Raw genomic sequence first — 63,850 nt, 5'->3', positions numbered from 1 at the left:
TTTTTGAGAGAGGCAGAGACGAGTGAGGATTGAGAGTGATTGAGAGAGGGTTTCAGAGTGAGGCTAAGAGTGATTTTTGAGAGAGGGTTAAAAAAAAAAAAAAAAGGTGGAACGACGCCGTATAGGGGGGAAAAAAAAAAAAAAGAGGCTGAAATTAGGGAACCGTCCGAACCGTGTGAACCGGTCACGGTTCACAGACCCGGACGGTCGGACCGCGGTCCGGACGGTTCCATGCTTTTTTCGCATGGAACGGTTGCTTACCTTAAATGGACCATGAATCTGAACGGTTCCCGGGTTTTCCGGTCGGACCGTACGGTTCGGTCCGGGTTTAATAACCTTGGTACAAACAAATCACCAATAAAAAAATTATGCAGCGGAAAATAAATAACACGGTGATTTATTTACGAATGAAAAAAACTAACGGCAAAAACCCCACCGGATGATTTTCAAGTCACCACTCTTGAAACTCCACTATTATCACAACAAGCAGTTACAGGTAAAGGAATCCCAAGTACCTTACCAACCTACAGTTGAACCTTTACCCCAATACCCAATTGGACTTGTTCTGTAGTGACAGTTCCTCTTTCGATGCACGGCTCCCAAGTACGTGACTAACCAATTACGCGGATCCTAGTACGCGACTTCAATCACCAACTAAGAAGGTCGTTGGCTACAAATTTCTTTAGTTCATCCACACGATGAAGATCAAGAAGATGCTTGGTCACAAAACCCCAAAGTGCACATACACAGCAATTTCTTCAAGAAAAAGAGATGAACTAGGGCAAGAACTTCGTCTTCAGTCACAATTTGCTTGAACAGAGTTTGTTCAATGCTTGTGCAACTTATGAACTGTTTGATAGCTCTTAAAACAATCCTTTTATATGTCTAGGGTTAGGAGAAAAGAAGGCCCAAAGACACATTCACAGATCCCAAGAAAATCATATCAGAATTCTTAAATTCTTAAACCTCAACAGATGGAAGGTGTCAAGCAGCTGTCGAGAAGGTGTTAAGCACACGAGCTGAACAACTTCCTTAAACCCTGATACATGCTAGTTGTCGAGGTAGTTGTCAAGCTTTAGTAACTCTATACTTTCAGCTTGTTTTCTTGGACAAACTTAAAGGCTTCAATACTTGATCTTGAAACATGGTTTCTTGAAGTATTTAAATACATCCTAAATCTACCCAATTACAAGTGAAGTGCATTTTGTCAAAGGATAAGCCAATTACATAAAATCATGACATATGTTCTTAACATGTGAAACACATATGTCCTAACAATCTCCCCCTTTGGCAATCTGTGACAAAACCACAACAAAGAAATGAGCATATGAGAGAAGTCATAAATCACACAACTCATATTCACTTGTTGAATACAATAAAATTTATTCTAACACAAACTCTTGAAAAATTTTGCAAGAAGAGAGTTTATGACAAGTAGACTTTAACAACCTGTATTTCAGAAACACTTTAAACAAAACTCATCAAGGCATCTTTGTGTGAAATAGAAATAATAGATTGCATACAAGTAATAAGAAGTATGTGCATAAAGAGAGAAAAGAAACAACATATGTAAGGGGTAGGTGAAAGAAACATACATCCACATATAAAGAGAATAAGTATAATGTATGTGTAAAAATGGTCACAAGACCTAATGTACAAGAACAATGTATCTAAAAAAGAAAGAAAAGAAAAGATATATAATATCCTCACTACATCCCTTAAAACATATCAACACTCCCCCTAACAAAATAGTCCTATATTAACTCTTACCCTAAGAATAACTACTCTCATATCCAAAACTACTCTCCCTTTTTGTCACGAGTGACAAAGGGTAAGAGTGTGAAGTAGACATCTCATCGGTAGAGCTAGCATCTCCATCATCATCATCCTCAGAAGCATCATCGTCATCACCATCATCATCATCAGAATCAGAACCAACAGAAGGTGGTGAAGGAGTAGCCTCGGGAGCAAATTTGCCCATGGTCGCCCATGGGAGCAATACAGCCAACACAGACGTTCATCTGATACATCTCTATAGATAGTGTATCTAGACGAGCATTCATGCGCTGAAGTTGCACCATGATGTCTCCTAGAGTCACATCGTCCGAAGAAGAGGAGGGAGCGAATGTGGATGGAGCAGAACAGGATAGAGCTAAATTGGAGGGATGAGCTGTTGAATCCGACTGCCTTGATTGAAACTGCGCCTCGCTACGTTTAATGGTAGCGTAGTCTATGGTACACATGATAGAAAAATGGTCGGAAAAGGGAAAAGGAACAGAAAAATGGCGTAAGATCCTCATGATAGCGGAAGGAAAGATGAGCTTATCACGAGACGCTGAATCTAGATGAACATCTATAATAGAAAGAATGAAATAAGAAGGGAAGTCTATAGTAAGATGCTCAAGAAGAGACAACAAAAACCGAGCACGAGGCTCTGTGATGGAGTTGTAGTGAGAGAATGGATGAAGTACAAAAGTCATCACCATATTTATGAATCTAGGACCTTTAGCAAAAGGCCTACATGGTGTAAACTGACGATCACCCCAATCAGAAGGGCGCTCGTAGAAAGCAGCCATGAGCTCATCTTTGGACACAGTCCACAGACGCTCACAACTAGGATAGTCAGGAAACTCTATCCTAGGAACCCGAAACACATCCGCAACAAGCTGCGGTGTGACAGGAATGCGCGTACCTCGAATGCGAGTAAAGAAAAGAGGTACTGAACAATCAATCTCATGCATGTTGGAGTAAAACTCCTGGATAAGCACGAGAGTATAAGTGACCAGGACATCACACAGTGACTCCCATTCTCGACTGTGAATGACAGTGGGAAGGTCAATGTCTGCAAAGTCCGCCGAAATGACTTGGCGTTCCGAATGAGCACCTCGTCTAGAAAAGTTCTCCAAGAATGCCTTGTGGGCATCATCATCATGGAACCAAAGAGAGAGAGGAACAAAATCAAAAGATGAAAAAGCTTTGGAATGAAGAGGGTTCCAAGTTGGAGTAGATTTATGCTTAGGTGCTATAGACACGACTAACGTAAATAGAAAGAGAGGGAGAGAAAGAAAGACAATCTAAAAATTCCCAAGCAATTCAAATATAACAAGTATATTGAAAAGAGAGTACATATGCATGGGAAATGTATGAACATGTGACATACAAAAGAAATTGCCTCATGGGCTCAACCCAATCCAAACCTATCAGCACACAAATAGTTTGCACACATCTAAATGCATGAAAATACTATTATAATGCTAATGTGATGCAATGCATGAGATTTTAAACTCATTTAAGTGAAAACCCATCCCAAAATTTAAACAAAAACTCATCAATTTTGAAAAACCCCAAAATTTTCAAAAACCCCAAAACCTAGGTTTCAAAACATGAAATGCATGAAGAATGAGAGATAAGAAGCTTACCAAGTGAAGAAAATCTTGAAAAAGCTTGAAGAAACCTTGAGGATCAAGATTGGAGTGAGATGAGGTTGTTTGGGAGAGAAAAGAGAGTGCTATTGAGAGAGAGATCGAAAGAAATGAAGGTCGGATAGCACAAGAAAGTATAAATAGACCCTCAATAAATCTCGACAGATGAGGTGTCGAAAGGTGTCAAGCCATTTGTTGAGGAAGGTGTCGAGAAATTGGTCTTTGACAGATACAAGTATCGAGGTGGTGTCAAGGAACAAACCATTAGATATAAGAACAGAAGCTTAATCGATCCACCAGTTGTCGAGAAGGTATCGAGGAAGCAGGAACTTTTTCGATCGATCCACTAGGTGTTAAGAAGCTGTCGAGATTGCGATAAGAAAAAGCTTAAGAAGCTTGACAGATAGCAAGGTATTGAGGAGGTGTTGAGCTAGCTTTTAAAAGTAGTTTTTCGAGAAGAGAAAAACATAGACATGAATGTAATCCAACATGCAACTCAACCAATGATTCAAACACCATATAAACCTCTCAAAATCATCTCTCAACAGCAATTTTAAGCACATGAATCCCAAAAACACACACACACACACTAAACAAGTCTAACCGATTTTATTTTTCAAAAACAAGTCAAAACAGTTTAGTGAGCATACATTAACACATGTAAAACCTTGTGATGGCCAAATCATATTGTACCTGCACATCTATCAAGAGTAGCAAAGAATATTGCATGTTGTGTGTGAAGAACATCGCAAGATTGCATAAGTGTATACATGTTATGACGATTTGAGATAGGAGAAAATCACTTTAACTCACACACAATCATAACTGTTTGATGGGGACTATCACCTTCGAGGTACATCCTATAACTCCCACATCTCCTAAAATACACGCTTGCAATCATATTTAAAGCATTTTTGATCTTTTTGCTTTTTATTTTCTTTGCATATTTTTCTTTTAAGCAAATCATACATGGGCATATAAGAGATAAAGAAGAAATACCCAATGATGGTAAGCATTTGACATTCCAATTTTGCTATGCCGAAACACACAAATATCATTGACACTGCACTTTTGCTATGCCAAAGCATACAGGTATCATATTATGATCGGTAGGCAATAGTAATGAGATGGTTATTTATACCTTTCTCTTAGGATTTTTTAGTCCTTCCCGTCAAAAAGAGTGATACGAGTGTCAAGTACCAGAGATAATTTAATCTTACTCATCACAAATAAGAGCCACAAAACTCACTAGCTTAGTTATGCATAGAGATACTCATCTAAGTTACAAAAGATACAAAGTTTAGAAAACTTTGTTTCAATGGCCATCCAAGGTACACAAGTACCAATGTACACAAAACACACATTGTTTTTGTATTTTTTTTTTTTCATTTTTTTTTATACGGAAAAAAAAACAAAACAAAACTGAAAAGTAACCAAATAAAAACATGTTAAACAAAGCAAAGCATAAAAACTAGATTGGCTCAAAACTTGAAAGCAAAACACACAAGTAATGCACACACAAAAACAAGAAGAGAGAAAGAGAAAAGTGATAGAATCACTTGGAGCTCTTTTCCTTCCAAACATTGGAAGAACCTTTCCGTCTAGGAAACCCTTGAATCGGCGGTGAGGGGGAAGAATTAAAACCGTTCAAGTTCAAAAGGAACATGAGGGTTTTGAGAATATCTCCAAGAGGAGCAAGAGAGGATTGATGCTGATTTTGGTTCTCGGATGCTATCATGCCATTGCTCTGTTAAGTGGCTAGTCACTTATAGCAATTTGATCGAGTATGACCGGCAACTCCACAATGATGACAAAGATGTTGCTTCTTCTGTTTAAGTTTTTGAGAGTTAGCGTTTTTAGCCCTAAGGTTCTTAGCTTCCTTCTTATCTTGCTTAGGGGGTGCTCCTAAGATAGATTTACCTTTGTCTAAGTTCTCACTAGCTAAATCAGTTTTAACATCATTGTTTTCAATTTTAACATTATTAGCATGAGGAACAAAAACAGTGATACTAATTGAAGCAATATTAGAGGAAGAGAGACCATACCCTAAACCTGTTCAATCAGAAGTAGATTTCTGAAGACTGAGCATCTCATCAAGCTTTGCACTGGAAGTCCTCTCCAATTGAGCTCTGACTTGAAACAGCTCCGCTTCAAGCTTCTTGGTCTTCTCAGCCAATAAATTATTCTCGAACCTTAGTGCTCCAATAGTTTGATTAGCCTCATCAAACTTTGTGGACAGCTCCTCACAATCAAGTTCCACATGACTAAGCTTCTTGGTGGTTAGCCTATACAGTTTCTCATACTTCTTAGAAAGCTTATACAGTTTCTCATAGGCTGTATGGATGTTATCTTGATCATCCATCTTCTCAAACTTGGATTCCACCAATTCCTCTTCTTTAACCACATCTTCAACAATCCCATCAGTAGGATTAATAGTGGCAGTGAAGACATTCAAGATTTCGTCATCCTCATTGTCGGAATCATCCTCAGGCTTGGTGTCGCTTAAGGTAGCAGCAAGTGCCTTGCTCTTTCCAATGCTCTTGAGATATGTAGGACACTCATGTTTCATGTGACCAAAACCTTGACACCCAAAGCACTTAGGTCCTGCGGGAATAGTGTACTGACCGTGAAAGTTCAAATAGTGTATAAAACACCCTTGAATGTTTAGACCCCCAAATACAAAATAACTAATTCAAGCTTTATGACGAACAACTAGTGTGTGGAAAATGAACACAAGCTATAAACAAAATTAGTAAACAATCTAAACCAATTAAAATCACATCCATAGCAAAAAATAAAAGGCAAAGATTAAGGGAAGGAAGATGCAAACACAAGGACAACACACGATGTGTTATCGAAGAGAAAACCGAAGCCCTTGGCGTAAAACCTCTCCTCCGCCCTCCAAGCGGTAAGTAATCCTCTAGAAAATGTAGTTGAGATACATGAACAGTAATAGACCCTCCAAGCCTAATCTATCCAGTGTACCTAAGCCCTCCAAACTTCTTGCTCCAACGAGGTTGCGTTGAACCTATTTCTTTTCTAGCTTCCCAGATTCCGCTACTTGATCATAGCATCAACCAATGTAAATTGGTTCCTTCCTAACTACTTCCCAGAACATCAAACAGCCCTCTCACAGTAATGGATATGGTGAGAAAAGGTTTTGATAAAAAACCTCTCAAGGATTTAACAATGGAGAGGAAGAGAATTGAGGAATTTAAAGAGTCTCTTATGTGAAGATTGTAGATGAATCAATCTTGTTTTACTCTAGGGTTTCTCTCTCAAAATTCTCTCTGGAAGCTCTCGTTCTTTCGTGGGTATAAGAGGTATTTATACTGGGGTGATAATGGAATGTGAAGAGTCAGGTTTTTCAAAATAGGGGTGGCTCGCGGCTTGGCCTCGTGGCTAGACTGAGTCGCAAGATCTAGCCGTGAGATAACAGAACGGCCAGTTGTCCTATTTTGTCCTGTAGTGCTCCAGCTAGCTTGACACTTCAACTTCTGGCATGCCTAGCACGTGTGCATCTTCTGGCGGCTTGCAGCCACGAGTCACCTGCAAGATCCAATCACGAGTCTCTGTTTTCTTGCACACTCTTGAACATTTCAACACACTATCTCACTCACTACCCTTATAACAATCTCACCTAAATACAGAGTTACTAATTGCTGAAATACAAGCAAATTTGGCACGGAATAAAGCCAACAAAATGGTTGATTAAATTAAACCTTACAGACCGCCATTCCTAGCATCCTTTTTCCCTTTTTTTGACTCTTGAACTGAGAAGAACTAGATTGCCTACAGTCCTTGTCGAAGCTCTTTCCATTGGCATTCTTCATAAATTTCTTAAACTGCCTGGTGATGTAGGACTTTATCTTGGAATCTTCATCGTCGGAAGACTCATCTGTGTCACTGCTCTTGGCCCTCAAAGCCATGCTCTTGCCTTTACCCGACTTACCTCTTGTTAACCCTAGCTTGTAGGTCTATAAGTTTCCAACCAGCTCAGTTTAAGAAATCTTCTCAATATCCTTTGATTCCTCTATCACTGTGATCTTGGCATGGAATCTTTCGAGTAGAGATCTGAGCACCTTCCTTACAATCTTGGGTTCAGGAATGGTTTCCCCAAGATTGAAGGTTGACTTTACTATGTCCTTTAGCTTGGCATAGAACTCATCGAATGACTCATCCTCCTCCATATTTATCTCTTTAAAGCTTGTAGTGAGCCTTTGAAGTTTTGAATCCTTGATAGCCTTTGTACCCTCATAGGTTGTCTAGAGGATGGTCCATCCTTCCTTAGCAGTTTCAGTAGAGGATATCTTCTTGAACTCCTCATTGGTGACCGCACTGAATAAAGCATTCAATGCCCTGCTATTGAAGTTTACCATCTTGATCTTGGCTTCATCCCAATCTGCCAGCACTTCCTTTGGCTTAGTCCAGCCAATCTCGGCAGCTTGCCACACCTTCTCATCTAAAGACTGCAAGAAAGTTCTCATGCGTACTTTCCAGTATGCATAGTTAGTTCCATCAAATAAAGGAGTTATAATTAATAACTGTCCTTTATCCATGACAAATAGGGGTCCACGGATCAAACACAGCAAAGATTAACCCTAATCAGAGTGTGTCTGCTTTGATACCACTTAATAGGCCAAAAACGAGTTGACCCCTTGTGATAAATTAACCAATTAATTTAGCCAAGTGAATTAATTAAGTTAATTAACATGCAAATGCGTAGTAGCACAAATAAATCACCAATAAACTAATTATGCAACAAAAAATAAATAACACGGTGATTTGTTTACGAATGGGGAAAAACTAATGTCAAAAACCCCACTGGGTGATTTTTAGGTCACCACTCCCGAAACTGTGATTATCACAACAAGCGATTACAAGTAAAGGAATCTCAAGTACCTTACCAACCTACAGTTGAACCCTTACCCAAATACCCAATTGGACTTGTTCTGTAGTGACAGTTCCCCTTTCGATGCATGGCTCCCAAGAATGTGACTAACCAATTGCGCGAATCCTAGTACGCGACTTCAATCACCAACTAAGAAGGTTGTTGGCTGCAAATTTCTTCAGTTCATCCATACGATGAAGATCAAGAAGATGTTTGGCCACAAAACCCTACAGTGCACATACATAACAACTTCTTCAAAAAAGAGAGATGAACTAGGGCAAGAAATTCGTCTCTGGTCACAATTTTCTTGAACAGAGTTTGCTCAATGCTTGTGCAACTTGTGAATTATTTGACGGCCCTTAAAATAATCCTTTTATATGTCTAGGGTTATGAGAAAAGAAACCCAAAGACACATTTACGGATCCCAAGAAAATCATATCAGAATTCTGAAATTCTTAAACCTTGACAGATAGAAGGTGTTGAGTAGCTGTCGAGAAGGTGTCGAGCACACGGGCTGAACAGCTTCCTTAAACCTTGACACATGCTAGTTGTCGAGCTTTAGTAACTCTGCACTTTCAGCTTGTTTTCTTGGACAAACTTGAAGGTTTCAACAGTTGATCTTGAAACATGGTTTCTTGAAGTATTTACACACATCCTAAATCTACCCAATTATAAGTGAAGTGCATTTTGTCAAAGGATATAAGCCAATTACATAAAATCATGACATATGTTCTTAACATGTGAAACACATATGTCCTAACAATGAGGGTGAGAAAGCCATAAGAAGCATAACACATTATATTTTGAAACAGGTTTGAACTTTTATTAAATTAAATATGAATTATTATTGATGGCCTTAGACACTACAATGTATTAATATTTTTTTAAAGGAAAAAACCCACCAAATCCTAATCTCTCTCTCTCTATATATATGAAACTCTTACAATTTTTCACGTCAACACAATATTAAAAAAATAAATCATTATTATTTTTTTAAAATAAAATTATTTTTGTTTAGTCCAAACTTAACATGGAGTGAAACTCTATCTCTCTAACAAGTCCAACTTAAACTCAAACTCATCATTATCATATATATATATATATATATATATATATAAACTAGACAAAGAAAACAAACCCTAAGTACCCTTCAACAACCCGACCATATAAACCAGATGGAGAAAACAAACCCTCAATCCAAACTCCAAGCTAAACGGTGCCACTATAGCTCTTCTTACCACCGTGGGTATGTGTTTCTAATTTGTGGCTTCAATTTTTTGGGTCTTTTGTTTAGGGTTTGAGGGAGTTCAGTATGCAGTGTTAACCAAGTTCTGCTCAGACTACAATAAAGAGGTCTAGTAGGAAAGAAGATTCTAGAACATGTCTCTCTAACGGCTAAACTCATGCCTTTGGAATTTCTTGCTTTTAATTTTCAAGCTTTTACACACTTTTGGGCCCACTAAAATTAGGAGCTATTCGTTGATAAATAATATTTAATAGGAAAAGAAACAAATGCCATAGCTTTATGGTTGTTTGCAATGTGAGATGGATCTCCCTCACCGAACTGGTCTTCTATTTGATTTAAGAACCATGCTAATATATCTGCAATGTGGAGTTGTGAGGGTTAAGGGGCCGTTTGGTCTTGATTAGAAAGCATCGATACATCTGCTACCCAAACTCCAACAAAATTGCGATAGTATGAGCAAGCCAGGAGTTTTCCATCATTAATGCATTGGAAACCAAGTGTTGACCATCCCATATCAACAACATCATGACAAATTAATGGCTCCCATTAATAAACCTACAATTTCCAAGCATGTATGTATGTGATGTTTAGGTACCATTTTCATACAATTTCATTAAACTACATGATAGTGACATTCCAAATCTTCGAACTATCTTCCAACCAGAAAGTAGGGTCCTTCCATCGGGATGAAAGGTGATTGCTTCTTTGATTAATGAATTTTATGTTGAATTTGTTTATATTGTTATTATTAATGAATTTCAATTCAACATATGTGGATATTTTTTTTATATTGTTTTTAATTAATTTTATCTTTTATGTCGAATTTTTTATTTGCTTTTGTATGTGCCTGAGTTTTTCTTTCTATCTTATTCTTTTATTATGTTTAGAATTGATTTTCTTTTGAGTATTTGGGTTAATCTCCATATTTATGTTCACATTGTTTTCATGGGTTTGGTTTTTGGGTTGAAATTTCTACTAATTATTTTATATTGTTTATGGCATATGAAACATCTCTATTTTTTTGGAGAAAAATCAAAGCTACAACCTTTGTCTTCCAGCCCAGGGATAAATTTTTATTTGGTATGTTATATATAAATTGGTTAAATTTGAAGGGTTTTATTTGGTTTTGAAGTAGAATTCGAGGATTCTATAAATTTGGAAGTTTTAAGTCTTGGGGTTTTTGGTATTAGCGTCTCAGTAGGTTGATCTTAATTCTTTACCTTAAATGCTTTTTATTGGGTTCATGTGATTTTTTGTTTTCTTAATTAAAGCTATGATTTTTGGTTGATTGATTATTTGTTTGGATTCAACATAAAAGATAATGGAATTAGGTGTTATAATTTTAATATTCTTTCATATTTTGAATTGTCTATATTGTTATTACTAAGAATAAGTAGGATTGAGAAAAGTATAGAAGTTAAATATTTCTTAATTTTTAAAAAATACTAACTAGCAAAATGTCTATAATATGCATATTATTAACCCAATTTTCTATTTCTAAATTTCTTATAATTTATTATAAATAATTTTTTGTGCATAAACAACATTCTACCACTGTCACGACAAAGTTGTGGCAAAAAGTTGTAAAATAATATGGTCCTAAAACTACTCTTATGACTATGATGAGATAAATTTAAATTCTTTACTCATTGTTGAATTTTTTTTTCATAGTCAATAGCTTTCACGTGCATCGCACGGGTAGCTTTTGAAGCTCCCACAATTTTCCATGTCAACATTTAATATATATATTTTTTAATTTGATTTATATGTATTGATTTTTTTCCTAACCCATTTACTCATGTTAGCATTATTAATTTAAAAATAAAATTTAAATCTCATTCTTTCCCCCACCAAATACGCATTACAAAACCCGTACTTCTTCAAACCTAAACCTAAAACCGATACTTCTTCAAAATCTCTCCTCTTCTCACACGCTAACGTCACCTTCCCCTAAACCTAAAACTCACCCTTTCCTTCCCCCAAAATCAAAACCCAAAACTTAGATTCTTCCACCATCGCTGCCGCCACCACGGATCGCCGCCACTTCATCTTTTGGTTTTCTTGTATTATGCACTCATTCTCTACCTGTTATTATTTTCAATTGAAAATCAAACTCCATACCGAATGTCCAGGTACGATTGCTTTCCTCTGTCTCTTTTCTCTGAATTTAAGTTTTTCAATTGAAACCAAACAAAGGAAAGGCAGCCAACTTAATGATGAAAACAGAGGAAATATATATATATATATATATATATATATATTAACTTAGAAATATGATTTAGGTGTTGGTATTGTGGTCTGATTTGTTTTGATTTAGGAATAACAGATGCTTGACCTTGATTTGTAAAGCCTTTGCTTTTTTTAGTTAGGGTTATTTTAGGCAGGGTACCGATGGTTGTTTTTCTTTGATTTATTAAATCCCTCTAGTTAAATTATTTAACAAATTTACCATAAAGTTGGTATTGTGGTTTGATTGGTTTTGATTTAGAAATAACAGATGCTTGAAGTTGACCCATAAAGTTTATTTTGATGTTGAGATTGGTGGAAAGCCCACTGGAAGTGCTCTATTCCATTACATTTCTTTTTTGTAAAAGAAAGAGACTTGCTTTTTTCTTTTTTTCTTTTTTTAAAAAAAGGAGAGGGTATTTTACTTTGACATTGTAGAAGTATTTTGCCAATTCCAACTGTGAGTAATGGGTATCAAAAGTTGTGAAATTTAAGGATATAGTGTTGTTAGAGGAACTGTGATCATCATTAATATGATACTCTTTAAATCTTTATCATCTGTCATCTTTCAGGTCAAATTTTGATGGGTCTTTTTGGGAAGGCAGTTCCAAAAACCATAGGTATGATTGTGTATTATCTGTTTTGAAAACAATGGATTAGATGATAGATACAATACATCATCCTTTCAAACTTACTACATTATATGATTACTGACTTTTGCACCCTTCATTTTGGATTGCAAATGCCTAAAAGAGGTATTGTATCATGTTTGAAATTTCACCTCAGTATCAGAGGATGTAGCTAACCAATGCCTATAATCTCTCTCTGATTTGTTTCATTTGTTTCTCTTTTATTTTCTTAGGCCTCAAACATAGACTCTATCCTCTCTCTCTAATCTCAGCCAAATCCATCACCACTCTCAATTTGCTTCTATCGCTGATGTTGCATAAGGTAATGTTTTGTATTCAATTCTTTATTATATAATATTTTCTCAAATTTAGTCAGTGTTTTGTAACTTAAACCAATTCTTTTCTTAGTGCTATTTGATTACAATTTAGATGTCATGGAGTCAAACTTAATTTGTGTTGATAAAATTGTTGATTGGTCAATTACAATTATGCTTGATGCTCTATTCATTCTCTAAAATAATAAAAGCTGTAAACTATACTTATCAAAGTTGCGTCAATGAATTTATGGTTGCAAGACTTCTTAGTTGGTGTTCTTTGAATTGTGGTTAGCCCATGATAGGAAACTTGATGGGATCTAGAATATGAATGATTAATTTTTGGGTTTGTGGTTTAGTTGTTGCTTTTATGCAAATTGGATTTTGGGTTTTGGGTTTTTATGTGGTCTTTTAATATTGTGAGTGATTCCAAGCATATACAACCTACACAAAAGATCAACCTTAGATAACCTGTTGAGGTAAAAACAAAAAGCTATGTTGTTGGGAGCATAACCACGTAAATAAATTGCTGTATTTGTTATGTTTTTTTTCATATTCAGTGTCATAATTCTGTTTTTCTTTTTCTTTTCTTTTTTCCTTTTTTTGAGAAAGAAGTCGAATAATATTATTTAAAAATATCGGCTAAATCAGCCTGAAATACAGAAAAAAGTTGTAGTGGAGCATCCTCCATCCACACTAAAAGTTTGGAATATTAATTGCGTGTTTAGCCAAACTATGAGCAACAGAGTTCGGTTTTGCTATATTGGTAGTTCTAGCAATAATAAATTGTGCAATGTGATATTGGCATCACTATTTTTTACTTTTTTTGGTTCCCTTGCAACATCTTGAAACATACAAATATATATTCATTTTTTAATCACACATCCCTACATTGTACAATGCTTGAATGAATTTTTTAGAAGTTTTCTACTTTTATTTGTTATTGGCCAGAATTTGTGACTTTTTAAAAATAAGTGGCGTACATAGTAGGCAAGAACACCATTGAGCAATTGTAGGCAATGAGAGTTTTAGTAGGGATGGCATTAATAGAACAAGATCCTTGGTCCCTTTGTAAGTGCTTGTTTCCAATTAATTTGTTTCTTCTCTTTGATTTGTATATTTTTGGGATATGCTTTCGATGTTATTGAAACTAGCGTTTAACCCGCGCAATGCGCAGGATTATTTTATAATTTGGGCTCACCTTTACATCACTCACACCATAAAACTCGTTTGATAGGTTTGACCTTTGTGTTGCATATGAGACATGCAAAAATAATACCCCAACAGTTGTTAAGATTAACAATCTTGGCTTTGCATGTCACCTATTAATTTGGTCTATCTGTGATAAAATTGTATATATGTTAAGATTATGCTATTCCTTTTTACGCCGAGGGCTTCGGTTTCCTCTTCGATAACACATCGTGTGTTGTCCTTGTGTTTGCATCTCTCTTCCCTTTATCTTTGCCTTTTATTTTCTGCTGTGGATGTGATTTATAATTGGCTTAGATTGATTTCCAATTCTGTTTATAGCTTATGTTCGTTTTCCGCACACTAGTTGTTTGTCATAAAGCTTGAATTGGTTATTTTGTATTTGGGGGTCTAAACGTTCAAGGGTGTTTTTACACATTTTTGAACTTTCAATTGGTATCAGAGTGGGTACACTTGTTGTGGTTTAAATACCTAAGTGTGATCCTTGACCCCTTGTGTTTATTTGCCATGGATTGTGCTTTGTATGCCTCTTTGCATGATTTGGTTGGTGATGAATGTAACATGCCACATGTTTGTGAAAATGCCTCTATGAGTGTTAATCCTCATAAGTGTGATGACATGTTATTTGAATCCATGGGTGTTGTTGACAAACTCTTGAAGAAAAATGCTAAGAAGTTTCAAAAGAATTTGAGCAAGTTATTTTGTGAAAAAGATGATTTGATTGCTAAGCTCAATGAATCCAACAAATTGGTTGAGAAATATAAAAAACTTGCTGAAATTTCTCTTGAAAAGCTGAAAGAGTTTGAATGTTTGAATATGGACTTGGATGCTAACCTTGTTTTGTCTAACAAACTTGTTGATGATCTTAAATGTGAAAATGAATCTCTTAAGATGCATGGCAAGTGTTTGATTGCTGAACCCATTAATAAAATGGATGATAATATTTGTTGCAATCATGTTGTGGTACCCGATTTTGTGCCTAGTGTGTGTTCTACCTTAAAGGACAAATCGGTGTACATTCCTCCACATAAAAGAAATCAAAAGGTGGAGAGAAAGGCTGTTAAGTCAAAACCTTCGTTTAGGTCTCAACCTAAGACTTTGGATGGATCTAAGTTTGTTCCAACTTGCCACCATTGTGGTGTGATTGGTCATATAAGACCTCAATGTCATAAGTTAAAGAGGGAACAAAACCATGTTGCTAGATCCATTTCCAAAAAGCCTAGTGGACCTAAACACATTGTTTGTCACCATTGTGGTGCCTTTGGTCATCTAAGACCTCATTGCTCTAAGTTTTAAGCTCTTAAGAGAATCAAAAGAAAAGAGAAACTTGAGATTTTTGGAAGTTGTGCTAAAAAGAGTAAACTGGATTTGAGTGAAAATAGCATGTTGTTAAAGAAAATGTTTAATGCTCTTAACTCCTTGACTATGTGCATCTCCAGTTCTCATTCTTCCAACCCTCGTCTCGCTTCTCTTGAGACACTCATTCCAAACAATCGTTCCGTTTGGATGAGGAAGGGTTCCTATGGTTGAGCCTTTACTCTTTTGGTCCTTGATCTAATTCTTTCGATCTTTGTAGGACCCTTCATGCATTAAATGTCATAACTTCATGCATTTTGTGCATCTTGCATCTTTTTTTATGCATTGTTTTGTTTTTGATCTTACTTTTATATTTCAGTTTTGTGTGAGTAAAAAATCCAAAACCACATAAAAAGTGAAAAATTCAAAAAGTTTGATCGTATATGTTTGAGCACATATCACATGTGAGTTTGGCCTTGTACCTTTGTACAAATGGTTTTGTGCATTTTCGAGCTTAGCTTGTTATTTTTGCACTTATATCTATGTGAGAAAAATCTTGACATCTTTGTGTGATTGTTGTAAATCGATCTTCAAGCTTGTCGTGAATGATTAGTCAATAGTCATGTTGGTCTTGATACATGCGTAGACTTGTGCTTATATCTCTTCCCACTCTTTTATTTTTATTGCTTAAAGAGCTCAATAAATGTAAATCTCAAAATGAAAAGAGATAATGAGCTGCAAAAGCCGTCGCACATACTAGTATTCGACTAGGAAAAAGGGAAAGCGACTTAAATGAAATTGTATGATGCCTAAAAAGCCAAAGGCTTGTTCATCAAATTGAAATATCACAAATTTCAGGCATCGATCTCAAAATGAGATGTTTTGATTCAAAATGATCAAATGTTATGAATTGTAAAGAAGCCAAATGAAAAGCTTCATCATATGTAATCATTTTCTTGTGGGAGGTCATATATGTTCATTTCTATAATTGAGATAGACCACTTGACTTAGCACTAGTTGTGTATGACTTGATTGAATTGATCATTGAAGCTTCACTCTAGACTAAGGACTATTCCACATTTGATACACACACAACACACTTGCCTAATGTTCAATGAATGTCTTATTCATTTGTTAGATTGTACTTGTCTAAATGTGATGTGCGTGTGCTCAATCTTATATGGATTAATCCAAAAATATTTTTGATCATTTTATATGTTTTTGGAAGTGATTTTTATCACTTTTTGTGTTTATGTTTAGTGCTTACTTTGTTTTTCAATGTTTAAACATGTTCTGGTTTGAAAAACAAGTGTCAGATTTTTTGGCCACTCATTTTGGCTACTTGCGTGAGCTGCCAGCAAGCTGCCAGTTTTGGCTACTCGGTTTGGCGGCTTGCAAGCCGCGAGTCTAAGCCGCGAGTTCATACAGAGAGGTTTCGCGGCTCACTCGCGACTTGGCTCGCGACTCGCCAGTCGCGAGTCGCCCAGAATCAGCTTTTTAAAGAGCTTTTTCGTGGGAAACTTGTTTTAAACCTCTCCCATCCTCTCTAAAACCCCTCTTTCAATATTTTTACATCAAAACCCAACCAATTTGAATGGTTTTTCAATCCATTAACATCTCTAAGGTAATTATAAACTCTTTTCATTGATTTTGATCTTTAGATTATGTTTTGGAGAGTTTTGTGCTCTTGGTTGGGATTTTCATCATAGGGGTTGGGAAAACTTATTTTTTTTTGTCAATTTTCTTCATGGGATTGGTTTCTTTTGTTGATATGCATTGGATGTTGGCCCCTTGTGGCAGAAAGAACATGTATTAAGGGTGGATTTCATGATGTTCATGCATTGTTTCACATTATTATTCATAGTGTGCATGCTAGGTGTTTGATAAAATGCCTCTTAGACATTTTCTCGCTTGTTTGGACTCCGATGAGTACCAAACTTTGGGGTTTCTCATGTTTCCTCATTAGGAACATGTTTGGTTCATTAGTTGTGTATTTTGCACACTTTGCCCCACATGTGCATTTTTCATGCATTGGACATGCATTGCACTTAGTCACCTCTTGCACACACTTTTGTTACCCTTGTCATGCATTGGTCTTTACCTTATTTCTTCATCCTAGCATGTCATGCTTACCTTATGCTTTTTAGCATGTTACTTTATCTTAGGTTTGAGCTTCATTTTCTCATTCATCTTGCACCCCTCATGCATCATTAGCATTGTTCATACCTTCATCTCTTGCCCTCGTTTCTTCTTGACCCTTTGTCTATTCCTGACAAAAATGGGGAAAGTATACTCTAGAGAATGTTTCGGAGTATTTTGTCATTTCTATATGACTCTTGTGCACATCCTTAGGGGGAGAAATTCTATTTCTCATGCACATTTGTAGGGGGAGAGATATTCCATAGGGGAGATGCATATACCAAGGGGGAGAAGACATTGTGTTAACTAGAAAACCTTGTTCTGTTTGTTTTCTTGTTGGCTTTATGGTGCTTTATGTTATGCTTTGGTGTTCTCATTGCATCATGTTTGTGCTTTGGACATGCATATATCCCTATGTTATTATGCTTCATTGAATGCATGTTCAGATGATCATTTGCTTTGCTATGTGATCAGTGTAGTTATTTCTATACTTGTTATATTATACTTGTCTTTTATTACTTGCTTTACCTTGAGGGTCTAATGTGTTTTGTGCAAGTGTTTCAGGGTACAAGTATATATATGTTCCAAGTGCATCACAGCTTCTCATCACTTTGAAGGGGAGAAATTTTAAGCACTTTTAATTTATATTGTTTAAGTTTATATTTAGTATTTTGTGCTTTGTACCCATGTGCTTTTGTAAGCTTTTAGGGTTAATATTTTTATGCATAATTTGTAGGCTTTATGGTATGTACCTTGCTTAATGCAGCCTTTATGCTATGTTGAAATTAGTACTTTAATCTAAATGTTCTGCATTTTGGTTTATGTACTGTCACTCCTGTGCCCTTGTAGGATTATTCCTAGATGCATATACCTTGTGTGTTATGCATTGGTTGAGTGTTGAACATACAAGTGTCTTGCCTTGTGCTTGTTAACTTGTATGTCCTTGTGTTCATTCCAAGTGTGAATGAGCACTGTGATCACTACCTTGTGGTGTTCACTTGGTTGATCAAGCCATGGTTTGTTTCATAACTCCATTTTTGCTTGATCACATATTGCCTGTTTCATATGCATTTCATACTTTTCTGCATACAATGATCATGATGTATTGTTGTGTTTCAGGAGATTCATGTTCATATGATTCAAGAGCTGCACAGCTTCTAGATTTAGGTGTGAGTGAGTTTTGCCATTGTTCCCAAACTCACGTTTAAGTCTAGAGTCTTTTTTAGGGTGTTTTGTCATGGAATAGCCAAAGGGGGAGATTGTAAGGTTGAATTTAATCAACCATGTGTTGGCTTTATTCCATGACAAATTTGCTTGTAATATAGCACTTAGAAACCTTGTATTTAGGTGGGAATCATGTAAGGGTAGTGTGTGAGAGAGTGTGAAGAAATGCTCAAGACAGTTCAGTGAAGCAGAGACTCGCGGCTAGGACTCGCGGGTGGCTCGCGGATTGCAAGCTGCCAAAAGTTGCTCACGTGCAGAGCATGCAGGGGAGCTAAACAGTCACGCCACCTGGAGCACTACACAACAAAAATCCAGATTGGCCATTAAGTTAGCTCGCGACTTGAACTCGCGACTCAGTCAAGTCGCGAGGTCAAGTCGCTAGCCAGCCCTGTTTTTGGAAAAACTGACTCTTCGTATTCCATTCTCACACCAGTATAAATACCCCTCATTCCCACAAGATATGTGTGGCTATTCAGAAAGAAAAACCCTAAGAGAGGTTTCCTCAAAACACCCACCCAATTAGAGAGAGCTACTCATTCTTAGAGAGAAACCTTTGTAGTCTCTTCTCATTCCCTCTCTCATTGTCATACCTATTGAGAGGAGATTTCTATCCAAACACTACCCACACCAATTTAGAGTGTTGAGTGTTTTTGGAGCTTTGGGAAGCAGTGGAAGATGCCAAGGATGGCAGATGCTACGGTCTAGTAGCGGAATCCGGTAAGCTAGAAAAGAAAAAGGTTCGGCGCAACCTCGTTGGAGCAAGAAGCTTGGAGGGCTTAGGTACATCGGGTAGATTAGGCTTGGAGGGTCTATTGCTGTTCATGTATCCCAACTATATTTTCTAGTGGATTATTGACCGCTTGGAGGGCGGCGGAGAGGTTTTACGCCGAGGGCTTCGGTTTCCTCTTCGATAACACATAGTGTGTTGTCCTTGTGTTTGCATCTCTCTTCCCTTTATCTTTGCCTTTTATTTTCTGCTGTGGATGTGATTTATAATTGGCTTAGATTGATTTCCAATTCTGTTTATAGTTTATATTCATTTTCCGCACACTAGTTGTTTGTCATAAAGCTTGAATTGGTTATTTTGTATTTGGGGGTCTAAACGTTCAAGGGTGTTTTTACACGTTTTTGAACTTTCAGTGTGCCTCAGTCGCGTCTTCGCGGGTAATTTTTGGCGACTTGTTCGCGAGTGGAAGGTCCAGTCGCGAGGTTCACTCAGAGATTTTCGCGGCTCAGCTTGCGACTCACTCGCGGGTAGACCTTCCAGTCGTGAAAAACACTTAGAAGAATTTTTCAAATTTTTGTCCTTGAGTGTTTTGGCGGCTTGAACTGGCGACTATGTGGCGACTTAATCAAGTCGCGAAAAACGCGTGTTTGGCAGAAACAGGAGCAGTTTTTAAATCTTTTTCAGTTTTCCCTCGAACATTTGTGACTGTTCATCTTCTCTCTAAAATATCTCCTTTCCAAACACTCCAAACACTTCGTGAATCCATTTTCAAACCTCATTGGTGCTTCATTTCTTATCCAAATCATCAAGAAAAGGTATGGGTTTTGCTTTCTCAATCTTATTTTCCCTTTTCCTGGATATTTTTGTTACCGTTTGGATTGATATTGTGTTCGAAATACTTCTCTCTATGTGTAATGGGTATGGCGTGTTTTGTTTGCTATTGTTCTCATCTGTTTTCATGTTGAGCGGTCACAATGTGTTTTTCATTATTCTGATATTTGCCTGTTGTTGAGTCTGAAAATCTTTTCTTAAATGGGTTTGGTGTTTATTTGACTTGCTCATTTCACGTGCTTGAGTATTGATGTTGGATTTCGGTATTGGTTACTGAGTTTTTATGATAACATAATGTATGTCTCTCAACCATGTGCTCTAGTGTGGATGATTTGTTACTTCATGCTGAAATATTTTCCCATGTTCATATCTCTTGTGGAGTGCTTTGTGTTATCTGCTCTAAATGTTCGAATGTTGTATCTGTTTGCATATCATGGTCATGATTACCTGTCTCATTGACAGTTGTTAGTTGTTTTGTCCATCTATGTCTTTGTGCACTATCACCATTTTGCTGCGCCTATCATTTTGTGCTCCTTTGTATTGTTGGAAGTTTGGTTGGGACTGCACTATCTTCAATTTGTGTTTATATATTGAATTTTTTTTCACTGAATCTTGTTGACATTTATGTTGTGTGGTACTGTTGTTTGGTTCTTTGCTGTGGGCCTGTTCTCTTACAGATGTCTCGTCGATCTTCCAGGGGTAAAGACATTGTTGCTGACGAACCAGCAACACCAGTTGCTAAAAGGACTCGCCTATCATCTCAGGCATCTCAAGACCCCAATGAGGATAGGTTCAGACTTCCACTTAACTCACATGTCTACTCAAACGTTTTTGACAAGTCAACTACTATAGTGGAACGGGTGGTAGAGTTTAACACCTTAGGGACCACTTTTATCCCTCGAATCTTTGAGAAACGAGATTGGGCAAACTTGTTCGGGAACTTTGATGATCCAATGGATGAGCTGGTCAAAGAATGCTTCTCCAATGCAACTGATCTTGGAGTTCAACTCATTTTCTGGGTCAGAGGAACAGAGTTTAGTGTTTCCCCAGACTCCATCGCAGATCTTCTCGGCATCACCAGACCTCAGAATGTGAATCTAACTCCTTACGATGAACGAACTCCAGAAGTTGGAGAAATTCTACAAATCCTAGGATCCGATCATGAAGTATCCAGTGCAGGAACATCCATCAGCACCGCAAAGTTTGCACCAGAGCTGACCACACTGAAGTTGATCATGTTCACCAATCTCTACCCACTGTCCAACACTACATTCATCAATCTTGGGAGAGCTCTATTCCTTTGTGACCTTATTACAGGAGCCCCCATTGATATATGTGCTCACATCTACTACACCTTGAGGAAGACCGCGTGTCGAACTGCAGCTCGAGGAATTATTCCATTTTGCAGTCTCATCATGAAGCTCATTCTTCGTGAAGGCATTATTCCTCCTGCAGATGGAAAAATGTTGACCCGTCAACGTCCTATTTCCTTGTTCACTCTTCAAGCTAGCAGAAGTCACTCTCTAAATCACCAAGGAGTGCTCACATCTCTCCGGTTACTCCATCTGCCCCTGAATCAGAGACACCTGCACATACCACATCTACTTCACGTGCTGTTCCTGAAGCTTCACCGGCTAGTATTCCGCAAGCACAGACTGCTCCTCATACTGATAGAGTCGGCAATGTACTTGAGCATATTCAGAAACGCATTGATGAGCTTGTGGCACTTCTCTACTCCACAAACAACCATGTCCAAATGCGTCTCGAGACTATGGAGAATCAGCTAGATGCTATTCAACAAAAGTTGGACAAGAGCCTTTAGCTATTCGTGCCAAAAAGGGGGAGAGCATTCAGTAAGGGGGAGAGCATTCAGTAAGGGGGAGAAAGTTTCAAAGGGAAGTGTGCATAGTGATAGGGGGAGTACACACATACTTTTGTCATACTTTTGTTTTTTAGTCTTATCCTCTAAACTTATAGGTTTAGGTTTATGTTTGTTGGACTATTTAATGTTTATATGGGTTTGATACACTGTGTTTTTGGTGTATAGTTGTTTCTAACTCTTAACCTATACTCTTGGTTTAAACTTTAATATATTTTGATGATGTTATTCAGGATGTTTTGTGTTTTGTACCCATGTGCTTTTGTAAGCTTTTAGGGTTAATGTTTTATGCATAGTTTGTAGGCTTTATGGTTTGTACCTTGCTTATTGCAGCCTTTATGCTATGTTGAAATCAGTACTTTAATCTAAATGTCTTGCATTTTGGTTTATGTACTGTCACTCTTGTGCCCTTGTAGGATTGTTCCTAGATGCATATACCTTGTGTATTATGCATTGGTTGAGTGTTGAACATACAAGTGTCTTGCCTTGTGCTTGTTAACTTGTATGTCCTTGTATTCATTCCAAGTGTGAATGAGCACTGTGATCACTAACTTGTATGTCCTTGTATTCATTCCAAAGATAGCTACCCGCTGCCAGGCATTGACCAGTTGGTAGATTCCACTGCCGGCCACAAGTTGTTAGCTTCATGGATGCTTTCTCTGGATACAATCAGATAAGGATGGATGAGGTAGACCAAGAGAAGACATCCTTTGTCACCAGTCAAGGCTTGTTCGGTTATGAGGCGATACCTTTCGGTTTAAAGAACGCGGGGGGCAACATATCAGAGATTGGTTAACCACATGTTTTGTCTACAGATCGGGCAGAATATGGAAGTCTATGTAGATGACATGCTGGTGAAGAGTCAGGACGAGGGAAGGCATCTGGACGACCAGCGGGAGACATTTGACACACTTAGGCAGTATCACATGAAGTTGAACCCTAGCAAATGTGCTTTTGGATTATCATCAGGGAAATTCCTTGGATTTATGGTCTCCCATAGGGGAATTGAAGCGAATCCTGATAAAATTCCAGCAATACTGGACATGAAGCCTCCACAAAATACTAAAGCAATCCAATCCCTCACGGGACGAGTTGCTGCACTTAACAGGTTTATCTCTAAAGCCACTGACAAATGTTTGCCATTTTTTAAGGTTCTTAAAAAAGTATTTGAATGGACTGATGAGTGTCAGAAAGCTTTTGAAGATCTGAAGGCGTATTTCACCATGGCTCCTTTACTAAGTCCGTCCGTGTTGGGAGAAGAGTTGTATTTGCACTTGGCAATCACCCCGCATGCCGTAAGTTCAACATTGATAAGAGAAGAAGACAAAGTGCAAAAGCCCATATATTATACAAGTAAGGCATTGAGGGGAGTGGAAGGACGATATCCACAAATGGAAAAATTAGCCTTCGCATTGATAACAGCTTCCAGGAAACTAAGGCATTATTTCCAAGCACATGTCATTAATGTCATGACAGATCATCTGCTCAAGAAGGCAATGAACATACTAGAAGCTGTAGGAAGATTGATCTAATGGGCTATCGAGCTCAATGAGTTTGACATTAGATATCAACCAAGGCATGCCATAAAAGCTTAAGCCCTAGCAGATTTCATTGCGGAGTTTACCCCTAATTATGATGATTTAGATGAGACGGAAAACAGTAAGAGATGGGTCGTCCATGTGGATGGTTCGTCTACATGGCACGCAGGAGGAATTGGTGTGGTTCTACAATCCCCGGAAGGAGATAAACTGAAACACAAAGTTTGTTTGCAGTACCAAACAACTAATAATGAAGTAGAGTATGAAGCCCTCCTCAAGGGGCTAGAATTGGCTAAGTCTGTGGAAGCCAAGTCCATACTCGTCTTGGGGGATTCTCAGTTGATTATGGGCCAAGTGAATGGGATATATGAGGCTAAGGAAGAACGCATGAGGAAGTACCTTAATAGGGTGATGCGCCTTATGAAAAGATTTGAGGAAGTTGACTTCGTTCAAATCCCAAGGGAGGAGAACATGGAAACTGATATCAAAGCGAAAGAAGCCTCAGCAAATGAGTCCATGGACAAAGTTGATGAGATTCAGTACATGCCAAGTATAGATATCCCATAAGTACAACAGGTAGAGAGCAAAGGAAATTGGATGACCCTGATTGTATCATACCTGAAAGACGGACAACTTCCAGAAGAGAAAGACGAGGCCAAAACGATGAAAGTAAGATCAACCAGCTACGTTCTTATGGATGAAGTCCTATATAGAAGAGGTTTTTCTCAGCCTTATCTTAGATGCTTGGCTCCGGACGAGGCAAACTACATGTTGAGAGAAGTTCATGAAGGAGCGTGTGGCAATCACTTAAGAGCCAGGTCACTCGTCCACAAGGTCATCCGTGTGGGATATTATTAGCCAAATATGCAAGCTGATGCTAAAGCATATGTCAAGGTCTACGACCAATGCCAACGGTTTAGGAACGTCCCCAGGCAACCATCAAAGTACCTCACCCCGATGATGGCATCGTGGCCCTTTGTACAATGAGGACTAGATATTTTGGGTCTCTTCCCATTGGGCACAAGGCAGATGAAGTTTCTAGTGGTAGGCATTGATTATTTCACCAAGTGGGTGGAAGCTAAACCATTAGCAAATATCACATAACAGAATGTTAAAAATTTCATGTGGAAGAACATTGTGTGCAGGTTTGGAGTGACAGCGGACGACAAATGACAATGCACTTTTCAAGGACTTTCGTGCACACTTCGAATTTCAAAATCATTATTCCTCGCCTGCCCATCCCCAAGCCAACGGTCAGGCTGAAGTTGCAAACTGATCTTTGTTGAAAATCATCAGGACTAGGCTTGAGGGGGCAAAGGGAGTATGGCCAAATGAGTTACCAGGTGTTCTATGGGTGTACAGGACGACAGTGAGAACCCCTACGGGGGAAACGCCTTTTAATCTAGCCTATGGAAGCGAAGCAGTCATACCTGCAGAAGTGCATATGGCCAATCACAGAGTGATGATGTATCAAGATAAGGATTATGAGGAGCAACTCCATTTGAACCTTGATCTAGTAGACAAGGTAAAGACAGATGCAGAGCACAAGATAGTGAAGTACAAAAACCTCATGGCTAGGCAATATGACACAATGGTAAAACCAAGGTGGTTCAACGTAGGAGATCTCGTCTTAAAGAGGGTTTCCTTAGCAACCAAGAACCCGGCTTATGGGAAACTAGGACCAAATTGGGAAGGCCCCTACAAAGTTATCAACTGTAAAAGACAAGGATCCTACTACTTGGAGGCCCTAGAAAGGAGGAAATTGGAGCATCCTTGGAATGTTAAGCACCTGAGGAGGTACTACCAATAAAATGCCAGCATGGACAAACATAATTATGAAAAATCTTGGAGACCATTTATCTAATTGTCTATCTACATAAGTAACTTGTTTATATACATATTTTTAGTATTGCTTTATTATTATTATGTTGAAGTTATGGATGAAGTTATGGTTTGGCTTGTACTTATTTCCTTATAAGGCATTAGCTTCTATAGCATGCCTCGTCTATGAACAATGTTTATGTACATAATGTTGTGTGAATTCCTAATTTCCATACTACTTTTGTTCAATTTAACCCATAAGAAGGCTGAAAAGCCAAAGATGAGAAAATTCTCTAGACATGGAGATGTAATCTCAATAAGCTTTCCTAAGGGTAAAGGCAAGTTCATCCAAATAAAGGACGAGGTAAAGCCTTAGCTTCCTTGAGCAAAACAGCAAGTTCAGAGGATTTTCATCTGTATAACAGATGAGGTAAAGCATAATGCATGTCCAACCCATGGATGAGGAAATGCATAAGCAAGTGTGATTAAGACGCCTGCTAGAACAATCCAATCTATGGACGAGTGAAAAGTTGCGTCTTGTCTTCATTAAAGGTGAAAATCAGCTAAGTTTAAGGACGAGTAATGCTAATAATCACCATTTCACAAAGACAAGTTATACTTGTGAAATTCAAAGTATGACAAGAAAATGTATGTACAACAAAAAGGAATTACTTCTATGGATGAGTAAAAATTTGAAGCTAAAGTCAAAGAGAGCTCTCATCCATGCAATAGTAAAAAAGAAAATAAAGCAATTGTTTAAGGGCGGACAACCAACGTCTAAACACCCTGACAAAAATAATTGTTAAGTATCTCGTCCTAAAACCATGGACAAGCTTAATGTACTTGAATTACATTTTAAAAATAAAAATAAAAAGTTGTGAAGTACAAGAAACTTCAACGCTTAAATTTTGTCTTTAGGCAGGAGGGGCATTGTCCTTAGGTTCATCCTGAGGAGTAAGGGTGCTAGCATCGTCTTCAATATTAACATCCTCTAAGCTCGTCTGGATGAGGGAACTTGTAGTAGCACCAAGGTTAAGCTATATAGAGTTGAAGTCAAGGTTAGGGAAGTTCTCAATGGCATCTAGCCTGAAGTCTTCAAATCCAGCTGCATAGTTCTTGTCCAGCAGATCAGTGAATTGCTTGGACGCTTGAAACTCTGCAACTGCATCTCCCTTGGCCTTTTCAAGAAGGGCGCTCATCTCGTTGTTCCTCTTCTGGGGATGGTCAAGATGAGTGTCCTTCTCGAGGGCGTCGGTCCTTAGCTCTTCATTAAGGTTCCATAGCCCCTTTACGTCGTCCTTAGCCTTAGCAACCACTTCAGCCCACTTCTTGCTCTCGTCCTTCACCTCCTTGATCCTCTTCTCCAGCAGGATCCTTGTCTTGTCTAGATTAGTTGCTTGCCTGGACGCAGCAATGAACTGGGACATTGCCTACAAGGATCAAGATTTGATTAAAACCAAACAAATACATATTTCTGCATCGTTGACAAAGACGAGACATATATAAAATTTTTTAACTTACCTTGAAGAGATCATGAACACTAGAGTGCTCATAATCCTTTAAGGACATGTTGTAACAAGCTGTCACATCTACGTCTGTCACCGCCGTTGTGAACCTCTCCCAAGCCAGGTCCTCGTTCCCAAGAAGGTGTTGAGGAACTTCTTTAGAAGGCTGAGACGAGGTGGGTGCGTGGACTATGGACGGGATCTTCTTAGACGAAGGGTCCTTAGGCTCCGAGTCAAGTATCTGCACTAGGGGCTCTTGGTCAGGGACGAGAGGAATGGATTGGACGTCTTGAGACTTCGATGATCTATATTTTTTCTCCCTACCACGCCCACTTGGGAGATCACCCAAGTCAACCCTTGATGATATATTTTTTCATTTTTCACCTGCTGATGGACGAGACTGGGACTGCACCCCCTGCTTAACTACCTCGTCCATCACCTCCTCGTCTTTGTTTTCCTTCATCGTCACCATTCCTAAAAGGAAGGACATCAGTTATAATAATAAACAAATAGATAAATAAAAGGGAGGAGGGAAAGAGAAAACTCATGTCTACGGACGATGATCTCGTGTGCAAGAGCTTCAATAAAAGGCTCAGGGCCTAAACCCCAGGTGGCAAGACGCCGAAGACTTACTAAAGAATGAAACTTTCTGTCGGTGTATAGACGAGCTTTTTGAACATGTTCAATATGAAATCTACTCAAATGAGGTCGTCTAACACCTATAACAAAAAGAGAGACGAAGGAGAAAGGGTTAGAATTTTTAAACAACTACAAATGAGAATAAAGACAATAAATGGCAAAGTTAGGACGAGCACACCTTCAGGACGAAGGTTCCCTAACTCCCCTGTGTAAGGAGGAAATGGGTCCCTGTTAACCTCAATTGGGCGTCCAACCCAGAAACTTGAGACGAAGAAGAACTCCTTCTTCCAGTTCCTATCTGAGGTGACTAGAGATTTGATTAATCTATAATCTTTCCCTCTGGTCGTGAACTAATAAAAGCCAAGGGATTGGTTAATTTTGGAGGGTTTATAACAAAAAAAAAAAAAACTCGTCCACGGTAAGAGGACAATCCCCCTCGAACACCTCCCTCTACAAAACTTGCATGGAGATGACTAATCTCCATGCGTTGGGATTAAACTGACAAACTCCTAAGCCTAGCCTAATCAATAATTCTCTAGCAAAAGAGTTTAGAGGTAACCTAAGCCCCCCTAGAAGATAGGCCTCATAAATACCTATCCCAAAACGAGCTTGACAACACCATTCTCCATGGACGGCTAACCTAGGGTTAAGCTCGTCGGGGATTTGATACCATTTCTTAAGTAAACCTAACCTCTTATCGTCCGTCTTTGAGGCTACTCCTATGGCATAACTGTAAACCACCTCAGCCTCATCTTGGCCAGTGGACGAGGGAGCACTTGTACCAGCCTTAGAGCCAGACTCGGATCTCATCCTGAGCCCCTCCTGAATAACTTCCAAAGGAAGCCTAGACTCATACTCATTCGTAGTGTTCCCCTCGCCACTACTATCACTATCACTACCATTGGTATCGCTTAAACCACTAAAACTGCTAGGGTCATTGTACTTGTCTATAGCCTTATCCATACTATTGCTAGATGAGGACAACACAATCTCAAAAAATTTTAAGAAAGCTTAAAAAAACTAAAGATGAGGATAAAGAAAATACTTGGATCTAGAATGAGGGAAGGCTATAGACACAGGAAACTTCTAGACAAAGATCTAGGACGAGGGAAGACGAGGAAGGAAATTTTAGAAATGAGAAGGATAACGGGGGAATTCTACTATTTATAAACAATGAACCCTGACACTTGAAACGACACAACAAATCCATGGAAGATGTGTGGCACGCTCCTCGGTAAACTAAATCGACGTGATTTTCAACCAATGAGATCATTACACGTGTCATACCAATCCACTAACAATATACATGTCCAAAGAAAGGTCAAGCCATACACTTCCCTGGACAACCCATGGACAAGGGGGCAACTGATGGTGTATTGAAAATGCACTAGTCCTATTTCGTCCATATGGCTCGTCTATGAGAAAATATTGGAGAGATGGGACGCGTGAAACATGCTTGTCCCCAATAACCTCGTCCGTGTTTAATAAAGGATAGCCGTAATCTCATCCATCCTTAATAACAGACAGATGAGACCATTGGGCCTTGATCATATTGAGCTTTTGACGAGCGTGATTCTCACCAAGACGTAAGGGACGAATTATACCATGACAACCTAAGGCCTCCACTAACCGTTATGGAAGGTCCAAATAAGGTAACTTCCATAGCAGTTATGGAAGTTACCTCCAAACCTTCTGGACTCCTCGATGATAGGAACGGTTATTAAAACAAGTAACCGTTTCATGTACACTATATAAGCATTCCCTTACGAAGTGGTAAGAGATTTAGACACTTTTTTCAGAGAATACTTCCTTTTTACTTGAAATCACAAATCCACTGACTTTATCATCGGAGGACTTTTGGCCAGTCCCCTTTGACTTAGTATTTGTTTTTTCAGGATCAAGCCCTAAGATCATCAATGCCCTAGACTTTCAACCTACTGATTTCCAAGGAATCATCAAAATCTATAATTAACACTTGTGTAAAGTTGTAATTTACAACTATGTGTTTTGTTGGCTTTAATTCCATGCCAAATTTGATTGTAATTTTATTCAATCTTTTGTACCCTGTATTTATTGTGGGATTTGATTGTAAGGGTTGTGTGATAAAGAGAGAGAGTGTGAAGACTCAAGCAATTGAAGACTGAAGAGTTTTCACAGGTATCTCGCGACTAAGCATCCCGCGAAGTGACCCATGTGACTTGCACATGCTGGAATGCAAAGTGTTAGGATAGGATGGAGACAACTGTGTCTCGCGAGTATCTCGCGGGTAAGGCCTTCCCGTGAGACACCCGCGAGACATTCTATTTTGCCAGACTGTCAATGCTGATACACACTTTCTGTGCCTACACTATTTATACCCACATTACCCAAAAATGTTGTGGAGTGCTTCTAAAAGAAAACCCAAGCCAAACACCTTGAGAGTTAGAGATTATTATGCCCATAATCCTCTACACAATTTCTTGTGGATTTTCCTCAACTCCTACCTCTTCATTTCCATACCCTTGAGAGGTTGATAGCCCAAACACTTACCACACCTTTTTAGAGTGTCAAGTGAGGTTTTGGTACTGCTGGGAAGCATTGGAAGAAGCCAAGGATGGCAGATGCAACATGGAGGTTGTTGCGGGATCCGAAGAGCTAGATAAGACACGGTTCCGAGAAGCCTTGTTGGAGTAGGAGCTTGGAGGGCTTAGGTACATTGGGTAGATTAGGCTTGGAGGGTCTCTTGCTAACCCATGTATCCCAACTGATTGTCTAGTGGATTGATTACCGTTTGGAGGGCGGCGGACAGGTTTTTCATCGAGTTCTTCGGTTTCCTCTTTGATAACACATCAGAGTGTTATCTTGTGCTTGCATCTCTCTTCCCTACTCTTTTACATTCCATTTTTACTACTGTGTTGTCTTGATTATGGATTAGAGTAGCTTGTTTGTTTTTCCGCTCGCATTTACACTATTCCACACTTAGAATTAAGTTAGTGTGAAATCTATCGAGCCATAACTTTAATTTGGGGGTCTAAACAGCTCTTGTGTTTTTAACATATTTTCAAGCTTTCAACTTGTATAGTCTAGTATATCTTAATAATCAAGAAGAAACCATAAATCAATAAACACTTTTTTCATTCTATTCCAAGAGAAAATTGAATGCTTATCTCAATGATTTCTATCAATTTGAATGTCTTCCCATCATTCCTTTGCTTCTGTCACACCCCAAACCCCAAAGGGTCCAAAGCATGAGAAAGACATCTCAAAAGTTCCTGTATATTTTTTTTTTTCTATTTGACAATTCTATTCAAATAAATTGTATCAAGTTCCAACATAAAAAATTATCATAATAATTCCATTAAATATACTCCCAATGTAAATCAGAGCTCTATGCAATAGTTACAAGGATCATTGGTCACAAAAGAATGGAGGTCTGAATAAATAATTACATATCATCAACTTGTCCCATCAGTGGGAATAAAGTCATAACCACTATAATATACAAAAGAATGAGTCAAGTCTACTCTATGATGTACATCATCTAAACATCTTCATCACAAAAGTTCAACCTCCATCAGTATTTACTCTAACTATTACTAGCCACTAAAAAGTTATCTCAAAATGGTTGTTGCCTACTCTGAAAAGTTTGTAAAATATGGGATGAGACAAAGCCCAGTAAGTAGCAGAATTAATGGAGGTGGGGGAAATGCAAGTTTCATTTTCAATAATAATAATATGACAAGAATGATTGAATAATGAAACACAAAGTTTCTCAAAGTAAATACCTTGAAACTATATACTATAATTTGTAAGTACTAGCAATATTATTCCAAATCCATAAAATCTAACATAAGGTAATTTATCACAAATATACCACACTACCACGAAGACTAGTCAGGGGATCCACCCATTCACAACTGGCATGATATTGTCCTCTCTGGTATGTAGTCTCTTGGCCCCATGGGCAACAGCCTCACCCATATCCTCAAAGTTTTTCTCTCCCCCCATGAGTAGTAGGGAGAACACGTCAAATAGGACCTCTTTTTCATGTGGTCTTTTGGCCCCATGGGTAGCAGCCTCGCCCACACACAATCAAGGAACCTATTTCCCCCAATGGGTAGTAGGGAAGAACGTATCATCCAAAGTGAAAGGACACAGATGTAAATTTGATTCTGCTGTCACAAAGACTATGGAAACCAAACCAAGTGATCATCGAGAAATCACACATGGCATAGAGTTAAAACAACATAAGCTCACAAGTTATATTTCCTTTCAAATACATAGTTTATATCCAAGTAGTTTTAGAAAAATCTTAAACAATCAAAACATCCATAAACTTTGTAAGGTTTTCAACTTCATTCTTTGTCAAAAATATTTTCTATCAATTTCACAAATAATACAAGACAAGATAAGAACCTTTAAATTTTCCAATTGTAGACACTCAATTTTGCACCAATAATTTAATCTTGGAAGAATACTAGAGTGACCATTCATACACCCAAAATTTATTACATGCATTAATTCATTCATTGTATATCATAAAAATGATCTTGAGATTCCACCGGTTGCGACGGTATGTGCGAGTCCTGAATCGAACCGTTGGATTGAAAGATATCACATGATCAAGTTTTCATGGTCTGCATGCATTTTTTTTGGGTAGAACCAACCATGTATAATTAATTTAAATTAATTCTGATTGGTTAAACAATAAAAATCAATTAAATAATTTTGCAATTTGTTGTTACTTTGTGTCAAAAATAAACATGCTTGCATGAGAATAAAGTGGATAATCAGATAACAAAGAAGTTACGGATAATCAAGTCTTTTTGGAATATTTATCTACAAGATAATTAACACTTTAAAGACCTGAATATCAAGAATAAGGGATTAATTTTTAGAATATGGATTAAAAATGCGTCTAGGTGCAATTTCCGACTCAAAAATCCTCAAAAAAAGAGTTCAAATTGGATAAAAACTCAAACACAGGCTAGGCACCCAAGAGGGCCTGTCGGCACTCTTGGTGTGCCGATCAGAACATGGCAAGTGCCAATTGGCCCAAAAGCTCAGGTCGGCCTGGGGACCCCCTGATTGAGATAAAATCTATCTTTTTTAGACTTTTAGAAATAAGGACACGTTCCAATTCGTATATGATCTTATTCAACTTATTTTTTAAGCATCCCAACCTCTATAAATAGAGGAAAATAAATCAAAATTAAGGGCTTTTCTTCTCTGGCTTTTCTACTCCCCTTACGTTAAAGTCGTTCTGGAGGCTTTTGCTTTAGGAACTTCTTTTTTGTAAGTAAATTATTTTAGACCTCAAAGAAGTGAATTAACTTCTTTGATTTTTCAAATATTCTTTCATTTGAAGAGCATGCTCATGAAGAGGTATTTCGTTATTTCTTCTGTTTTTCTTTTCTTTTTTCCATTAATTAGTATGTTGTTGTTTGTTGCATGAATGCGATTATTATGTTTATTATGCCTTATTCTTAATACGTAGTTTTCATGCTTAGATACTTTGTTTTCTTTAATTGATTGTTTATTTAAATTCTTTCTTTTTTATTTCAAAATCTGCTAATGATCATCAAAGTTTTTTTTTTTTTACTCAAAACTGATCTGTATTTTTATTAAATACAAATTTGATTTTTTTTTAAACTAAAAACCGATATGTATTTTCATTAAATATAGATTGATTTTTTTCTGATCTCAAAACTAATCTGTATTTTCATTAAATAAAAATCTAATTTTTTTTCTTATCTCAAAACTGATCTGTATTTTCATTAAATACAGATTTGAAAATTTTTCTGAAAAGTTTTCTCTTTTATTAAATTGCATATTTTGAAATTTCAAAGAAGGAATTAAGAGTTAGGTTAAAGTCTTTTTTTAATATGTAATGCATGCATTATAAGTTTGTCTCATGAATGTGAATCCTCTTTAAATTTTTTTTTTTTTTTTTTTTTAACTTTTAAAAGCAGATCTGATTTTTTTTCAAATCAAATCTTTTTTTTTTTTTAATTCTTAAAAAAAACATAACTAGTTCTTTTTAACAAAACCTCATTTTTTTCCACTTTACAAACAACAGATGTGATTTTTCTTGATAAAATCTTTCTGTTTAACCCTTTATAAAAACTGATCTGATTTTTGCAAATCAAGTCTCATTTTTTTACTTTTCAAAATAGATCTGATTTATCTTTAACAAGAGAACATTATTCATAAGGTAAATTTTTTTCAATTAATTTTTGTCAAGTGTTTGTCGTGTGCATTATAACATATCATTCAACATCATGCAAAAAGGGTATATAATGGTCATTAGAGTCTAGGAGACTAGCCTTTATCTGGGCAGAATGGGTACCTAACACCTTCCCATTCCATAACCTAGCGCCCAAGCTTAGGATTTTTGGATAGGTAGATTAGTGTTTTGTCTTTTAATTTGGTAGATTGTAACTAGGACCAAAGCACTATAAGGTTAATTTACAAAAATTGTACCATTTTTTTATTCAATCAATGACATTCAATGTATTTTGAATATGCAATTGTCTTTATTTTTTTCTTATTTTTTTGTATAAAAAATAAGTGGCGACTCCACACCACTACCCAAAAGAGAGGTGCCCTTGAAGGCACCCAAATCTCCTTTTTTGAGAGCACCCCCTGCAGTCTCTCATAGTGGCGACTCCGCTAGGGATGTCGAGGACTAAGCTTCGTGTTAGACTTTAAGTGACCAACTATATACCCTTGCCTTTTGCATGATATTGTTGTTTGTTTGTTTATTTATGTCTTGAGATGTTTGTATGATATTTTTTTGTTCGTGTTGTCATGTTGATTGCTAAGAGCTTTCCCTAACTATCATAGTGCGTGCCATCAAAACAACAAATATGTTTGCACCTATCTCAACATATGGTGGTAGTAACCATGGATCACCGATTTTCATTAAAGTTGAGGTATTCAGTGGCAACTCACCAACTTATAGCCCAAAGTCACTGGATCACTTCTTGTTGACTATAAAGGATAGACCATGCTGTTTGGATTACAAGTTGGGAGGTGTAATGTCCTAGCTATGGGAAAAAATGAAACAACCAACCCACCCTACAATGTAATGACTTAGAACCTACCCTTAGGGCGGTCCATGTTAAAATTGCATTGCTTGTTGTGTGTGCTTGTTTGGTTGGTAGATTGATGTAGATGGGGACCTAGCTTTGATTGGCCCAACCAAGCCTTTTCTTAGGAGAGAATTTGGTCAATATTAGAGGGAAGACTCTAAAGAGAACCCATGATCGACACTCGAGCTAGTAGTTCCAGTTCCAAGCTAATCACGGTACTGAAGCCTGTGAGCATAGAAGACACTCCATTGCTGCAACATCTCAATCCCATATTTCACCTATAAGACAGTCCAAGCCACAAGAAGTCTGAAGACTCCATCACTATGGTGGAAGGGGGAGAACATCCAAATACTGAAGAACCTATAAACACTCAAGAGCTACTAAACACCATGGTAGCTAGTCAAATCTAATTAAGGGAGGACATGAACCTTATTGCGCAACAATTTAGAACTTGAAGAGTGGCCAAGAGGAAAATAAGACTGATTATAATCACCCAACCATGGAGGGTGAGAAGAAGATCAACGAAAGGATAAACAAGGTGGAAGAGATGATCAAGAGAGCTCGCAAGATGGAAGACCTCATGGACTACCAATCACTCTCACTTGACAACATTGGTTGCCCAAAGTCCCATTTGAAGATGTATATGAGGGCCATGCAGCCCCTAGGAGCAACTGAAGAACTACTTGCTTAAATGTACCAAAAGACCCTAACTGGGGGCCGCTCTTAGGTGGTTCCTCAACCTAGATGGTGCTAGAGCAAAGAGTTGGGAGGACATCTACTGCGAGTTTCACAATCAATACAAGTACAACATAGAAGTGGATGTGACGAGGAGAGATTTGGAGACCACGATGCAAGAGTTGAAAGAATCCTTCTCTACTTGCATTACCAAGTGGAGATCCAAAGCTGCACAGATGATGAATAGGCCAAGTAAAGAAGAACAATTAACCATGGTTGTAAAAAACTTATTGCCTCACAAGTACTTGTTTACCCAATATTTTCCTAATTTTAAAGCTTTAATTGCTACTGGAACCCAGTTTGAGGATGCAATAAATAATGGCACTATAAAAATGAGGACCAACTAAGGTTTAAGAAGAATTTAGGATCTAGTCCTACAACTGCAAAAGTTTCTAATATACACAAAAATGATCCTTACCAACTTATTGCTCCTATTGCCCCATGCAAATATCACAAGAGCCACCTCCAAGGCCTAGGAGGGAATTTCATGAGTTATATATGCCCGTGAGTCAAGTGTTTGAAAAACTAAAAGAAAAGGGGTTACTAAAGCCCTTAGATCGAAGACCAATCCTAAACCCATTGCCTACAAGATGTGATGTAAGTAAGATATGTGCCCACCATCAAAGCCCTAGCCACAATACTGACAATTGTTTTGGCTTTCATCATGCAATTTAAGATTTAATAGACAATAAGGTGATTGCATCGCCTACAAGGCCTAGTATTACTAATAATCCCTTGTCCAACCACAATTTTGGGAGACGACCGAGGATTAATTGCTTGATGACTGAAGAAGGAAGTAAAGAAGACCCGTCTGAGTTAATTTATGACCTACCTGAGTGCTTTATGATGACATGGGAAGAGTTGATGGGTCTAACGTCCACTGTAAGGTATGATATATGGAATGAAGATGCTACAGAAACCCCAAACTACCTAACATCCATAAATTAGGGGAGGCACTTCAAACCCTAATCTAACTACACAACATCCACAAATGGGGGAAGACACTTCAAACCCCAATCAACTTACCAAACACCTACATATGGGGGGGAGACACTTCGAACCCAAATCAAACAACCCAATACCTACATACGGGGGAAGACACTTCAAACCCAATCAAATGACCCAACATCCACATATGAGGGGACACACTTCAAACCCCAAGATACCGATCTAAATGACCCATAAAAAATTGCCACATCACAAGGGGGGAGACACTTCAAAACCCCACATTTGGAGATAGACAACCCGATAGAAGCCTTGAAAAATCCACCTAACAAACACCCATTGAAAAGGATAAGGTCCTCAAGCAGCTACAGAAGACACAAGCCAATATATCTTTATGGGGTTTACTTATGGCAAAGTAAGGTTAAATTTAATCAACCATCTTGTTGGCTTTATTCCGTGCCAAATTTGCTTGTATTTCAGCAATTAGTAACCCTGTATTTAGGTGAGATTTTTGTAAGGGTAGTGAGTGAGATAGTGTGATGAAATGCTCAAGATTGTGCAAGAAAAACAAAGACTCGTGACTAGATCTCGCGGGTGACTCACGGCTGCAAGCCGCCAGAAGATGCACACGTGCCAGGTATGCCAAAAGTTGAAGCATCATGCTAGCTGGAGTACTACAGGACAAAATAGGACAACTGCCATTCAACTATCTCGTGGCTGGATCTCGCGACTCAGTTAAGCCGTGAGCCAGCCCTGTTTTGAAAAACCTGACTCTTCACATTCCATTCTCACCCCAGTATAAATACCCCTTATACCCACGAAAGAAAGAGAGCTTCCAAAGAGAATTTTGAGAGAGAAACCCTAGAGAAAAACAAGATTGATTCGTCCACAATCTTCACATAAGAGACTCTTCAAATTCCTCTACTCTCTTCCTCTCCATTGTTAAATTCTTGAGAGGCCTTTTACTAAAACCTTTTCTCACCATATCCATTACTGTGAGAGGGTTGTTTGGTGTTCTAGGAAGCAGTTAGGAAGGAACCAATTTACATTGGTTGATGCTATGGTCAAGTGGTTGATGCTATGAAAGAGACATAGTTACCATATATGGCGATACTTTGACCACACCAAAGCCCATTTTTGGTATTGATTTTGAGAAGGAGTCATTAACTTGGATGGCTTTGAAATTGAGAAGCCTGGTTTCGGGAGAAGAGAAGAAGAAGTGGAGAAGATCCCCATGGACTTTGCTCCCTACAGCAACAATAATGTGGTGGCAATTATGAGAAGAATGAATTGCCTTCTGGGGATGAATTTAGGAAAGATTGTAAAGAAGGCAACTGCTTAAGTCCTAATAATTCCCACTGCCACACCACCTTTTGGGCTAGGTTATAAGCCTACTAATGATGACCTACTATAGATGGAGGTGAGAAGAATGGCACGTGCCAAAGCCAAAGCAAAGGGACTTTCTTGTCCCTCGATACCCCGAAAGCCTTATACTCCCATGTTGAATGGAAAGTTTGTCAAAGCTAGAGATAGTCAACACTATTGGGGATTCCCTGAGCCAAGATTCAATCTTGAGTCAAGAACAATGGTGCCTGGGTTTGAGCTATTAATTATTTACAATAACAAGCTTCCAGAACTGAAGGAGGAAGACACAAATTGGGTTCCAACTGATTGGGCTGATTACATGGACCCTGATGCAATGACTAGGCTTCTAGGTGATGCCATTTGCAATATAGAACAAGAAGAGTACTGGAGGCTTGCCAACATGCATTGAAGAGCCCATATGAAGTAATAACAAATAATGAAGATGAGGAAAGGGGAGAAGCCCCTAGTGATGATGATGAAGGTAGCAACATCAAGAGTGATAGTAGTAGCGATAACAACAACAGTGACAATGGTGATGATGAGGATGACAGCAACCGTGGTAGTGAAACCAACAATAGTGAAGACTGTGATAGCCAATATAGTGGCAATGATTAGGGTGAACCCTCTAGTAATAGAGAAGATGAAGATGTAGGACTTTTCTTTGAAGACCACTTTGATGATGACATAGACTACTATGATGGACATAGAGAGGATGATGCTGAAGCTGAACCTATAGATATGGAGAATGGTGCTAAAAGTAAAGAATATGAGCTAGAAAATGTGCTAGAAGCTACAGGAGATGAGGTTAAAGAGGCTGATAATATAGATTATGATGATTACCCCTATGGGCGACCCTCAGATTAGAGCTGTATTACAGATGTTAGTTCAAAGTTAGGTCCTCAATATGATAAGCATGGTAGAGAAATTCCTGAGTTAGGGTTGTTCCATAATTTAGAACTTGGTTCGTTGACCCTATACACTAAGGAAAATGATGACATAGATACTAGATTGGCCGCCCTAGACAAAAAGATAATGATCCACAGTTTTAGAAACTTAACACTGATGAGTCTTGAAGGTGAAGATGAGAGAATGGGAAGGAATGAGTCAGAATATCTCCCCCAATACATCCACCTGAGTAACAAAGGAAAGCAAGATTTGTTTGGTGAGTATATGGACAGTATAGAGCGTCTTGATGCTTATGTGATTGAAAAATTCACAGATATGGAGATTGATCGTGAAGGGATGGATTATATGGATGAAAACCCCATAGTACTGAAGTTGAAGGAAGAACGAACTCATTGGGAACCACCTGCCATCATTGAAGCCAAAATCGAGTTGAAGAATTGAGCATAGGAGGGAGCCGCCCACCCCATTGAAGACTCTACGGAGAAGATCAAAACTGTCAAGCCAATCACTTTTGCCAAAAACATTGTTTCTATCCCTTTTAAGTCTATTTTTGCTAGTATTACTGTTTTTGTTGAGTCTGTTTGTGATCGTGTTCCTATAGAGTCTATTTTTGTTGAGTCTTTTGAGAACTCTTTTCCTTAGAAGATGATTTCTGATTCTACTTATTTGTTGGCTTTGAATGTTTTTATTTCTAAAATTGGTAAAGAAACTCTTAATAATAAGGAATTAAAACAAGGGCACGTAGAACCTATAAAAAAGAAACCCAACTTGTTAACCTAGGAACTGATGATGAACCTAAAATGATACAAGTGGGCAATACCCTAACCACCTTTGAGAAAGATGCATTAGTGGCATTGCTGACAGAATTCAAAGAGGTATTTGCATGGTCATATGAAGACATGCCTAGGATTGATACAGATATAGTGCAGTATTGCATTCCAATAGAACCAACAATGAAGCCGATCAAGCAGAAGTTGAGAAGGATGAAGCCAAAGTGGACTTTCAGGATCAAAGAATAAATCGAGAAATAGTATAATGCAGGATTTCTGAGAGTGGTCAACTACCCAAAATGGTTAGCTAATGTGGTTCCGATGCCGAAGAAGGATGGGCAAGTGAGAATGTTTGTAGACTTCTGAGGTCTGAATAAGGCTAGACCAAAAGATGATTTTCCCTTGCCTCACTTTGATATCTTGGTTGATAATACAGTAGGGCATGCCTTGCTATCATTCATGGATGGTTTTTCAGGATATAATCAAATATAGATGGCTCTGGAAGATATGGAGAAAACCTTCTTCATTACTCCATGGGGGATGTATTGCTACAAGGTCATGCCATTTGGCCTTAAGAATGCTGGTGCTACTTACCAATTCCACTACTTTGCTACATGATTTGATCCACAAAGAAGTAGAAGTTTATGTTGATGACATGATAGTGAAGTTCAAAGACCGCAAAGGGTATATACCAACTTTACAGAAGTTCTTTGAAAGAATCCAATTCTATAAGTTATGGTTGAGTCCAAAGAAGTGCACTTTCAGCGTAACATCTGAAAAGTTATTGGGGTTTATGAAGAGAAGTATTCACCACTTGAAAAGAAATGTTTAACACTTTTATGGGCAACCTAAAAACTCAGACATTAGATGCTTGCTTTCAAGGTCTTATTGATTGCAAGAATGGATCCTTTGAAAGATGGGAAGACAACTAAATGAGTTTTGCTTCTATTAGAATTTGATATTAAATATGTGACTCAGGAGTCTATGAAAGGAAGAGCAATTGCTGATCACTTAGCCCACTATTCACCTGAAGAAACTGAAGATATCCAAGGAGACTTTCCGGATGAGGATATCATGGGGATAGAGTTAGAATCATGGAAGATGTATTTTGATGGAACAACTAATCAAAATGGAAGTGGCATTGGAGTTCTCCTAATTTCTCTAAAAGGGACATACATCCCATTCTTTAGTAGGTTTAACTTTCTTGCCGCTAATAATGCCACTGAATATGAAGCTTGCATTATAAGGTTACAAGCGGCCCTAGGCCTTGGAGTGAAAGAGTTAGAAGTATATGGTGATTCAACCTTGATAATTTCTCAGATTCAAAATAGATGGAAGATCAAGGAAGAAAGGTTGATGCCTTATCATGAATGTCTCCAGAAGTGGGCCTCGAAATTCAGTAAGATTCAGTACTAGTATGTGCCAAGAATGCAGAATCAAATTGCAGATGCTTTAGCAACAATGGCATCCATGATGGATGGGCCTAAGGAAGATAGAGTTCGTGTTGGAAAAACATGGTTTGTTGAGGAGTTCCAAGTGCATTCATTTGGGATACAATCCCATTTTGAGTTAAGTAATCCTTGAAATTCCCAAGAAGGTATTCGCCACCTTGACCAAATCGAATGGCCTTTATGCGTTTACCCAATTGATTCTCAACTTCAGCCTTAAACGCTTTGAACTTTTCAAAGGCCTCAGAATTCCATCTCATTAGGTACACATAACCATATCTTAAGCAATCATCCGTAAAAGTGATGAAATACTCATAACCTCCTTTTGCTTGGGTTGATTTAAGACCACATACATCCATATGAACTAATTCAAGCAACTCTTGGGCTCTTTGACCTTTTTCATTAAAAGGTCTTTTGGTCATTTTGCCCTCCAAACAAGATTCACAAACTAGAAATCCATAAAAGTCCAATGGCTCTAAGAGTCCATCTTTTATCAATCTTTGAATTCTGTTTGAATTAATATGACCCAAACTCAAGTACCAAAGATATGCATCATTAGTAGAAGGAAAGTTTCTCTTTAATGATTTTACATGAGAGTTATCATTTAATTCAAAATTGTTAGGAGTTAAAATATAAAGACCATCAACAATATTGCCAGCACAGATAAACACTTTTATCCTTCTTTATTACAACATTGTCTTTCAAGATAACATAATATCCATATTTACCTAAATAAGTTGTAGAAATTAAATTCCTATGAACATTAGGTACATACAAACAGTCTTTCAATATTAAAACTCTAGAACCAAAACACAAATTAAACACTCCAATAGCTACAATTGGAATTTTGCTTCCATTAGCCAAAGTAAGAAACAATTCCCCTTTATTGAGCTTTCTGGTCTCTTAGAATCCCTGCAAAGTATTGCAGATATGATTAGTACAACCTGAATCCACACAACAGGAATCTGTGGGATTTTGTTCTAAACATATTTCAAGAAGGAATGAACTTTTCATACCCTTATTCTTGGCAGCTATGAACTTTGGACAATTCCTCTTCCATGACCTTTCTCGCCACAATGGAAACACTTTCCTTTGGCATAGTCTTTTTTCTTTCCTTCGTTGGCAACTCCAAAGGCAATTTGTTTACCATGTTGCTTGGTGAAGTCTTTCTTCTTTTTCATTTTACCCTTGTCTTCAACCATATTAGCACCAACACTGGATGTACCAAGAATGCCTTCCGTCGCCACCAAATCATTCATTAATTTAGACAATGTATAAATCTTTTTGTTCATGTTATAATTAAGTCTGAATTCCTTGAATGATTCTAGTAGTGATTGGAGTATCATATCCACTTGGGATTCTTCGTCAATATTGGCACCTAAAACCTCCAGTGTATTCAGATGAGAGATCATCCTAAGACAATGATCCCTTACTAAAGTATCTTCAGCCATTTTGGTATTTTAAATCTACCTCATAGTTTCTTGCCTAGCAGAATGGCTTTGCTCACCAAACATCTCCTTCAAACTTAGTATTATGTCCGAAGCTAGTTCTACATCTTGCATTTGATGCTGTAGAACATTTGAGATAGATGCTAGGATATAGCACTTGGCCATCTCATTAGATTTCTGCCAATCATCATATTGCTGTTTTTCCTCAAGAGGAGCATCTAATGATAGGAAATTAGGACAAGGTTGACTAAGCACATACTTGTGCTCTTTAGCAGTTAGAACAATGTCCAAATTTCTTTTCTAGTCAACATAGTTGGATCCAATAAGTTTGTTTTGATTAAGAATAGCAATAAGTGGGCTAAATGATGCCATGATTTAAATCTGAAAATAACAAACATGAATATAATAAGTAAACCGGACATGATCAATTTAGCATATAAACATATGGTATGGAACCTTAATAAAACCATAACATAAAATATGCAACGACAACCCAATCCATGTCTATAATTCCTCGGTAGCAAGTATATTATAAACATCATGATTGATTGAGAACTATTCTCATTATTAGTGCTATCATGATAACTCTTATCAAACACTAATAATATGCCGTATTAACTTTAGCCTCTAAGTAAATAATGGCATAGCTCCTTTAGGAGGTTAACATTACACTTAGTCTAGTGTACACCATTATCTAGAGTCATGTGTAGCCACATTTCATCTCCCTTATAGTGTTTAAACTTGTAGTACCATGAAACCAAACACCCTCCTTTGGGATCGCAAGGCATATACGCCAAGACGAGTTGCTTGTTCACACTACTTTAAATGGGTAAGTTCAACCTTATAGTACTATGAAGTAAACACCCTCCTTTGGGATCACGAGGCATATACGCCAAGACGAGGAGCTTACCCACACTACTATGAACCTATAATGGAGGCCATGAGATCCAACCCTTGTATCTCTCTCCCACTAGATATTTTAAAAGAAAGGGTTTTTAATTAAAAATCATGTGTAATCTCATCACACATAGCCTTGCACTTTTAAATGTGAAAACATTTAGTGAAAATTCAAAATTCACAACTTTCGATCGATTGAATGTACCCCTTGATCGATCAAAATCATGAAGAAAATCTTAAAAAACTTTTGGATGACTCGATCGACTCTCAATTCCTATTCAATCGATTGAAGAGGCAAATCCGATCAATTGAAAGGAATTCTCGATCGGTCGAAAAAATTGAATAAATTCATCACAAAGTCTCAGGTTGATTTAATCGATTCTCAATTCATGTTCGATTGATCGAAAAGGAACATTCGATCGATCGAAGGGAATTCTCGATTGGTCGAAACTCATGAAACTGAATTTTCCAGAATTCTCACCAAACAGTTTTCAACGATTTTTCATGAACAAACTACCATCATATGAACACAATAGATTGAGTTTGAGATCAAAAAATGGATTCCATTGATGCTATAGCCTTAAAGTTTAGTATAACATACTTAATATCAAACTTAAACAACATCATAACATCAATATCAGTTTTTATCAAACAATAATTTCAATAACCACGCAGAAACTTTATTGTAAAATCTTCTAACATTATGAAATTACTATCTTTGATTCCAAAACTCACAAAACATGTTATACAAATTTGAAATTGAAGACTGCGCTCTGATACCAATTGTTGGAAAAACATGGTTTGTATCGCATACAAATCATAGGCAGCGAACAATTAACAGATCTACTTTATTCGCAATTGATAACATGTACTATGTAAATTTTAGAATTTTAGAATAGGAGAGCGTACCTTGGTACGGTAAAATTCAAAACCAAAGATTAAAAGTACTTGGGAACACTTTTAATATTCACTTCGATTCCACTTATGCCCAAGAAGTGTGGTCTCTAAATTAGTTTATATGTATGTGTTCAAGGGAGAACAAGAGAGTGGCTTACACTCACATACACACCATTTCATTCAATGCAAAATTATGTATGTTTCTCTCCTTATACATAAACTGATTATCTAATTAGGCTAGCCTTTTGGGCCATTCCAATTAGGTTTTAGTATGTGGCTTGGAGTGGGACCAAAAGGGACAAATAAGACACTAGCTCCAATGGGTTATGGGCCTTTCTGTCAACTCTTGGCAAGCCCAAAATTACTATTAATTATATTTAATACCAGTATATAAATATAATTACACTCTAGGCCTTATTAATAAATTATATCACAAGGATTTATTATACATTCACTCATTCATTAAAATATTCATAGTAAAACAAAGTCATGAATGTTGATTGCCACTTTGAAGATTACTACAACTTAAATCATTGAGTACCTAGTTTAATCCTTTATGTTATTCATCATATATTTATGAAATTCAATTTCATAAATATATGCTTTAGTAACTTCTTGCTAAAGTAGTTTGGCCTAATATTCTAAATAACCAAACCTATTAAATTTATCTCAAGAGAATATTTTATATCTCCATTAAGAATTATGAACTCCATCTTGAAAATATATGTTTCTTCAACATTAAATGTGGCTGCCCAACATACTAAGGTTTTGATCGTGACTTTAAATCTCACTCATTATTTTCTCAGGATTGAGAGTTCATGTAAATAGAAGTCGTGAGATTTATTATTCATTTAATAGTCGTTAGTAAAATAATAAATCTCACAGCGGTCCAATTCAATATGTCTTAACACTTAAAACATATCAACATATCAACTAGAAGTCTCCACTTCCATGATCAAGACAAATCATCTTAGTTGATATGTTATAGTCTTCGTAGATGAAATGCCCAATTTCATCACCGATTACAAACTAAAATTCTGAGTTTACAAAGAACATGTGATTTATATCTTTTGTGACTAAATCACATAAATCACATACTATGCATCTCATGGACTATATGATAGTGTCCAAATATTCATGTTACCATTATTTTAGATAATAATAAAACAACTTTATTACATAGAACTGTGAGAGACCTTGAAAAAAGTGTCTCTAAAAAAAGAGAGATTTTTAGAGTACTTTTTAGGGCACCTCTCTTTTTGGGTAAGTGGTGTGGAGTCGCCACTTTTTTTTAAACAAAAAAATAAGAATAAATAATACATGACTTAATTGTTCTCTTCATTGATTAAATAAAAAATTACATAATTGAAAAATTAAAAATTACGTGGCTTTGGGTTCGAGTTACAAATTACCAAATAATTACATGGCTTTTTGTCCTAGTTACATTCTACACAAAATAAAAAGTAAAGACAAGGCTTACATCTACTTAGCCAAAAAAAAAAATCCAGAGGCTAGGTTACGGAATGGGAAGGTGTTAGGCACCCATTCCGCCTAGACAGAGTCTGGTCTTCTAAACTCTTATGACCAATGTACCTTTTTATGCATGTCGTGAATGGTATGTTCAATATGTGAAAAAAAAAATCACACAAATTTATTTATGAATGAAGTCTCTTCTTTTGTTTTTTTTTTAAAATTTAGATCTATTTGGATTGATAAAAAAATTGATTTTGATTTGTCAAAATGCCAGATCTGTTTTGTGGTATATGGAGAAAAGTGGTTGTTGGAGATAAAAATTTAGAGCTATGTTTATCACTTAAAACAAAGTCTTTTTATTTGAAAAATATCAGATCTATTTTTAAGAACCAAAAAAGAATTTTTTTTTTTTTTTTTTTTGGTTTGTAAAAGATCAAATCTGTTTTATGAGAATAAAAAAAAGGGTTTTTGACAATAGAAAAATCAAATTTTTTTTTATATGTTTTAAAAGAATGAAAAAAAAAATTAAGAAGAGAGTTTTAGTCATAATTTAAATTCATGCAACATGAATTAAATAAAACAAACACAAACACAATCATTTTTTATCTTGTTCTTTATTTCAAAAATCTGCATGCATTAAAAAAAAAAAAATCAGATCTATATCTGAGGAAGATACAAATCAGTTTTTTTGATAAAAAAATGTTCAGATTTGCATCTAATGAAGATACAAACTAGTTTTGATTACGGAAAATCCAAATCTACATCTAAGGAAAATGCAGCTCCATTTTATTATGAAGAAAAAGTCAAATCTACATCTAACAAAGATGTAGATCTGTTTTTATTTTAAGAAAAAGTCAGATCTTCATCTAATAAAGATGCAGATCAATTTTTATTTTAAGAAAAAGTCAGATCTTCATCTAATAAAGATGCAGATCTATTTTTATTTTAAGAAAAAAGTCAAATCTACAACTAACAAAGATGTAGATCTGTTTTCATTTTAAGAAAAAGAATTGTTCACATGCAGATTATTGACATTCAAGAAAAATATTATAACAATCACATCGAAAACAATCATGCTTTAAACAAAACAATTACGAACACATAAAAAGAAGCATAAAGAAAAGAGATAGGGTGATGGAAACAACCTCTTGCATGAGCACTCATTGTCCTTGAGAGGATGTTTTGGGGTTCAAAGAAACTTATTCAGCTATCTTTGAAACCTAAAAGCCCTAATTTAAGCAGCAAATCTCAGAGAGGATCAGCAAGTATCAGCAATTTGAGAGCCTCAAAACTTGTGCCTATTAGAGCGTAGAAAAAAAGTGCTTAATTATGAGGTTCAGTCTCTATTTATAGAGGCTAGAAGACTTTAAAAAATAGGCACAGGCAATTAGGATGTGAATCCAGTCGAATCCTTTTGCAAAAAAATTGAAAATGGTGTGTCTTATCGTCACTCGAAGGTCGTTGGGGCAAAGCCCAAAAAGGGGAAATTCGGCCCTTTCAGAGTGTCGTTCAGCACTCCAAATGTGTTGTTCGACATTCCAAAAGGGCCAAATTGGCTCTTGGACACCAAACACTCTTTCGTGCTCGTGTGCCATTTGGACTCTTCTTTTAGAGTTTTTTGACAAGTCCTTTCACCTAGATGCGTTTTCATCCTCCGTCTATGATTTTTTTTTTTTTTATCTCTTTTCTAGATAATTTAGGCTTGATAAAGTTCAGATTATCCACATTTTTATTGTTATCCAATTATCCCCTTTTATTCTTATGCATGCATCCTCATTTTAAACACTAATTATCAAACAATCACAAAATTATTTAATTAATTTTAATTATTTAACCAATCAGAATTAATTTAAATTGATCATGTGTGGTTGACTGTACCTAGACACAATGCATGGTGACCTTGCAAACTTGATCATGTGATATCTTTCGATCTGATGGTCCGATTTAGAAACTAGACACACCGTTGTGATCATTAGAATCTCAAGATCATTTTTATGAGATGCAATGAATGAATTGATGCATGTAATGCAAAGACAAATTGATGCATGTAATGCAATCATGATTTTTGGGGTACATGGATGGTCATTCAAGTTATTCTCCTTGATTAAATCATGGGTGCAAAATTGAGTATCTCTAGAATGCCCCTCATTGATAGAGCTTAGAAAGTGAATGTCAATATAAAACAAAGACACTTATTTTAGCAACCATCATTTAATTGAGGTTGGATTTTCAAACACTACCTACCCCTCGAACCTAAAACTTTGGTTCATAGAACTAGCCTTATCTTTTGACAACCAAGTGAAAAAACTTGACTTAGTTGGTAGTTGATGACTCTGGAAATGTTTCTTGGCAACTGGGGTGACCAAGACGCTTTTCCATCTTGTTCTTAAAAATGGAGTTGTCTACGACCCAAGGGCTTCTTTACCTAGATCTTGATGAAAGGCAATCAAAGGAATTCTCTACCTTGATTTAGAGCTGTTTGTAACCCAAGGACCTCTCTACCTCAATCTTGACAAAAGGTAATCAAAGGACTTCTCTACCTTGAAACCGGAACTATCTACGACCCAAGGACTTCTCTACCTCGATCTTGATGGAGGGTAATCAAAGGACTTCTCTACTCTAAAACTGGAGTTGTCTGCGACCTAAGGACTTCTCTACCTCAATCTTGACGAAAGGTAATCAAAGGACTTCTCTACCTTGAAACTGGAACTATCTACGACCCAAAGGCTTCTCTACCTCGATCTTCATGAAAGGCAATCAAAGGACTTCTCTAACTTGAAACTGGAACTATCTACGACCCAAGGGCTATTCTACCTCGATCTTGATGAAAGGCAATCAAAGGACTTCTCTACCTTGAAACTGGAGATGTACTTGTAAGAATTTTTTTTTTTTTTTTTTTTTTAATTATGAGAGGGTTATGATTTCTCTGTTATTGAGATGTGTGATTTTCATTTGTTCCTCCTTCTCTTAAACTTTATCAAGAAAAGTTTGATCGGTGAAAGATTTTATTTTTAAGAAACATTTGATTTTAGAAACTTGGAAGTTTTGAAATTAACTTTTAAAATTTTAAGAGTTTGAAACTTTGAGATTTTGAATTGAAATTTGGAGATTGAAATTTGGAATCTGGAATTTGAAACTGGAAACTTGAAGGAAAAACTAAAGTCAATCTTTTGAAGATAGGAGAGTTATTATCAATCCTATGAGTTTTGGGAGAACTAAGGTGTAGGAGAACTATTCGATCCTATGAGTTTTAGGACAACTAAGGTCGATCCCTTAAAGGTAGAGAGCTACTATCAATCCTACGATGTATAGGAGTCGATCCTAAGGTCGATCCCTTAAAGGTAGGAGAGCTACTGTCGACCCTACGATGTATAGGGAACTATTGTCGATCCTATGAGTTTAGGAGAACTAAAGTTGATCCTATTAAGGTAGGAGAGCTATTGTCAATCCTACAATGTATAGGAGAACTATTGTCAATCCTATGAGTTTTAGGAGAACTAAGGTCAATCCTTTGAAGGTAGGAGAGCTATTGTCGATACTGTAATGTATAGAAGAACTATTGTCGATCTTATGAGTTTTGGGAGAACTAAGGTCGATCCCTTGAAGGTAGGAGAACTATTGTCAATCTTCTGAGTTTTGGGAGAACTAAGGTCGATCCCTATAAAGGTAGGAGAGCTATGGTCGATCCCTTAAAGGTAAGAGAGCTATTGTCGATCCTACGATGTATAAGTGAACTATTGTCGATCCTATGAGGTTTAGGAGAACTAAAGTTGATCCTAAGAGGTTTAGGAGAACTAAAGTTGATCCTATTAAGGTAGGAGAGCTATTGTCAATCCTACAATGTATAGGAGAACTATTGTCAATCCTATGAGTTTTAGGAGAACTAAGGTCAATCCTTTGAAGGTAGGAGAGCTATTGTCGATACTGTAATGTATAGAAGAACTATTGTCGATCTTATGAGTTTTGGGAGAACTAAGGTCGATCCCTTGAAGGTAGGAGAACTATTGTCAATCTTCTGAGTTTTGGGAGAACTAAGGTCGATCCCTATAAAGGTAGGAGAGCTATGGTCGATCCCTTAAAGGTAAGAGAGCTATTGTCGATCCTACGATGTATAAGTGAACTATTGTCGATCCTATGAGGTTTAGGAGAACTAAAGTTGATCCTATTAAGGTAGGAGAGCTATTGTCAATCCTACAATGTATTGGAGAACTATTGTCATTCCTATGAGTTTTGGGAGAACTAAGGTCGATCCCTTAAAGGTGGGAGAGCTATTGTCGATCCTACAATGTATAGGAGAACTACTATCATTCCTACGAGTTTTAGGAGTACTAAAGTCGATCCCTTAAAGGTAGGAGAGCTATTGTCGATCCTACAATATATAGGTGAACTACTGTCATTCCTATGAGTTTGAGGAGAACTAAGGTCGATCACTTAAAGGTAGGAGAGCTATTGTCAATCCTATAATGTATAGTTGTGATTTACAACTATTTTGTGTTGGCTATTATTCCGTGCCAAATTTAATTGTAATTTGTTCAGTCTTTTGTACCCTGTATTTTTATGTGGAATTTTTTTGTAAGGGTTGTGTGTGAGAGATAGTGTGAAGACTCAAGGCAAATTGAAGATCAAAGAAGTTTTCATAGGTAGCTCATGAAAGCCTTACCATGAAGTGAAGCATGTGCACGAGTGTATTGCTGGTAAAGCCTTCCTGCGAGATACCCGAGAAACATTCTGTTTTGTCAATTTGTCATATCTGATACATCCTGTCTCTACCCACACTATATATACCCACGTTACCCACATATGTTGAGGAGTGCTTTTTAGAGAGAAAACCCTAGCCATTACCCTTGAGAGTGAGAGATTGTCATACCCACAATTCTCTAAACAATCCATTGTGGTTTTCGTTAACTCCTACCTCTCCATTTCCAAATCCTTGAGAGGTCGATAGCCCAAACACTTACCACACCCATCTTGTAAAGTGAGGTTTTTTACTGCTGAGAAGCAATGGAAGAAGCCATTTGTTTGGTGGATGCAATTGGGCTAAATTGCATGATTCAGAGAGCTAGTGAAGATAAGGCTTTGTTAAGTCGGTTGGAGGGCTTGAGTACATGGGGTAGACTAGGCTTGGAGGTTCTATTGTTATTCGTGTACTTCAAATTATTCTCTAGTAGATCGATTTACCGCTTGCAGGGTGGTGGAGAGGTTTTTCGCCAAGTTCTTCGATTTCTTCTTTGATAACATATCGGCATGTTATCTTGTGTTTGCATTCTTCTTCCTTACTCTTTTAGCTTTCATTTTGCTGCTGTGATTTATTGAATATGGCTTAGAGTAGTTATATTGTTTATCCGCTCACATTTACTCTATTTCGTACTTAGTTTAAGTTAGAGTAAAATCAACTGAGCCTTATTTTTAATTTAGGGATCTAAACAGCTCTTGTGTTTTCACACAAATTCGAGTTTTTAATTGGTATCAAAGTGGGTAAACTTACTGTGGTTTCATTACCTATGTGTGACCCTAAACCCTTTTTGAGATGGATTGATCTTAATCACTTAATGTTCTACCATACTTTGATGGGAGCAATTGATGCTTTTTGGAAAGTCTGTATGAGGGCATTTCTATGTTCTATTGATGATAGTGTTTAGGATGTTGTCGAGATAGGATGGACTAGGCTGGAGGCTGCCAAATCCACATGGGATAAGGCATCTCTTGTGGTAGTTAATGCTAATAGCAAGGCTTTAAATGCTATTTTCTATTCTGTTTCCTCTGAAGAATTTTACAGGATCTCTCATGTTACGATTGCTAAGGAGGTGTGGCAAATCTTGGAGACGACCTATGAAGGCACCAAAAAGGTGAAGGACACCAAGTTGCAAATGCTTACCACACGCTTCGAGGAGCTAAAGATGAGTGAAGACGAGTCGTTCGACTCATTTTTTGGGAAGCTAAATGAAGTGATGATTGGGGAATTCAACTTAGGAGAAAAGAAGAAGGACTCCAAGATTGTGAGGAAGATTCTACGATCATTGCCGGAGAGTTTCCGTGCAAAGGTCACTACCATCGAAGAGAGTAAAGACCTTGATGAGATTAAAATTCAAGAACTAATCAGTCCTCTTCAAACCTATGAGCTATCTTTACCATCTCAAAGGACGAGCAAATCTCTTGCTCTCAAGACAGTCAATGAGAGATTGGAAGCTCAAGACTCCTCGGATAAGGATGAGGTTGAAAAGGATGTGGCGTATCTTGCTAAGAACTTCCGTAAGTTTTTAAAGTTTAAGAAAGATGGAAAGTCTTTTGAGAAGGGAAAATTCTCAAAGTTCAAGAAGGACAAGAAAGACTTCAAGAAGAAGGACTCAAGAGATTTCTCACCATCAGAAATGGTCATATGCTTTGAGTGCAAAGGACATGGGCATGTGTACAAAGAATGCCCTACGTATTTGAAAGCAAAGGGTAAAGTCTTTGCAACTACCCTTAGTGACTCAGATGGTTCAAATTCTGATTCGAAACAAAGTTGTGACGGAGAAGGAAATTACTCCGCATTTATGGCCATTGCACCTGTGGACTCATCGGAAGATTTGAGTTTTCTAGTGGAAGAACTCATTGAGCACACCGAAGTAGAGTCTATAGGAATTGGAGAAGAATCCGATGATGAAGATGAAGGAACCAAGGAACTGCAAGAATCTTATAATTCTCTTCTTGAGAAAACCGGAGTGTATGCTAGAATGGCTAAGGCAACTATCAGAAAAATGAAGAAAGCGGAACAAGACTAGAAGAGCATACTTGTAAGGTACAAGGAAACGAAGTGTGAAGTTGAAGCGCTAAATGGAGAACTAACCGAGGCCTACTCCAAGGATATGAAATCTGTTTCACTTGCTGGAATATTATACTGATCAAACTTGGAAGCTTGGACATATTCTTTTACAGTAGAAGGTTGAGAGGGGCCTAAAAGTTTTTTCATGGATTTTTTGAAAGAAACTTGGGGTTTGTCAAACACAGTATAAGGATTTACAATAGGAAAATTAGTAATAGGGATTTTACTATCTTCAGGTATATGGGAGATTTTATATAAGTAGTCTAACCTATTTGCAGTGGATTTACAGAGGGAAAGATCAAAGGCAGGTTTAGTGGTATCAATAACTTCTGAGAATGAACTTGCCATGACAGTTTCACACAATACCTAACTGCTATAAACTTTATGCATTGAAGAAAGTGGATTCTCAAAGGTTGAGAGGACAAGGAAAAGGGACTGGAACATCAAGCAGTCAAAAGGGCGAGAAGCTGATTCTGGTTTTGGTGATGTGATGAAGACAATAGATACCATCACCTCTTGTTTAGCAAGCTTCAGCCAAAGGTTTGAGAATCACAGCTCTAGTACCCAATCCTTTAGGGATATCACTCCAAACGCTCTTGCCGTATGGGTGAAGCATTAGACCATGTCCATGCATCAATTCTTCCTATATATTGTGACTTTGAATTGGTTGTTTGCTTATGTTTTACGTTCTAGCATATTTTTGTTCAAGTTTGTTTTTGTGTTTGTTGTTTTTGTTGTTCTTACTTTACATGTTCTGTTTTTGAGTGTGTTTTAAAATTTAAAAATCCATAAAAATTGAAAAATCTCCAAAAAGTTTGATTGCTTGTGTTGTGTATTTCACATGTGAGTTTGACCTAGTACCTTCGTACTAATGGCGTAGTGGATTTATGAGCATAACTTGTTATGTATGTACATCTATCTTTGTGGAAAAATAATCTTGAAATCTATGTGTGATTGTTGTAAATCAATCTTCTAGCTTGTCATGAATGATTGATCAATAGTCTTGATGGTTTTGATATATGCATAGACTTGTGCCTATATATCTTCGCACACTTTTTCTGTTTTTGCTTTATAGCTCAACAAATTTCAAATCTTGAAAAGAGAAATTGAGCTGCAAAAGCCATTGCACATACTAATATTTGACTAGGAAAAAGGAAAGCGACTTGTATTGATACGTATGGTGCCCAAAAAGCCAAAGGCTTATTCTCAATTCTAAAATATCAAAAATTTCAGGCTCCGATCTCAAAATGAGATGTTTCGTTCAAATATGATCAAATGTTATGAATTGTAAAGGAGCCAAATGAAAAGCTTCAAAGATATGTAATCATTTTCTTATGGGAGGTCATATATGTTCATTTCTATAATTGAGATAGACCACTTGATTTAGTTCTAGTTGCGTATGACTTGATTAAATTGATCATTGAAGCTTCACTCTAGACTAAGGACTATTCCACATTTGATACTCACACACAACACACAAGACTTTTGATTTAATTAATGCTTATTTCATTTGTGTGATTGTACATGTTCAAATGTGATGTGTATACTCAATTGCTTGTCGATCAAACCCAAATTTTTTTTGAGTATTTTATATGTTTTTGAAAGTGTTTTTATGCTTTCGTGTCTTGAGTTTTTGTTCAAATTACATTTTTCATGTTTTTCATCAAAAACTTCTGCAGAGGCATTTTCGCGAGAAGCTCACGACTAAGCTCTTCTCACAAAAATGGGTTAAGGTAAAACATGAAAACACAAAATTCAGACAGAAAACTTTCGCAACTATCTCGCTACTGATGGATCAATCTATATTTAATGAGAATACATATCGGTTTTGAGTTTAAAAAAAAATCAAATTTGTATTTAATAAAAATACAGATCAGTTTTGAGTAAAAAAAAAAAAAAAACTTTGATGATCATTAGCAGATTTTGAAATAAAAAAGAAAGAATTTAAATAAACAATCAATTAAAGAAAACAAAGTATCTAAGCATGAAAACTACGTATTAAGAATAAGGCATAATAAACATAATAATCGCATTCATGCAACAAACAACAACATACTAATTAATGGAAAAAAGAAAAGAAAAACAGAAGAAATAACGAAATACCTCTTCATGAGCATGCTCTTCAAATGAAAGAATATGTGAAAAATCAAAGAAGTTAATTCACTTCTTTGAGGTCTAAAATAATTTACTTACAAAAAAGAAGTTCCTAAAGCAAAAGCCTCCAGAACGACTTTAACGTAAGGGGAGTAGAAAAGCCAGAGAAGAAAAGCCCTTAATTTTGATTTATTTTCCTCTATTTATAGAGGTTGGGATGCTTAAAAAATAAGCTGAATAAGATCATATACGAATTGGAACGCGTCCTTATTTCTAAAAGTCTAAAAAAGATAGATTTTATCTCAATCAGGGGGTCCCCAGGCCGACCTGAGCTTTTGGGCCAATTGGCACTTGCCATGTTCTGATCGGCACACCAAGAGTGCCGACAGGCCCTCTTGGGTGCCTAGCCTGTGTTTGAGTTTTTATCCAATTTGAACTCTTTTTTTGAGGATTTTTGAGTCGGAAATTGCACCTAGACGCATTTTTAATCCATATTCTAAAAATTAATCCCTTATTCTTGATATTTAGGTCTTTAAAGTGTTAATTATCTTGTAGATAAATATTCCAAAAAGACTTGATTATCCGTAACTTCAAATGCATCAAACACAACATGGACTTTGTTGAGCAAATAACCAACTAGAAAGAAAGTCCTAAATAAACAATAAAACCAAAGAGTAATTTTGAAAAACTTGTAAAATAAAATCCAAACAAAGTCAAGATTACTGGCTGATGAAGGCGGATTGCTAGCTTTAGTACTTCTTTAGCTTGTAGTTTCTCCAAGGCTTCACTCAAAGTCGTGTAGTTCTGAGAAATTTCTTCGAGGTTTGGCAATTGATGTTCTTTGGGGATTGATAGCTTTGACCCTTCTTTTTGGAGTTGTTATTTTCTTAGAGAGAAGATCTTCTCCCTTGATTATGCCATTGTTGATAGCATCTTCCACTTGAGTACCAACTATTATCAAAGCTTTGAAGTGAGGGAAGTATTGGGTGAAATGGTGCTCATGGTAAATGGGTAACAAATTCTTAACCACCATTTGGATTTTCTCTTTTGCACTTAGCCTATTCATCATTTGGGCTACCTAGGCTCTCCATTTGGTTATGAATGCAGAAAATGACTCCTTCAGCTATTGTTTTGTAGTTTCCAAATCTCTCCTTGTCACATCCACCTCTATGTTGTATTTGTATTGATTGTGAAACTCATGGCAGATGTCCTCCCAACTCCTTGCTCTTGCATCATCTAGGTTGAGGAACCACCTAAGAGCGACTCCGGTTAGTGTGTTTTGGAACATCTGAGCAAGTACTTCTTCAGTCGCACCTAGGGGCTGCATAGCCCTCATGTACATCTTTAGATGGGACTTTGGGCAACCTGTTCCATCAAACTTGTCCAAGGTTATCATCTTGAACTTGGGAGGCAGTCTCACATTAGGGAAAAGTGAGAGGGAATCATAGTCCATAAGGTCTTCCATCTTACGAGCTCTTCTAATCATCCCCTCCATTTTATTCATTCTCTCATTGATCTTCTTCTCATTCTCCATGGCTAGTGGATCATGATTAGTCTTGTCTTCCTCTTGGTTACTTTCAGATTCTGAAACTGTTGCACCATAACGTTCATGTCTTCCCTCAGTTTGATTTGACTAGCTACCATAGTGTTGAGTAGCTCTTGAGTGTTCGTGGGTTCTTCGGTCTTTGAATGCTCTTCCTCTTCTGCCATATTGTTAGGAGCTTCAGACTTCTTGTGGATTGAACTGTCTTGTAGGTCAAAGATGGGGTTGTGATGTTGCTGCAACGGAGTGTCTTCTATGCTCACGGGCTTCAGTACCATGATGGGAGTGATGGGCTTGGAACTGGAGCTACAAGCTTGAGTGTCAGCCTTGGGTTCTCTTTGTAGCCTTCCTTTAGATCCTAAACAAATTCCTCCCTCTTTCTCTCTCTCTCTAGAACAGGCTTTCTTAGGTCAATTAAAGCTAGCTCACCATCTATATAAAACAACCAAGCAAAACAAACACACATATCATGCAATGCAATTTTAATCGAGACTGACCTAAGGGTATGTTCTAAGTCATTACATTGTTGGGTGGGTCTGTTGTTTTATTGTTTCCCATAGCTAGGATGTTACACCTCCTAACTTGTAATGTAATGGACATTACATTCGTCCGAACGGCATGGTTTATCCTTTACAATCAACAAGAAATGATCTAGTGACTTTGGGCTATGAGTTGGTGAGTTTGCCACTAGGTACCCGAATCTAATTAAGATTAGTGATCCATGGTTACTACCACCACAAAATTGTTGAAAAGGGGTGCATACATTATTGTTTGGATGGCACACACAAGGACAGTTAGGGAAAGATTTTAACAAACAATACAAACAACAAATTCCATACACCAAAATATCATACAACATCCCATCAAACAACTATATTATGCAAGACCATGCAAAACAAGGGTACATATTTGGTCACTTAAGTCTAATACGAAGTTTAGCCATCGACATCCCCAATGGAGTTGCCAAGGTGAGAGACCTCGAAAAAAGTGCCTCACAGAAAAGAGAGATTTTTAGAGTGCTTTTTAGGGCACCTCTCTTTTTGGGTAAGTGGTGTGGAGTCGCAATTTTTTTTTTTTTATACAAAAGAAAATAAGGAAAAACAATACATGACTTAATTGTTCTCTTCATTAATTGAATAAAAAATTACATAATTGAAAAATTAAAAAATTACATGGCTTTGGGTCCTAGTTACAAATTACCAAATAATTACATAGCTTTTTGTCCTAGTTACATTCTACCAAAAATAAAAAGTAAAGACAAGGCTTAGATCTACTTAGCCAAAGATCTAAATCCGGAGGCTAGGTTATGGAATGGGAAGTTGTTAGGCACCCATTCTGCCTAGACAGAATCTGGTCTTCTAGATTCTTGTGACCAATGTACCTTTTTATGCATGTGATGAAAGATATTGAACATGTGAAAAAAAAAAAAAAATTCACACAAATTTATTTATGAATAAAGTCTCTTTTTTTTTTTTTTTAATTAGATCTGTTTGGAATGGTAAAAAAAATTGATTTTGATTTGTCAAAATGCCAGATCTGTTTTATGGTATGTGGAGAAAAGTGGTTGTTGGAGATAAAAATTCAGATTTGTGTTTATCACTTAAAACAAAGTCTTTTGATTTGAAAAGTATTAGATCTCTTTTTTAGAAACAAAAAAAAAAAAAAGTTTTTCACAATAGAAAAATCGGATCTATTTTTTATACATTTTAAAAGATAAAAAAAATTTAAGAAGAGAGTTTCAATCATAATTTAAATTCATGCAACATGAATTAAATAAAATAAACACAAACACAATCATGTTTTATCTTTTTCTATATTTTAAAAATCTGCACGCATTTAAAAAAAAAAAAAAAGATCTGTATCTAAGGAAGATACAAATCAGTTTTATTTATTTATTTATTATTATTATTATTATTATTATAAAAAGATCGGATTTGCATCTAATGAAGATACAAAACTAAGGAAAATCTAGATCTATATCTAAGGAAGATACAGATCCATTTTATTTTGAAGAAAAATTTAGATCTACATCTAAGGAAGATGCAGATCTGTTTTATTATGAAGAAAAGGTCAAATCTACAACTAACAAAGATGCAGATCTATTTTTATTTTAAAAAAATTCAGATCTTCATCTAATAAAAATGTAGATCTGTTTTTATTTAAAAAAAAAAAAAAGAATTGTTCATATGTAGATTATTGACAATCAAGAAAAAGATTATAACAATCACATAAAAACCAATCATGTTTTAAACAAAACAATTACGAACCATTCATGTTATAGATAAAAACATTCATCAACATAAAAAGAAGTTTAAAGAAAAGAGATAAGGTGATGGAAACAACCTATTGCATAAGCACTCTTTGTTCTTGAGAGGATGTTTTGGGGTTCAAAGAAACTTATTCAGTTATCTTTGAAACCTAAAAACCCTAATTTAAGCAACAAATCTCAAAGAGAATTAGCAAGTATCAGTAATTTAAGAGACTCAAAACGTGTGCCTCTTAGAGCGTAGAAAAACGGTGCTGAATTATGAGGTTCAGCCTCTATTTATAGAGGCAAGAAGACTCTAAAAAATAGGCAAGGGTGATTAGGAAGTGAATTTGGACGCATCCTTTTGCGAAAAGATGGAAAAGGGTGTGCCTTATCGTCACCCAAAGGCCATTAGGCCAAAGCCCAAAAGGAGGAAATTCGGCCCTTTTAAAGTGCTGAACGGCACTCCAAATGTGCTGTTCGGCACTCCAAAAGTTCCGAATTGACTCTTGGACACCGAGCGCTCTTTTGTGTACGGGTGCCGTTTGGACTCCTCTTCTAGGGTTTTTTTGTAGGTCCTTGCACCTAGACATGTTTTCATCCTCTGTCTATGATTTTTTCTTTTTTCGTTTTTTACTATCTCTTTTCTAGATAATTCAGGCTTTTTAAGAACAATTATCTTGTAGATAAATACCCTAAAAGAAATCTTAATAAAGTTCAGATTATTTACAATTTTATTGTTATCCAATCATCCTCTTTTATTCCTTTGCATGCATCCTCATTTTAAACACTAATTATCAACTAATCACAAAATTATTTAATTAATTTTAATTGTTTAACCAATCAGAATTAATTTAAATTGATCATGTGTGGTTGACTCTACCTAGACACAATGCATGTTGTTAGGACATATGTGTTTCACTTGTTAGGAACATATGTCACTATTTTATGTAATTGGCTAATCCTTTGATAAAACAAACTTTACTTGTATTTGGATAGATTTAGGATGTGTTTAAAAACTTCAAGAAGCCATGTTTCAAGATCAAGTGTTGAAGCCTTCAAGTCTGTCCAAGAAAACATGCTGAAAGTGCATAATTACTAAAGCTCGATAACTAGCATATGTCAAGGATTAAGGAAGCTGTTCAGCCCATGGCTTGACACCTGCTCAATAGCTGCTCGACACTTCCTATCTGTCGAGGTTTAAGAATTTCATAATTCTGATATGATTTTCTTGGGATCCGTGAATATGTCTTTGGGCTTTCTATTCTCCTAACCCTAGACATATAAAAGGATTGTTTTAGGGGTCGTCAAACAGTTTTATAAGTTGCACAAGCATTGAGCAAACTCTGTTCAAGCAATTTGTAACCGGAGACGAAGTTCTTGCACTAGTTCATCTCTTTCTCTTGAAGAAGTTGCTGTGTATGTGCACCATAGGGTTTTATGACCAATCATCTTCTTGATCTTCATCATGTGGATGAACTGAAGAACCTTGCAACCAACAACCTTCTTAATTGGTGATTGAAGTCGCGTACTGGGATCCACACAATTAGTTAGTCACATACTTGGGAGCCATGCATCGAAAGGGGAACTGGCACTATAGAACCAGTCCAATTGGGTATTAGGGTAAGGGTTCAACTGTAAGTTGGTAAGGTACTTAGGATTCCTTTACTTGTAACTGCTTGTTGTGATAATAGTGGAGTTTCAGGAGTGATGACCTGAAAATCACCCAGTGAGATTTTTGCCGTTAGGTTTTCCCCATTCGTAAACAGATCACCGTGTTATTTAATTTTCCACTGCATAATTAGTTTATTGGTGATTTTTTTGTGCTACCACGCTTTGCATGATAAATTGATTAATTAATAATTTGACTAATAAATTAATTAATTTCTATCATAAGGGGTAAATACGTTTTTGGCCTATCAAGTGGTATCAAAGCAGGCACACTCTGATTAGGGTTTAATCTTTGCTGTGTTTGATCCATTGACCCCTGTTGTTATGGCTGTAACCGGCTTGAAGAGATCATTGCTTTCGAATACATCTTGTATTTCTAATCTTTATTTGTTTGAGTGTCTCAAAAAATAAAAGTTTAAAATTTATTTGAATTCTCTTATGATGACTATTGGAAAAGTTCTTAGTTTGGCTAAGAAGAAACTAGACTGTCTCAGAATGAAAATGTGCAAAGGAATTCGTCTAAGAAGAGTGAAAGTTAAAGGCTTAGTTCGTATAAGGCAATTGAGAGAAAGTACCATTCCCACTAATTGGTCATCTAAGCACGAAGTGTGTTTCATGATGAATTCCGCATTTAAAGTGATGGACACATGTTTGTGGTACCTTGACAGTGGTTGCTCAAGACACATGATTGAAGATCGATCTCTCTTCAAGGTTTTCGAGTCTAAGAATGGTACCAATGTCACTTTTAGTGATGGGAGCAAATCACAGATTAAAGGACAGAGAATCATCTCTCTACTTGGACTGTCGGATATTGCAAATGTTCTATATGTAGAAGGTCTGAGGGTGAACCTACTGAGTATAAGTCAGATATGTGATCAAAACTTCATGGTGCTATTCTCCAACGGAAAGTGTCTTGTCATGAATGAGTTTGGAAAGAAACTCATAAGTGGTTTTCGCACTCTTGACAACTGTTATGGATTGGTTCCTGATGTTGATATTGTGTGTAATAGCATTCGTTTGCCAAATGAAGATCTATGGCATCAATGGATGGGACATGCTAGCTACAAACATCTTTCTATTGCATCTAAGCATGAGTCAGTTTTAGGGATACCAAAGCTTAGTAGAATGAGCAATGCGGTATGTGGACCGTGCTAGCTTGGAAAACAGACAAAAGCTAAGCGTCCTAGCACTCAGACATCAGCTACATCTAGACCATTGGAGCTTCTACATCTGGATCATGGGTCCAACTAGAACCGAGTCTCATACATCATGGTTGTGGTAGATGACTTCACTAGGTACACTTGGGTCATTCTCCTACGATCCAAGTCTGATGCTCCTGAGCACATTGAAGCTTTGTGCACAAGACTGCAGAAAGAAAAGAGCTTTAAAATTGATCAAATTCGAAGTGACCATGGTAAAGAATTCGAGAACTCATATATGGAGTCATTTTGCACAAGATTAGGTATCTCTTAAGAATTCTCTTCTCCTATTATTCCTCAGTAGAATGGTGTAGTAGAAAGAAAGAAAAGGGTTATTCAAGAGATGGCCAGAGCCATGCTACACAGTAAGGATGTGGCTAGAAACTTGTGGGGAGAAGCCGTTAACACTGCGTGTCATACGGTTAATAGGGTTTATTTTAGACCCGGCACCAAGAAGACTCCATATAAGTTATGGAAAGGAAGGAAGCCTAATGTGAAGTATTTTAGGATCTTTGGAAGTACTTGTTTCATCCTAAAGGACATGGAGAATGTGGGAAAGTTTGATTCTCGAAGTGATGAAGGAATATTTCTGGGTTATTCCTCTACAAGCAAGGCTTATCAGGTATACAACAAAAGAACCATAAAGGTAATGGAGACAGTGAATGTTGTTATTGATGAGTCTTTAGATTCCGATCTTGAAAAAGGTATTGAGGAACTCACTAAAGAAATTCTTCCTCCTGAGCCTAGGGAAGTTCAAGAAATTGTTGAACAAGAAACTGTATCCCCTAGTATTCCAGGCACTCTTAGTATTGTGGAAGATTTTGCAGATATAACCACTTCACCAGATTCTGAATCCCATGAGGAGAAAGAAGCTTCCTCTAGGATTAAGCTAAATCATCCTCTAGAAGATATTGTGGGAAACTTGAATGAACTCATATTAAGGAAACGTACAGTTGATAAATGTTTTGCTAACTTTGTGTCTTATTCTTGTTATCTGTCACAGGTTGAACCCACTAAAGTTGAAGAAGCTCTTCAGGATGAAAGTTGGGTTGAAGCAATGCATGATAAACTGCTTCAGTTTCAGAGGAATAACGTCTGGACCTTGGTACCTAGACCGGAGGGTGAACACATCATCGGTACAAAGTGGATATTCCGCAATAAGACTGATGAGGGGGCAATGTGATCCACAATAAGGCTCGGCTTGTAGCTCAAGGATACTCGCAAACGGAATGAGTATGTAAGGTTGAATTTAATCAACCATGTGTTGGCTTTATTCCGTGACAAATTTGCTTGTAATACAGCACTTAGAAACCCTATATTTAGTTGGGAATCATGTAAGGGTAGTGTGTGAGAGAGTGTGAAGAAATGCTCAAGACTGTGCAGTGAATGAGGGACTCATGGCTGGACTCGCGGGAGGCTCGCGGCTTGCATGCCGCCAAAAGTTGCACATCCGCAGAGCATGCAGGGGAGTTGAACAGTCATGCCACTTGGAGCACTACATGACAAAAATCCAGACTGGCCATTAAGTTAGCTCGCGGCTTGAACTCGTGACTCAGTCAAGTCGCGAGGTCAAGTCGCCAGCCAACCCTGTTTTGGAAAAACTGACTCTTCGCATTCCATTCTCACACCAATATAAATACCCCTCATTTCCACAAAATATGTGTGGTCATTCAGAAAGAAAAACCCTAAGAAAGGTTTCTTAAAAACACCCACCCAATTAGAGAGAGCTACTCATTCTTAGAGAGAAATCTTTGTAGTCTCTTCTCATTCCCTCTCTTATTGTTATACCTATTGAGAGGAGATTTCTATCCAAACACTACCCACACACATTTAGAGTGTTGAGTGTTTTTGGAGTTTTGGAAAGTATTGGAAGATGCCAAGGATGGCGGATGCTATGGATTATAGCAGAATCCGGTAAGCTAGAAAAGAAAAAGGTTCGGCGCAACCTCGTTGGAGCAAGAAGCTTGGAGGGCTTAGCTACATCGGGTAGATTAGGCTTGGAGGGTCTATTGCTGTTCATGTATCCTAACTACATTTTCTAGTGGATTATTGACCACTTGGAGGGCGGCGGAGAGGTTTAACACCGAGGGCTTCGGTTTTCTCTTCGATAACACATCGTGTGTTGTCCTTGTGTTTGCATCTCTCTTCCCTTTATCTTTGCCTTTTTTTTTTTTTTCTGCTGTGGATGTGTTTTTAATTGGCTTAGATTATTTACCAATTCTGTTTATAGTTTTTGTTCATTTTCCGTACACTAGTTGTTTGTCATAAAGCTTGAATTGGTAATTTGTAAATTGGGGGTCTAAACGTTCAAGGGTGTTTTTATACACATATTTGAACTTTCAGAGTAGACTATGATGAAACATTTACTCCAGTTGCCCGTATGGAGTCCATCAAAATTCTCCTTGCTTTGGCTTGCCAATTGAAGTTCAAGCTTTATCAAATGGATGTAAAGACTGCTTTCTTAAATGGGCTGCTCAAAGAAGATGTCTATGTGGCTCAACCAAAAGGATTTATTGATCCACACTTTTTGGATCATGTACTGTACCTCAAGAAGGCACTTTATGGGTTAAAGCAAGCCCCCAAAGCTTGGTATGATTGGCTTACACAATACTTGGTGTCACATGGTTTCACAAGAGGAAAGGCTGATCAAACTCTCTTCATCAAAAGAGAAGATGGTGAGCTGATAGTCGCTCATGTCTATGTTGATGATAGCATCTTTAGATTGACTAAGGATGAACTTGCTCATGGTTTCTCAAAACTCATGCAGGCCGAGTTTGAGATGAGCATGATTGGAGAATTG

General features: G+C 37.1%; 2 protein-coding genes across 2 annotated transcripts; both read left to right on the top strand.

Moving 5' to 3' along the window:
• The first annotated feature begins 37,718 nt into the window (after window positions 1–37,718).
• LOC115985417 (secreted acidic protein 1A-like) lies at window positions 37,719–38,518 on the top strand. Its single transcript, XM_031108357.1, has 3 exons — window positions 37,719–38,004; window positions 38,097–38,240; window positions 38,343–38,518. Exons 1-3 carry the CDS (start codon window positions 37,719–37,721, stop codon window positions 38,516–38,518), a joined length of 606 nt encoding a protein of 201 aa, XP_030964217.1.
• An 842-nt stretch (window positions 38,519–39,360) lies between these two features.
• Window positions 39,361–40,746, top strand: LOC115985416. The gene is made up of 2 exons (XM_031108356.1): window positions 39,361–39,435; window positions 40,309–40,746. The coding sequence occupies exons 1-2, from the start codon at window positions 39,361–39,363 to the stop codon at window positions 40,744–40,746; spliced, it is 513 nt and encodes a 170-aa protein (XP_030964216.1).
• The last annotated feature ends 23,104 nt before the right edge of the window (window positions 40,747–63,850 follow it).

The sequence above is a fragment of the Quercus lobata genome, chromosome 4 (genome assembly GCF_001633185.2).
Source record: "Quercus lobata isolate SW786 chromosome 4, ValleyOak3.0 Primary Assembly, whole genome shotgun sequence".
NCBI classification, from domain to species: Eukaryota; Viridiplantae; Streptophyta; class Magnoliopsida; order Fagales; family Fagaceae; genus Quercus; species Quercus lobata.
The sequence above is the reverse complement of the archived record's forward strand: the minus strand, read 5'-3'. Positions and strand labels throughout refer to the sequence as shown.

What these genes read in the sequence shown, in the direction of transcription:
- LOC115985417 (XM_031108357.1), top strand. Translation starts at nt 37,719, where the DNA reads ATGGCACGTGCCAAAGCCAAAGCAAAGGGACTTTCTTGTCCCTCGATA. An exon ending in TGCAATGACTAGGCTTCTAG is followed by an intron (nt 38,005 to 38,096) that starts GTGATGCCATTT and finishes CAAATAATGAAG; the next exon opens with ATGAGGAAAGGGGAGAAGCC. An exon ending in AACCAACAATAGTGAAGACT is followed by an intron (nt 38,241 to 38,342) that starts GTGATAGCCAAT and finishes ATGATGACATAG; the next exon opens with ACTACTATGATGGACATAGA.
- LOC115985416 (XM_031108356.1), top strand. Translation starts at nt 39,361, where the DNA reads ATGATACAAGTGGGCAATACCCTAACCACCTTTGAGAAAGATGCATTA. An exon ending in TGCTGACAGAATTCAAAGAG is followed by an intron (nt 39,436 to 40,308) that starts GTATTTGCATGG and finishes TATGTGACTCAG; the next exon opens with GAGTCTATGAAAGGAAGAGC.